This window comes from Vicia villosa, unplaced genomic scaffold, assembly GCF_029867415.1.
Source record: "Vicia villosa cultivar HV-30 ecotype Madison, WI unplaced genomic scaffold, Vvil1.0 ctg.004915F_1_1, whole genome shotgun sequence".
In the NCBI taxonomy this organism is placed as follows: domain Eukaryota; kingdom Viridiplantae; phylum Streptophyta; class Magnoliopsida; order Fabales; family Fabaceae; genus Vicia; species Vicia villosa.
This window is the reverse complement of record NW_026706540.1, coordinates 69789-132085: the sequence shown is the minus strand read 5'-3', so window position 1 is coordinate 132085 and position 62297 is coordinate 69789. Positions and strand designations below refer to the sequence as shown.

Here is a 62297-nt window from a genome sequence, read left to right as displayed (position 1 = left end):
TCGGCGATCCTATTATAATCCCAATTATATCTCACCAATGGCCTTGAGAAGGGGTCAACTTCATCTAAATTTTCTACAAAAGTATCCTCTAAGTACTCATGTTTTGATTTTCATATCATATGGAATTTGTCATTCCATAATTTGTCATCCCCCTTATCCAAGATATCCTTGATATCATGAAATCATTATCCAAAGCATATTCATTGGATAGAATTATCTAATGATATCAAGATTGATCTCTTCGGGATGGTAGGCCAAAATACTTCATCCTCTGTTGCAAGTTCTTGCACAAAACTTGAGAATTCACATATATCTTCAAATTGTACTTTCTTTTCCACGATTAATTTTCTACTAGGTCATTTTGCTGTAAACTTCTATTATAAAAGATTTGGTTTTGCAATAATACCTTTGAGTTTTGATGATAATAACTAGTATGATTGTATGAACAATTTTTGGTATGCTAATGTTTGTTATTTTGAGTATTCAACAAACAGGTTTGAATTTGATGAAAGACGCTGCCAAACCATCAGAAGAAACCAGAAGTTCCGCTTCTGCGCTACACGAGTTCTGATGAACAGTAGCAAACCACTTCAGAAGGCTCTGAAGTTGTGACTCTGATACGCTATCAAGGAAACCGTGTTCTGAAGATCTGAAGACGAAAGTTCTGAGGAACAGTCCAGATGCCGGAGACTTATGTTTCTGAAGATAAAGGGTACTAAAGACCTAGTGCTGAAGAATTTTGAAGACAATAATCTGAAGACTCTGAAGACTAGAAGTTCTGATGACCCCAGGCTTATTTTTTTCTTCTAACTCATGCTCATCGGAAGCCTCTGAAGTCTAAGAAGAAAAGAAGATAATGTTAACGTGGTACATGGTACATAGTATAACCGAATGTTTCGCTCCACTACCATGAAAGGACTGACGCATCGCACGATCTTGTCCCCCACGTTGTTTCAAGCTGCCAGCTTTCTGGAAATTCCAGAAAATACCCTCCAACGGATATATTATTTTATTGGCTATTAAATAGGCTTAGAAGACCAAAGGAAAAGGCTGCTAATTCATGTTCTTACAACATTATTCATAAGCTTTCCTTAGTCTATTGTTCTTGAAATAATTTTTTACTATCAGCTTGTGTAGAAGAGTAAATCTATTGTAAGCAAATCTTTTTCAAACTGTTGTTTGATTGTTCCTTAAGGGACTAGGTTGGTCATAGAATCCCTTGAGAAGTCTAAGATTAGTGTGTCTTAGAGTCTGTACGTGAGTCACTTGCAGTTAGCTTGTGCATTGTATTAATCTTGAGATTATTGGATTAAGACCTTGTTTGATAAGGCAAAATCACCTTGGCGGGTTGGACTAGATTAGCTTGAATAATTTTTCAAGTGAACTAGTATAAATATACCTTGTTCTTTCCTTCTTGCATATTTATCTTTATTATCAATAGTGAAATTTTAAAGGGGATTTTCTTAGAGAAGCGTTTGTTTTTTAAAACCCAATTCAAACCTCCTATTTCTTGTGTTTTTTACACCTCCAACTTCCTCATGATCAAGGCTCTTGCAATATGTACACTTTCTAGGCCTTTGTTGATTGCCTACATAATTACCTTCTTCATTATTTGGGCAAAAGTGAATTTTATTTGTCTAAATATCTATAATATTGGATCAACTATAAAACAATGTGATTTTAGATAAAACATTATGGCGATAATTGATCCATGTAATCAACTCCACTTAATAGAATAAGACTTGATTATTATTTTTAAATATATTTAATGAAAACCACCCTCAAATCAATAATATTTTAAATTGAATATATTAGTATACTACAAATTATATGTTTAATACCACTTTTAGTTTGAAAGTATTGTAATTATTTTATCTAGCTTTTCATTTTTTCAAACAGTTTTGTCTCCTTGTGTTTTCCAATTTTGGTAATTTTGATAATAACTATTTTGAAAACAATTAGACAGAAGTAATGAATGTTTCTGAATAGAGGAACACATAGAATAGAATAGAATAGAACCCTTCATTTCATCTCTCATTGACTGACTCATAGTAATATACTCACAAGTCAGATACATAGTGCCACGCCCTCACTAGTTACTACTACTAGCACTGCCTTCTGCACCTCTCTCTGACTACATGGTGGTCCATCATAACCGAGTAGTGAACTTATGCCCATAAAAGAGACACATTTTGGGTATAGATTTCAAGTGAAGAGAAAAGTGAAAGCCAAATATGGATTGGAATATTAATGAGAGCACAAGACCCTTTGTTCCTCATCAAGACTCTTCCTTAAGCTTCTTCTACAACAACAACAACCCTTATTCAGGTAAGACAAAAACATTAGTCCTCAAAACATTTACCTTATTTTATACTCCAATGTTTTCTTTACTCCTCATAGTTTACAATTTTGGTATATCAATTATTCACTTTCTTTCTGACTTGTATTCAAGTTTTTTCCTCATTTTGATGTTTTCAAGTCACACCAAATACATCTATGAAGCACGAACATACATAGCACTAACATTAACAAAGAGACACCGGTTATAATTTTGAAAAAATAAATATATTAAACATAATCATAAGGCTATGTTTGGGAGTTTGGAGGGGAGGGGAGGGAAAGGCTTCCAAAAACGAAATTTAAAAAAAATATAGGAAAATATTTGACATTTATTGAAAAAATGATTTTGTTTAGAATGATAAAAGAGTCATTATCATTACTAAGTTTTTAATTTTCAGAATACTATAATAACCTAAAAGATATTTGGAAAATTTATGTAAACCCTTCAAAACCCTCCTTCAATACAATTTTTTAGTTCCCCTATTTTATGGGATTTTTGGTGTTATGCATAAACTCAAACCCTCCAAAACCCTCCTACCCAAAATCTTTTTATCCTTTTCACCCAATTCTTCCTATTTTCCAAAACCCTCCCCTCCCTTTCCCTCCAAACTCCCAAACATAGCCTAAGTGTTCGGTGTTATGTCAGTGTCCCGTCTTTTTTAGGAGGTGTAAGTGCTATAGAGCTTTTGACAACCTTTTACATATAATCTGAAACACACATAAAACATGTTTTATTTATCTTGGATATAATAATTCATGAGATTATGATGTGATCCCTGAAAAGAAAATGAAAAAAACTGTATGATATGTTTGTGTTGGAAAATTAGGAATGGAAGTGGGTCAAGGTGCATTAGGTGAAACACATCAGAGGTTGCTTCCAGCAATGGATGAAATGAACATTAATGGAAATAACTATAGAGAGAAGAAGAAGAGATTGACAAGTAACCAGATTGATTTGCTGGAGAGGTGTTTTCAAGAGGAAATAAAGTTAGAGCCTGAAAGGAAAATGAAGCTTTCAAGAGAGTTAGGGCTTCAACCTCGTCAAATTGCTGTTTGGTTTCAAAACAGGCGTACTAGGTGGAAGACTAAGCAGCTTGAACATTCCTATGATGTTCTTAAACAAGAGTTTGATGCTGTCTTCAAAGAAAAACAGAAACTTCAAGAAGAGGTAACTTTTTATGTTTGAATTAGAGGTTCATAGTTGAAAGAATTTGAAATAGTATATCACTCATCCAAACATACTCTTACATATTTGTTTATGCCTCTATGATCTCTCTTCTTTGATGTACCTCCTTGTATTTTGATTTTTACACCTATTAAAAAAATTGAATTACCCACATATATTAAAGGAAAAAAACATAAGTTTATTATGAAAAATGAGGAAATAATAAATTGAATAAAAAATTATCTAACTTTTAAATTTATATTATTGATTTAATGGTTAACACATATTCAAATAAACACTTGCGGGTAAGGAAGAGAAATATAGTGATTCGAATTTGAACATGTCTCTATACAATCAGAGTCGTCTCAAATTTTTAGATTATTTGGACAGGTTAGTTATAGTTTACCTATGACAATATAAATATAGGTCTTATTTAATCACGATTTAACTTGACAAATAATTTACGAGACTCTATTTATCTATAATTTAATTTTAAAAAAATTGAGGCCTTGTGCAGTAGGACGTATAAATTATTCTAATTAAATTCAAACTATTAAACTCTAATAAGTAGAATATATTTCTAATTTTTATGAAAAATATTTTTTTTTTAATATTCACAAGTCTATGGTTTATTGGTTGAACTATATGTATATATGCTATGCTTTGCCTTTAGAAGTTCAAAGACCTACTCCATTTAATTTTAAGAAGAGATCACTCCTACAATTCCATACATTAGATTTATATTTTCCTTACACATATCCTATATTATATTTTACACTTTTTTTAATAAAAAATATATATGAAAATTATGTATATCTATTTTTTCAATAATTTAGTGGCCAGAGAATCACACACTTTAAATATTAAAAAAAATCAAAAATTGTGACTTCTAGTTTGCACTATTTATACTATTTGACAAACAGTATAAATACATGTACAAAAACATTAATTATTAATTTTTTAACCTAGTTTTACCCGAACTGGTTGATTTGATTTCTGTAGCTAATACACCTGAACACACAGGTTATGAAGTTGAAAGGAAAGCTAAAAGAACAAGCCAACTTCAGGACACAATCATCCTACATTGAAGAAACAGTAGAAAGCACATCAGAAGGTCTACGATGTTCCAACAAGCCACTAGGAACACCAGATCAAGGCTTCAACAACACCAACAACAATAACAGCAGTACTTGTTTCACAGTTGAAGATTTTAACTCAGTTTCAATGCCTCCTCATCAATGTCACTGGCCAGTGTTACCTTATTATCCCTAATCTACACAATACAACTCAAGGCTTTAATAGAATTGAATTACTCAATGAGTAGTAGTTACTAGTTAGTGATTCATTGAAGTTTAATTTTTGTGTACTAGTAGTTAGGTATTAATGGTTTGAGGACTGACATTAGGATCTATTCAGAACTATAGTTGTTATGAGTTATGAGCCATCATAATAATTCATGGAAGGTTGGTAGGTTAAAAGTTAACTAGTAGTAGTAGTAGTTTCCAATTCTATTTTTAAGTTAAAAGTTTTACTATGTGGTATGGTATGTACTATGTACTATGTACTATGCTCTTTGGTTGGAAGAAAGTGACAGTTGAATACTGTTTTTTTTACAGTACTTTTCTTTTCATTTCACCACATTGTTTCTCAGAGAAAAAGACAGAAGATTCAGGAAGGACAGTTAGCTTAAATGTTGGATTTTTGTTTCTTGTTTTATTCTAAGAGAAAATTGTGAAAACTATGTAATGACAAAAACAGTGTGCAAGGGAACTTCAAAGTTGAATTGCAAAAATAAACTTGTTTTATTCTACCTAATGGACCACACAAAACTTTCACTAGCCGAGTCAAAGTATAATTAAGCTAGTTATTAAGATAAAGAGTGCGTTTGATTTGCAAAATATAAAGGGTTAGATAAAATAGTACTGAACCGTTTTGTCATCCCTAAACATCACTATATTTTCATCCGCTCAAAATTTGTTCTCATTTTTATAACGGTGTTGAGGATTCCAAATCAAGCCATTACACCGTTTCCTCTCATTTCATAATGTTTTCGTGGCCTTCAGATGATAATTTATAGTGGATGGTTGGAGATTACTAAGTTCAACAATGGAAATAAAGAGGCACATATGGTATAATCATGCTCTCTAAGATATAGATGAAATTCAACCTTGAAGTGTGTTGAACATGTGACTCTATATATAAGAGGGGAGTGAATTATAGGAGTTTGAAAAACGATAGTTTAAAACAAAATTGTTTTGTAGATCAGAGTTTAAAATATTTTAAATAAAAACGCTTGAATATTGCAGTGAAAAATCAAGGTAATGAAAATACGCATAAAGTAAATAGATAAGGTAAAAGAGATGACACTATGACTTATAGAGGTTCGGTCTAAACAAAGTGACTTACTCCTTTCCCCAAGATTTGATCTTGAGAGTATCCAATAATGCTTAATAGTTTTTAGTAGGTTAAGCACACAAACCCCCATATATAAGGGGAAATGAAGTTTTGGGTTTACTTCCAAATAAACAATGAACAACAGACTAAAGTCGTTAGTCTTAGTTCCAAATATAAGTCAAGCTTCGAGCGGTTAGTCCCAAAGATAAACCGAGATTTTATATGGACTTATCTTGAATCAATGTGGGGTTTTGAACAGAATATCCTTTAAGTTGAATCAGAGTTTTACACGGCCTGGCCATGAACCGAACTGAGATTTTACACCAGGATGATCTCGAACAAAGGAGAGTTTTTACACCAGGATGATCTCAAACCAACGAGAGCTTTTACACCATGATGATCCGAACCAAGGAGAGCTTTTACACCAGGCTAAGCTTTAAAATCAAAGAGAAGATTTTTTAATGGTTATCTTCAAAAACACATACAGAGTTTTTCTATTAGTGGCCCAGCTCATTAACCAAACGGTGACTTAATACTAAATCCCCCAAATAAAACTTTAGACGGGTTTAGCTTCGAATCCAAAGAAACACTTTCTTAGGAAGAAATATTCACTCAATAGAAAAATATCTCTTGGTGAATTTGAAAATTTACCTTCCAGAACAATTTTTCTCACTTAAATACAAGGACTTTCTTAAAGCACTGTGGCTAAATTAATGTGAGAGAAAGTAGAAAAATAATTTAGAAAAAGTGATGGGAATGAGATAGCAAACAATTCATGATGTGAAAAAGTTAACAGTGAGGCCTCTATTTATAGTCTAAAGGTTGGCACAAAAAGGAAACTATCCATGGGAATAATTAATGGCTCAATCGATTGGATCCTTATCCTAATCGAATGGATGACCAACATAATAAGTTATAATTTCCCATTTTGGGAAGATTTGATAGAGAGTTGTTAATCTTCTTCGAGACACTATTATAGTCTATTATGGACTCGATTTTCCCTTATCCAATCGATTTGGAAAATAGTTCAATCGATTGGAAAGTTCAAAATACTTGTCCTAATCATTTTGACAGTTTTCAATTTAACTTGCTAGGCTTTAGTGAGTGTTTTATTTAGCCGTATTACTTTATTTTTAAAGGTTTCGTGAGTGTTTCATTCATCCATATTACTTTACAAAAACACACTTGTGTTTTTACAAAACACTCATCACTCAAACATGATCAAGAGAACTTTCACACTTCCTCTCTTTCATACTCTGAAGATTTTAGACTTTCCGAATATACTATTCATATAAGCACTTGCTTGAGTCGACTTGGAGATGAAACTTGAGATGTCTTTAAGTTGGATGCCTTCATTGGTGGTCATTAAACCCTAGCTCTTTGGATTTATTCAGAGAAAGAGCTTTGATCAAATTGTCTTGTGCGTTTTTGACCGCTTAACATAATTGCTTGTCGTTATGTTTTAAGGACAAACTGAATCTCCATAATTTGTCATAAAACTACCATTAAGGTTAGGTTGTATCTTCACAAGTGGTCATCAATAAAAGAAAACCATGATAGGAATGACTTTCTTTATCTTTGATTACTTCTTGATTAAACCTACAAGGACATAGTTCCACATTCTCCCCTTTTTTGATGATGACAACATATCTCTCGAGGAGGTGGAAAAAGAAATAACAAGTAGGTAAAGATTGAGTGCCTAAACTCCACTTCCAATGAGTAGTGAGTATACTCTACTCCGCTTAAGAATATACTTCTTCCCCCTTTGTCATAATAAAAATAATGTTAGAGATGTCTAGAGGAAATTTAAAATGCAAGCACATAATCACATAAGCAATTAGAATTGGAAAACAACACACTTCATTGATTCAAATTATATTGGAATTCACAGTACATAAAGAAGGGAAATTTCAGGAATAGAAACAACGCAAAAATTGAGAAGCAAACACACTTGAAAAACTAAAACACGTAAGTAAGATTATTCTTCATTATCGGCTAATAATCCTGGAGGTAGTTCTCTCCGATATTGGGAGAAAATGTGAGCCAGGAAGTTGATGTTGTTATTTGTCTTTTCTTGTCTCTTGATTGTGTTCTTGAGTAGGCCTTCAGCAGAGAGTAGTTCAGGGATATCATAGTCTAAATCTTCAAGGTTCATAGGTGTTTCTTGATTTTCCATCTTTCTCTTCTTTCCTTTGGAAGGGTTTTTCAATTACCTTTCCATCAATGATCTCATACATCATTATTAAGGGTCACTTCTCCTATTTTTGTCACATTTTCTTCAAATTCTTTAGTCTTTAGGTTGGAACCGGTGGGTTCCAAGATGTTTGTGACAAAGTTACCATATGGTAAGTACATTCCTTTTCGCTTGTTTGCCAACATATATTGAATTACTTCACTTGGTCAGTTGGTTTTGATTTTGTTAGCAATCATCCATTTAGTTCCAACATCAAATCTAGTTATTGTGACTAAAATTGTTTTTCCTTGTAAAGAGTATGTGATTTGTAACATTGTGAATTAGAAGAATTTCATGGAAAATCGAAGCCATAGTGAAAGGACAAATAACCAGGGATGTTGCGTTTTTCAAGAAAGAGGACTCATCATTTTTGAAGTTGAGATCGTTTTATTGATTTTCTAGCTTGAAGATAGGTCTTTCATGGGGAAGATCTAAGATATTTGCAAATTCTTCCGGAGATAGAGATATATTTTGCCTTTTTACTTCAAAGTAAATTATTCCATCAGTAAAATAGAGGTTTGAGAAGAACATTTTTACCAATGATGGATATACCATTCTTGAAGGGCTTCAGAGGAATGTGGATAATTTTAAATCTTCAAAGATCTTGAAGAATTCACATTCCTTGAAGACTTTATAATCTAAAGTCTTGGAAAAATCTTCCTTCTTGTTGAAATGTGAAATCATCAATGAGATAGATAGAGATCAATCTCAACCTCCTAGGTGTCATGGTAATGGAGAAATTAAAGTAATAATCTCACACGCACAATGAGAGAAAGATAAAACATTATATGCAAAAGAATGAGGGAGGGTTACCTATTTATTGTTGAGCTCCTGACAACTTTGAGCGTGTAAACCTTACACAAAATAAATGCGGATTGTGCACAATAAAAATTAGAACTAAATCTTACCAATCAATTTGATTAAGGCTCCAATCGATTTGGTCATCTAATTTTCAGAGATATTGAGAAATTTGTATTAATGTACATATTTTATTAACTTAGAGGTGAAGTTTTTATCAAATTAATTTAAAAATTTAAGCACCAAGGTGATCCAATGGATTTGCTTTTGGACCCAATTGATTGGGATTTTGCATGTTATCCTTCTTGATGTTTTTTTGGGCCTTGTGCTGGATTTTTCTTTGGCTTTCTCACTTTTTGCACTTATTTGCACCCTTTATATAAAAATGTTAGAGAGATCATATACTTGGTTAGCTAGAAACATTTTAAAATGATGAGCAAAAGTTAAATTGTTAGAGTTATTTTTATTATTATATCCTCATTTATTTTCTCTTTCTAAATAACTTCAATTATAAGCTCTTTTTTTTTCAATAACTAATTGAGAAAATGATTAATCTTATCGAAGATAAGATGGAGTTATGGATTTTTCAATAACTAATTGAGAAAATAATTAATCTTATAGAAAATGTGAAGTGCAGTTATGGAAAAAATAAAAATATAATTGATAAATTATAACATAAACTTAAATAAAAATAGTTTTTTTTAAAACCGACACTTAAAAATAAACTGACTAATTGATTTCTCATTAGCATACCTATCTAAAACATATACATAAATTGATTTCTCATTAGCATACCTATCTAAAACATATACATAAATTGATTTCTCATACCTATTTAAAACATATACATACAAAGAAAAAAATTGTTGCTCATTTATTTGAATTAGATTTTGCACAAAAATTACACCCTAATAACATAATTAATTAACAAGCAAATAAGCCTACAAAATTGACTTTAATCTATTATATAATAGGAGGAATTATAATGGGTGGAATCAAATGAATATGGTTGAGATGTTAATATTTTTAGAGTTCATCTATATCATCCACTAACTATATAAATAAAAATTTAGATTGATATTAAATTTAATAATCAACTATTAAGTCACTATAAAACTATATTAATTTTTATATGTGAGATGCAACAAGTGAATATTATTTGATTATTGTTGATAATTATTGTAGTTTAAAGAAGTAATTCATAGTAAATTAGTATGAATATTTCTTTTATATTTGTTGTGTTTTTTATGAAAAACATTTGCAACATTTTACTATTACTTTGTATCTAATGAAAAAAATAATAATTGATACTTTCAAACTAATTAAAAAAACAAAATAAGACCTAAAAAAGTACTAATGGAAAAAGTATTTATCATTTTGAAAGATTCAAATTCACATTTGACCTAGGATTTTTTTCATAATTTTTTAATTTTATATCTTCATAAATTTCGAGAAATAGTTATAAATAAATAAATCTAAGAACTTTGATAGAAATAAAAAACATAAAATTAATTAAATTATGATTATATTTTAATTTATATTTTTAGGAAATTTAATTTTACCTAAGATTACTAACATTTGATAATTAAAGTAATTAAAATCATATCATATAGACATTATTTTAACTATTTTTAAAAGCACGGAAATAATATCATCTCACAAAAGTAGTAATCTTGACAAACTTAATCAAGAAAAGAGAATAATATATCTATCATCAAGAACTTGATATAAAATTTCATTATTTGAATATTTGACTATTCAAAATAAAAATTGCATAAAATTTATAAATATGTCAAACTTATATGGAATGTCCTCCCACACTTAATATGTAGAATTGTAAAATTATAAAAAAGACTTAATATAGTTTATTTTTTAACATAAAAAAAAATCTTAAGTAATAGAAAATAAATGACAAAATTTATAAAGTTTATTTAGATCGATATTTTTTGCATCTAAAAAATTTATAATAAAGAAGTTGGAACAATAAATAAGTTGCATTTTTAAAAAAATATTGTTTTACCATATGCATATATTATCTACATGGTCACCGTGTAGAAAGAACCATCAAAAGATGTTCATATTTATATAAAAAAATAAAACATATAAATTGAAGTATATAAATGATACATATAAAATGAGTTGTATACCATACAATTGTACATAGTTAATGTATGAATTAAATTGTATGATAATATAATATGAGTGAACTTTTTTATTAGAGATGTTTTGTATGATGTTAAAATATTAAGACAACTTTAGCATTTTCTATATTGAACGGTATTTCTGAGTCTTAATGTGTATCTCAGTGTTAGAAAATTTAAAATGCATTTAGAAAAAGTTTATGCATCAAAAATCATTTTTAATGTGAAAAACAGACTTATGTGTCGACACATACGTGCTATCAGTCGACACATGTGAATTATTATTAAAATTTGTAGCCTCTGCTTAGATGTGTCGACACATGAAGGCTTTCAAGTTGACACATAGAAGAAAAGTTTCTTCTATGAGTCAACACATGCATAAGTTGAATGCGTCGGCACATGCTGCTCAATTTTAAAGTTTGTAGCGTTTATTTCTCATGAGTCGATACATAATCTTGTATAGGTCAACACATGAATCAATATGAGTCGATACATGACTTATATGTGCCGACACATGCAGCGTATTTTTTGAAAAATTGAATTCTTTTCTAAACTTTTAGTTTCTCTTCTTTGTTCCAACTTTCACACATATAAATACCTCATACATGCATCATTTGAAAGTTGATGAAACCATAAACATATAAAGAGTTCTCTTCATCTTCAACCTCACATCTAGGGGTGGCAAACGGGCATGCCCGCCCCGCAAAAGCCCGCGAAAAAACGGGGCGGGGCAGGGCGGGCATATTTAATTGTGCAGGTTTAAAACCTTGCCCCGCCCCGCAAAAAAGTGAGGGCGGGGCAGGGAAAGACCGCGGGCATTGAACCTTTTAGGCCTAAAAATAGTAAAATTGTATGAAAAAGATAATGCCCGCAAAAGCACGCAAAAAATGGGGCGGGGCGAGGCGGACACATTAAAGGGAGTGGGCCTAAAACCTTGTCCCGCCCCGCGTAAAAGTGCAGGCAAAACGGGCTTTCCCCGCGGGCCGGACCCGTTTTGCCACCCCTACTCACATCTATACATACACACAAACAAAGTACACATAATTATTATTTGTTTAGGTGCCATCTAGATTTAGTGTTTATAACGTCCAATTTAGGTTGTTGAATTGTAAATGGGAAAAACCAATTAGGGTTTGCCCTCCAATATCAAGGTGTTGATTTGGGGGTTTTGCACAAGACTTCGCAATATTCTCATATCCGCACTTGGTGTTGATGAATATTGTCGTATTTCCCATTGTGAAACCGAAAAAGTTATGTAGGGCGCATTACAAGTTACCCATGAGGGAACTAATGAATTCAAATAAGCTAGAGTCAATACATTAAACCAAGAGTTTGAAATATTACGTATGAAGCATGGTGAAACTATTGCTGGAATGCAAAAGAGGTTCACTCATCTCGTAAACTATTTGAATGCACTTGGTAAGTCGGTTTCTAATAAAATCGTTATTAATAAATTTTGTACCACTCTTCATGACCCTACACTACTCTCCTCATTTATAGTCTGACCATTTCTTTTCATAATATCAGTGTCATTACCTTCAACCTTGTCACCACCTCTTCCACGTGACAAATATAGAAGGTGAAATCCTTCATATTCTATCTGGTACATTCTTCCTTTAATGGAGAATATTTTCACTAATGGTTTTGTCAAGTCTATTCTACACAAATTCTCACATATTTTCCTCAATCCACTTGCAACATGTTCTTGTCCATTTTCATTGTTTTACCAATCGTGTTTCCAGTGTTTTACAATATCCTTGCATCATAGTATTCTATTGGCAACCTTGCTACATGAATCCAAACTGCTACTTCCTTGATAGTGTCTCTCTCTTTGTGAAAATCTTGGCTCCAACCGTTTACTGTCAAGTAATAATCATAGATAAACCATGGACCATCAGAGAGCGCTACACTTTTGTCATATTCATGTGAAAATACTGCTAGATAGTAATTATTTCCAAGACCCACGTTGTTTTCAGCCTAGTCTTCAATGTCTTGTACCCTACCTTCCTCCATAAAAGCTTAACAATGACACCTCTCCTCCAAGGATGCTGGATGTGTTTTTCCTCATCTTTTGTGAGTACAAACATTGGACAATCATAGCCTCCCACCTGAATCTCTTCAACTTTGACTCACGGTCCTTCTTGATCAACCTCTAACTTTGCATCACTTATCTCATTATATATTTCCTTTTGATCTTCCCCCATTTTTCCAACAACGGTGTCTCTGTAAGACTTGGAACCACTGCTTGAGAAGTCCTCGTCGCCTTCCTTTCCTCTTTTTTTTGTTTCACGCTTTCGGATTCCCTTCTTCTATGTGCTTCGACTTGTTTGTTGGAACAAACCCCGGTGGTGGCCGATTCCTTCTTAATAAACCCTAACAGAGCGCAAAAAGTTCAGCATGATTTATTCCGTGTCACTTTTGAACAATGTTAAATGTTATTGGAAATTTGACTATAAAATGTTTAATAAATGTCTTTTTTTAAAATTAAATTTTTATTTTAGATTGTTGACTTATTATAGATTTTAGATGATTAAATATGAACATATAAATGATGATTTTTTATATTTTAAGTGGTCTCATTATTCATGTATTTTATTGTCTTTACAAATATTTTTATGTTTATTTTTTTTACACTTTTAACAAAAAAATTTAAATAGTTTAATTAATATTGTTTTGGAAAAATATTAGTGAGGTCCACCCGCCAACACGCGGGTCTGTCACAAATAAGGGTGGGCTGAAATTTTCAACCCAACACATCTAGTTTGTTCGCCTTGCCCCACCTCTTGCAAAACGAATTCTTGATGGGACGGGTTGGTCTTTTATTGTCACTCTTACTTGTCTCAACACTTAAGTATTTTTATATTAATACCAAAAGAAATTATCACTATATAGATATTTCTACAACTCATTTCTCATAGAGGGCTGCTATTTGTACACTCAAATTCAACACCGTATCATTACACCCTTCAAAATACAGCCTTTATAATACAACCTAGGTATTTCAAAAAGAAAAAAAAATATTTTTAAACATAATAAAAAAATAAAACCGTAGTTTATACGGTGTAAGTGTCAAAAGTAAATGTAAGATTATCATTTCTCTTTCTCATATATTATGATAGATTGACATGATGTAGATCTTGTAATTATATTCGTATTCACTTATTTATTTTATTTTATTCATATAAATTATGATTGAAATCATGTATAGACCATCTTATATAATTATACGTTATTAAATTAATTCCAACAAAGTAGTATCAGATTAAATCTTATGTTTAGTTTATTGAGATTTGTCCACTAAACATCAATATTTCTTTTGAATATCCGGTCATGAAACATGTGTTTGAAATTCATGATTTATTTCCTTTTTTTACAAGATTGAAATATTTGTTTCATGAATCATGATTTTTTTATGATAATAATTGGAGACTTTTCTTTTTTTTTTTACTGTTACTATGATAATAAGAAATCCATGATTGTGATTATTTTATTTTATGAGGAATGATTTTTTATGATACTAATATTTAGGAACTTTTACTTGTTACAATTACTTTGGTAATATGAAGTTCATGGTTATATTTTTTTGGAAACGGTTTGTATGAATTTATATTCTTACATTTCTTTTCTATTAATCTCTATGAAATTATTTGGTTTAAAATTTAGATATAAAATTTGAACATTATTATTATTATTTAAGATGTTAATGTTAATTCTTTTATTATCAATGAATTTTTAGTTGCTCAAGGAAAATAAAGAGAGAAAAATGCAAGATTATATATATCTATTATATTTTTTGTACAAGAACGGATAAATATGTATTAATCGATTATTGAAATTGTTTGGATCTTTAATTGCATTATGATTTTGAAGATTTGATTTTGTTCACTGAATGGTAAATGTGTGCTTGCTACAATGGATTTGGGATTCTGGTATGATTGTGAGGAGCTAACCAACAAAGTTAGCACACTAATGTCTAAGTCAATAAGAGAATGAAAAGTGATGTGAGAGTGTTAATAAATTTGAATACTTGAGAATGGTGCAATTCCCCCTTATATAGTAGTAACGGTTTTAACTGAAAGCGTGGAGTGTTACATGGATCGTGGTGCGCCGTATGATTAATCTAGTCAGTTTGTAGTCCTTCACGGGGGAATCATCTACTCAAGGCGAAGATGGAGGAACATTTCTTCCTCAGAAGCGCTTCCTTATTTTGGTCATGGGTCTTTTGTATTGGGATTTGTGGACGCTCTAAAACAGTTCCCCCCAAGCCCTTATATCTGCTCTGCATGGCGAGGGTTTGTCGTACATGTTCTAGATCGGCTCCTTGACTTGAGGAAACAAAGAGCCTTGATGGGACGTAACTATCATGGAGAATAGGCGCATTAAATTCCTTTCTTGTAATAGGCAATGTGCCTTGATGGGACGTAACTATCATGGAGAATAGGCGCATTAAATTCCTTTCTTGTAATAGGCAATGTTTTACAAGGAACAACTAACATATGTCCCTATGCTAGTTAGACATGATGATTCCTCTCCCTTAGGGTACTTGAGAATTTTGCACAACCTTTGATGAAATCTCGAATGTTGGTAGTGCATGTTGGATCTTACGGTCCCTAGTGATTGAGACGCATATAAAAGATATATGAAGTATCATTTTTCTCTTTTCTTCCAGTTACGACCTATAACATATTTTCTTTCTTTCTTCCCAACTTTGTTCTTCCTCGCAAGCTCTTATGTTCCAAATTTTTGGCTACACTCATGCGCGATCTTCACTTGTTGGTACTTGGTATGCACAAACAACCAATATATTCTTTTTTGAGATAAAGCCAATGTTTTCCTCTTGCGTTCTCCTCTTTTAGGGTTTCTTGGCCAATGATTTTTTGAAATCTCTCTAGCTCGAATTCCTATTACTGGTGTATTCAATAAGAGTATTGATTTTTCTTACTTCCATTTTATGTGTTAGCAATGCTCCTTAGAATGGTTGTTCCACCTACCATGTGTCTCAATGCAAGAGGGCATATATTTTTTTAGTGGGTAGATTTGGAGACGTTGGGTACAATGTCTTCTTTTATCTCTAAAGGGTGGATTAGATTAAGACATTACCGAGGTGGGCCCTATTTTGACTGAAGAGTGCTTATCCTTGAAAAGGATAAAAGTGTGCGTAACAAGTACAGTGGGTGTGTTATCCCTCTTCATGAATGTTTGTTCTCTTTGATAGGTCTTTGTCACCCCTTCAACACGTTCGAGGCTAGCATATTCAATCATTTGTTGAGCATCCATTCACAATTGCACCCGATGAGTTGGGCCTACATTAAAGTATTCCAATAATTATGTGAATACAAGGGGAGTGTGTCGAGCATGACGCTTTTTTACCATCTCTTTAAGATTCAATGTTGTATGGATGCTTCAACGAAGGATCGGGATAAATATCTCTTCATCACTACGCCAAGATGTTTGCGGTACCCTCATGGACTTTGGTAAGGGTGTATACAGCTTCATCATGCTCTAAACATTTTAAGAGGGGGTATAAGACCTCTTATGTTGAACTTATCCTATATAATTGAGTATGAGCATGTTGCCCATTTAATAAGATCAGTTTCAACAAGGTCTATTGATAGAGTCTTATGCTCTAAGTACGTCATCATTTGGATGATCCATGATGGTTCTAATGTTCCTTTTGTCATATCGGGCACACTGATCGTTGAGGGGAAACTAGGTATAACAAATTTTTCTTGAATGAAAGAATGGTTGATATATGTCATTTTTATGCTCACTGGTTTCGACAGTACATCAGCCTTCGTGTTCTTCTCTATTGGCACATCTTAAACCTCATATCCCTTGAACGAGTCAAGTTTTTATTTGAATATGGCTACATACTCTTGTAACAATACCATTATGCGTTGTTAGACTTCATCTACCCTCATTTATGATGCTAAAGTGAGTCGGACGATGATGGTTGCATATTCTGCCTAGTTGTTTGAAATGGAGAAGTCAAAGCAGATAAACTTCTACTACTAAACTCGTGTCGCTCTCGTGAATGGGGTCGACTTCACTCCCTTTTCTATTTGATGACTTATCGGTGAAGAAAATCCACTTCGTGCATCGTTTAGTTGTGGTCAAATTTAGTTATACAAGATATGATTACAATAGAACTAGAACGTAGAATTAGTTGAGAAAAGTTAGATTTAGACAATAAAAGTCCCTAAAGTGAACAAATGGCAGCCAATAAGTCAAGGGCTGGGTTGTATTTTTCGCAACCATTATTTTTCTTATATTATAGATGATTATAACTAGGGATGGCAATTGTACCCATCCCCAGTGGGTATCTTAAAAAATTAGTCACTGCGGATATGATAAAAACCCGCAAAAGTGAGTACGGACACAGACAATTACCCATGAAAATAAGTGGATATGGGCGCAGATACAGTTACCTTAGTACCCATATCCGCGCAATATATATATATATATATATATATATATATATATATATATATATATATATATATATATATATATATATATATAAATACTCTCGCTTTAAAAATACTCTCGCTTTATATATATATATATACTCTCGCTTTATATATATATATGTATATATATATATATATATATATATATATATATATATATATATATATATATATATATAAAAATATATAATAATACATACTAATAATAATCACAACAAAACACTTAAATATTAAATATTGATCTGATATTATATTTGTCTAATATATTATTTTAAAGTTGTGCAAAAATTCAAAAATAAAACGCTAATGGATCATTTTAAACAAAAAAAAAATTAAACTTATTATCGGTAAAGAGTGAGTAATATTCTCCATAAAAAAATGAATTGGAAGGAGCAATTCCAAAAATTACTAATCAGCCTCTAGTTTGCAACATACTTTGCAAGTGATATAGAATGACACAAATAACTTACGTACGCAGTAATGTACATTCAAGAAGAAAAAAAACCTCAGTATGTAGCACCGATCAATAACTTACGGAGTATGAGGTTAAGTGGAAAAAAAATCCTAATGATTAGCAGAGATACATAGTAAAACATGTCACTTTTGATTCTCTTCTTCATTTTTCTCTACTTCCCTCTCCATCCTCTCTATCTCTCTCTTAATTTCATTCTCTCTCTTAATCAAATTTTGTTTTTTATTGATGAGTGAGATTAAGAGAGAGAGATAGAGAGGATGGAGAGGGAAAGAGAGAAAAATGGAGAGGATCCAAGTCTGTAAACATGTTCATAGAAGATGCAATTCAACTATCTTCAGAGATAATTAATATTTGGGCATTTAATTTTCCGAGTCAAACTACCAATTAAAACAAGAACATGGAAGATCAATGGGGCAAAACAATATAGAACCATTAGGAAAATGCATATAAATTAAGTAACCGGATACTGTCTGAAGTTCCAAAAACATGTGTGATAATTAGGTATCAAAGGCTAAACAAGCAAATAAAATATTGGTACAGAAGTAAATGTATTTAATTTGCACCCAAAACTAGAACTAATCAGCGTTTACCGCCACCGCCGCCCAATTTGGGACCCTTGGGCAAACCACCTTTCTGAACATTGCCTTTGCCTGATTTTTGTGCTTTAGATGCAACTTCTGCTTTCTTGGCTTTCTTCTCATCCTTTGTTTTCTTAATCCTCTCTTTAATTTCACTGCAGGATGTACTCAGATAATTAGACATGTCATTCATTATTGAAAGCAAAAAACAAGGGCAAATTAAATAAAAACGAGATTGCAAAACACGGCAAAAGTCAAAGAAGAAACACACCGCAGAGCAGCTTCCCTGGCCGCATCTCGAACTTCAGGCTTCTCAGCTCTTTTCTTCTGAATGACTTCCAGTGTAGCACCAACAATGGACCTAGAGTATGGCTTCTTGGTAGCACGGCGTCTCTTCTTCACAGCTTCTTGGGCAATGTCCTGCATAACATATTTGTAAAATTAAAGAAGATCTAACTCAATACAAGTACTGGACAAGCTGATCTAACACTCGGTAATTACTTGGTTCATAGTAAAATCAGGTCAAACCCAACACGAGAAACTACAAATCTTCACATTGTAAATATATTGGTTGATTGAAATTTTAAGTTCAGAAGCTTAAGTTATTATACTGTTTTTGTTCAATTAATATTACAAACATAACAATAAAAAGATAAAACAATGACCTTCTTGTGTTGCTTTCTGTACATGGCAGTCCATGTGAGCTTTGAAGGCTTCAAACGGTTGTGGAAATACCTCTTACATTTCGAGTTCACAAATAGAAAAACCTACAAAATCAACAAAAAGCTCATATATCAGTTAACCTAATATTTAGATAAAGAAATGGATCAAATTAAAGCTTGGGACATTTTTAGAATACCTGTGAATCACTACGAATAAATCTGATGCCTCTTCCTGGGTAGATCTTTGCACCACTGAATCGGCAGAGTTCAGTCCTGAAATGGCAATATCAATTACTAATTATCAAGTAACCAACAAATTAAATCTAAAACGCTAACCTACATATAGCTAATAATGAATACCTAAAAACTAGTTATTGGATGCAGAATTGAGAATCGTTGATTAAAAAAAACTAGAGATGATCGAAGAGAGCGGCATGAATACATACTTGAGAACCATTGCTTCGTTGGTGGTTGTGGCGTTCGGCGGCGTTCGCTGATGTAAACCCTAATACCCGAAATTCACCTCTGATTATCTATATGATTTGTTGAAAATGAAAACCCGAAATCAAGTACTGCTCGGGTGTGTTATTTAATTGGGCCACGGTTAATAATAACTCATCTATAGGGGGTGTTTTAAATCATATTTTCTCTCACCCCCTCGTAATAGTCTACAAAATGTTACTACTAATTTATAGTTTACTAAAATGAAAAGTTTTCTTTTATAAAATGAATTTAATTGATGTAGTCAATGAATCATAATAGTTAAATTTTAGTTAAATTTTGACTTTAATTTTGATCATTTATAAAATAATATTTATGAATGGTTATGATGTTTTCATTGTGTAAAGAAATTTACATTGTGCAAACCAAGTGCTTGGGCTCGAGTGGCAAACGAGTCTCTGCAAAATAGCGATATTCGGGAAATACCGAGTTCGATTCCTAGCAGAAACAACGCTTGGCCAGTGCACGTGTCTCCGTAGCACGAGCCGGATTAGTCGATCTACTATGTAGGTCGGAACCGGTGCGAAAGCAAAAAAAAATATATATATATTTACATTGTGCATAATAATTAATTTCTCGTAAAATTTACAAACTATTTTTTTTTTAAAATCTCAAACTTTCTCCTTCTTCGTTTATTTAAATAAACTCTTTTTTTTTTTATTAATTTTCGCTAAGTCCTTTTGACTCTTCCTAAATTTACTAATTTAATTAAAATTTTATTTTTCTTCCAAGGATAATTTTTCATTTTCTACGCTAATTTAAATAAATAAATAAATATTGATAATTTATATTAAAAATCAAACCATCCTTAATAATACTAGTTAAATAATTCAAAGCATTCCAAAACTCAAATAAAATATAAACATCAAAATCGAGGTGTTACACCCCTCACATATAAAGAGAGTATAGTCTACTCCTCATGAAAGTATACTCTTCACCCTTTGTTATTAAAAGTAGGAAAGACATAAAGAGGTGATAGTTAGCAAATATGTCATCTATCTGCCTACGGGTCAACACGAGAGGAGAGGAGACAAAAAGGGGTTGATATATCATCTGATAGTAGCAGTCGTAGCGGGTGTCCTCGACAATTATGCAGTCCATATACACTCTGTAAGGCTCTTTCATCTGGTTCTCTCTCATGGGAACGAAGGCACGAGCATATGACTAGGTCTCAGTGTAGCCATCCACCTCTCTCAAACCAATGATCATCGAGAAGTGTTGTGATATCCAACCCTGAAATGAAAATAAAAAACACTAGATCAAACATTATCACAAATATAGAATTAAAAGTAGTGAAAAAAGTATAAGGATATAAGATTGTTACCAATAATAGAGAACAACTGCATGCGGTAATCCTGGTCTTCCATAGGCATCCTTCTCTCAGTCTCGAATAGTTGAATGTTAGCGTTGTCGCCCCCCATTTGTACTCATGGATCAGTGCGGGATCCAAAAAGTACATGAGGTAAGCGACATTTGTATACGTTGAGCTCGTGTCCATAAACAGCTGAGTGTCGATCAAAAATAGGAAGTAACAACTAAGCACATGATGTCTGTGTATCTCCACCTTAATTGGGTCACCAACAGCCTATCATGCCGCAGATAGTTCCTCATCATATCTCCACATCAAGAAATAAAACCTTATGTGTGTGTCGCGGGTCATATCCACTTCCTCTAGCGCATCGAGTGGATCAGCCCTAAGCTCCTCAACTATAAGCTCTCTCGATTCCTCCTTTGTCATCCTACCATGACGCAGGAGGGTACCCCTAATAGGTATATGCAATAAGCATGAGATGTCGTCCAAGGTAATAGTAAATTCGTCGTGAGGGAGATGGAAGGATGATGTCTCTTGGTGTCATATCTCTGCAATTGCCATAAGCATCCCGTTATAGATAGTGGTGAATTCAATCTGACATAGGTCCTTCATAGCAGATGCTGTGAGGACATCATGGAACCACAACTCCTCAGACTACTCTAGAGATAATATCTTTCGCCTGTGGTTATAGAACTTTTAGGCTGCCCTATCCTGAAAATTTTCAATGAAAACACTCTTAATAACAAGCAATGTTTTAAATAATAAATTTTCAATGAGGACAAAAAATCATAAGTCTAAGAAATGTTACCTCTCTATCCCAGACATGTTTGGCGGTATGATTAGCGTACCCTGACTAAAGGGATAAATGGAGAGACCCCTTTAGTAACTCTCAGACGCATTAGCATCCTCATGCAATGAGTCAACACCATCAGGAGGTGGAAAAGGAGAACCAACATCGATTGGAGGTGGCACAGGAGAAGCAGTATCCTGACGGCGTATGCAGGTGGAGGGCGCCTGTGAAGTACTCTCACCATCATCCCGACGCCTCCGGAATGAAGAAATATAAATGGAAGGCGTGTGTCCACAATGTTGCGGAGTAGTCTGCGGCGTGGCCTCAATTGTCGCCTCTGCTGGAACAAAGGTGTCAGCTACCTGTGAGACTATCTGGCTCCGTGCACATCGCATAAAGGCACATTGTGCAACCCTCCTAAATATGAATAAGTATGTCTCATTAGCCATAATGTCTGCAAGGTATTACAAATAAAGTCGAATTAGATACAATTAAGTTAAAAAAACAAAAGGAAAAACAAATAGCCAATTTTAACTCCGTAGATGCAAATGTGGAAAACTTTCGTAGATACAGCTACGGAAGTACCCAACATTTTAAAAATTGGGTTTGTTCCGGAGTTGCATCTACGGAACTACCCTAATGTTTAATTGTTTTGTAGATGTACCTACGAAACGTTCTACAACTTCAAAAATGCAACAATGGCGTTTATAATTGTACACTTCCTTACGAAAATCATTTTTGAGAGCCTGATCATCCGTTTTACATAACAACCAATACCTACATTGTCTCTAAACTATGTTTCTAAAACTATCTAATGATTTCTACACCTAAAAGTGTATTATATAACTCTATTACGGGAAATATTCGAAATACCTCATAAACTCAAAAACTTACCAATTAAATTGAGCTTTGAACAAGTTGGAGTGTGTTGATCAACGGTGTTGATGTTCACTACCGAACTCGAGATAAAAAATAAGTTTGGTATAAGATTGATTTTTGAGATTGAGAGAGTTTGAAAATTGAAAAGTTTTGAGAATGAGGAAGGAGAAGAGTCGGGCGCAAGTTTAACATCAAATTATTCTAAACTAAAAATATTCCGTAAATACACACATGGAACAAATCAACGTTGAAAAAACAACTCAAAAATAAAATACTATAGAAATTTGTGAGGAAATGGCGATTTTGAGAGGATAAAAAGGAGTTGTAAAAGACAATCTAAGATAATTGCCTCTCTTTTTTCCTCTTTTAGAGCAAAAGTTTAATGTAATTTCTATTGATTTCTTTTGAGTTCCAATTTTTCAATATTTCCTTTTTCTAATTATTTTTTATGCCCTTTGTTTATTCGATCAGCTAACTTTTTTCTCTCTTTTTTTTCTTGATTGGGTTTATAGGTTGCTCGTATTTTTCAATTTTAATACTCGTCTTTTCTAATTTCATGCGGCCACTATGTTTTCATGTAGGAGAATGTGGATTTTCATAGTTTTTTTTGTTAAGTTACGCTCGAACCAACGCCTACCTCTACCATCTGACATTCCCATGTGCTTGAGACACGAGAAAGGTAAAATGTGATAAAATGGAACTTGAAATTAAAGTTATCTATTTAATTTGCTTTGTTTGTTTTGAAATCTGTTTACTTAATAGATTTTTACGAGATTGAAGAAAGAAAAATAAGGAACATTAGATGTAAAATTGGTTCTTTATTATTTATTTTAATACATTGTTCTTTTTTTTAAAGCCCTTGCTTATAAGACTGATTTGTGTTAACATTCATACAATGTTCTGCAATTTTCATGACTGGTTTTGGTTGAAACAGATAAATAGCAAAACTAAATAAATAAACAATGGTATTTAAAAAATGACAAATAAATAATTGTCAAACACATCTAATAATATACTTTTTTATAGTTTTCAATATTTTTGGTAAGTAACATTGAATTTTTGTAGCTGTTTTTGATATTTTTGAACAAGTTTGTAGTTTTTATTTAAATTGATTTGGATAAACACCCATAAAAACTATACAACCATAGTATAAAAGAGACAAAATCAAAAGAGGAGACAGCATCGATGGTGAACATGGATAGAAGAAATGAAAAATGGAGTGAACTTGGAGAAGGTGGCAACTTAAGAGTGTGAGTGTCTTTGGATGAACATTTGAAAATAGTTTTTTGAAAAAATTTAAAATTATCATTAAAATTTATTGTTAATTTATTATTTGGATACAAAATATAAAAAATTATTAGAATAATATAAATTCATGAAATATTTTATTTAATTTAAATTTAAAAAATTTCAAATAACACCAAAAATAAAAAATTTGAAATTGCTTCTTCACCCTATAATGCAAATGTTAAATTGTAAAATAGTTGTCATATTTTATGAAAATTTTAAATTCACCTCAAAATTTTCAAAAATTGCAAATAAATCCGTAAAAATATCTTAATTTCACAAATTGTCTATTCAAATTTTTAAAAATTGCAAATTAATCTCTATTTTTCATATATTTAATTTGACTCAAAAGTTTTAAAATTTACAAAAATAACCTTACAAATTTAACAATTAATCTATTTGCTGTTACCAAGCACTTGATAAATGATGATGCCCACAACAAGAACATCAAAATTCTAGAACCTAGATTAAAGGCTAATCCCAATTAATTTTCTTTTTGCAAGGATTTTGATGACCAATTGACTGTGACCAATTGCCTAAGCATGAAGATTAGAGTCGAACCCTGATTTGCAAATGGCTACATAATGATTGCATAAGAATATCATTCACACACAAAAAAAAAAAAAAAAACAAAGACCGGTGCAGCTTCAATAGGGCAATTGAAATTTGTCCAATCCTAAATGCAACCCAATTCAAAACACAAGCTACGGATGTAAACAACCCACCCTCCAGATCAAATTAATATAAACACAAACAACAGATTTTGGTGGGGGGAAATAGATTCAACTAGCACAGAAACATGTGATGCTTAACTTATATCAGAGTTCAGTGCAATTTGACAAAACAAAAGAAATAGACAAGACCAATCAATGCAATTTGACAAACAAAATATAGAATTGCTAGTAAATTGCATTCGGTAATAAGGTGCTGTCTGAAGCTCCAAACACGGTTTATAATAAGGTTAGCTAATCAAGCAAATAAAATATCAATTTAGAGGTTTAAAAACAAGTGTATTGAAATTACAGCCAAAATTGCAACTCAACTATCTAACGTTTACCGCCACCACCACCCAATTTAGGACCCTTGGGCAAACCACCTTTCTGAACATTGCCTTTGCCTGATTTTTGTGCCTTAGATGCTACTTCTGCTTTCTTGGCTTTCTTCTCATCCTTTGTTTTCTTAATCCTCTCTTTGATTTCACTGCAGGATGGACTCGGATAATTAGATATGTCATTCACATTTAAAAGAGAAAAACAAGGGCAAAGAGAAACAGAAATGAGACAGCAAATCAGGGATGAGATAAACAAGAATTCCCCTAAGAATTCTTAAACAGTAAGCAGAAATCAAACAAGAAACACACCGCAAAGCAGCTTCCCTAGCTGCATCTCGAACTTCAGGCTTCTCAGCTCTTTTCTTCTGAATGACTTCCAGTGTAGCACCAACAATGGACCGAGAGTATGGCTTCTTGGTAGCACGACGTCTCTTCTTCACAGCTTCTTGAGCTATGTCCTGCCCAAAACATTTATGAAATTAAGTTACAAGCATAGAATAAGTTGTGTAATTTCTGGACAATCTGATCTAACAGCTCGTGATAAACTTGGTAAATAGTAAAACCAGGCCAAATTCAACACAATTAACAAAATCTTCACATTGTAACTAGATTCATAGATGGGACTATAGATTTCAACTTGTTGGGTAACTTAATTTTTTACATTGTTTTTGTTCAACACATTTTACAAACACGTGATTTTAAGTGTTAAACAACTACCTTCTTGTGTTGCTTTCTGTACATGGCAGTCCATGTGAGCTTCGAAGGCTTCAAACGATTGTGGAAATACCTCTTACATTTTGAGTTCACAAATAGAAAAACCTGCAAAATCAACAAAAAGCATATAAATCAGTAAAACTAAGACTAAAAAAATCTTAGCAAACACAACACAGATATTATAATAAAGAAATGAGTTAATCCAAAACTCAATACTAGTAAAAATTATATCACCTGTGAATCACTACGAATAAATCTGATGCCTCTTCCTGGGTAGATCTTTGCACCACTGAATCGGCAGAGTTCAGTCCTGAAATGGCCATATCAGAGGCAATAAATAAAAAACAACACTAAATAATCCATAATGCAGTAACACCAACACCGGATGTTTGATGAATTTCTAATAACATTTTTCAATATAATAGCATTATCAACGATTTTAAAGCCACTTCAGCTATTTAAAAAACGCAATTGCAAAACAACGCAGTTGAATTTGAGGAAAAACTTGTGCATTTGAATTGATTAATACAATATTTTTTTTATAATCAAATCTAAGATCATGAATAATTAATACCACTTAAAATGTTGAATTCACGAACTTTGTTTAACATTTCTGATCAAATTCACAAATTTGGATCAACACAAATCTTGAGACACAGATCGTAACACAGTAATTCTTAATCTCAAATCATAAACTAAATCATACAGCAACAAAATAAGCCAAAACAAATCGACGCAATGACTGAAGAAAATTGAGATGAAATGAAAGCTTACTTGAGAACCATTGTTGCTTCTCCCTGGTGGCTGCTTCTACGCTGGTGGTTTCTCTAAACCCTAATATCCAAAATCGCTAAGATCTGCTTCTGGTTATCTATATAGTCGAAATATTACGTAAATGTCCTTCTCTTTGTTGTAAAAGCACGAAAATGACACTGTTCGGTGGGTTTTCATGTTGGGCCTAACTGAAATAGCCCATGCTCTTCACAAGTGATAACAAATTTCATATAATTAAGTATATATTATATATTTAAAATTCTACAAAGATTTTTATACAATAATTTGTCATGTTTTACAAAAACACAATGGACGTGAATTCAGATCGAATGACTCAAGATCCATTCGGGCGACCCAAAATTGCACTCGGTTGTTTCCTCTAATGCACTTTTCATAACACTTTTGGGCTGATCATATCATGGGTTGCTTCCTTTTTGGGCCGAACAAAAGTTATCCTAGTCCATACATAATGATGTTTAAGTGGAGAATAATATGTTGTTATGTTGAGATGTATAAGTATTTTATGATTCTTGTAGATGATGAAATGTTTGTGGTTTCAACCTATACTGAAAATACTTCTAATTATAGGGTATTTTACATGGAGATTATTATGTCACCATAAAAGTAGTATCTGACAAGTCTAAGTGAAGTGAGAAAGTAATTATAACCAAGTCATATATTTTGTCTCAGGTTGATGAGGGGTTTATGAAGACGGGGAAAACTTAATGAAATAAGGTCACTTGACTTGTGTTAGTCCACTCACATTGTGACATAGTACTATCGACCTCCTAACCAAGTACTTCAGATTATAATGGAAGCAAAGAAAGAGAAGTAACTAATATGGTGCAATATCAAATAAAGAGAAATATCATGTTAGATGTGATACAATATCATTAAAGAGAAGTGACCATGTGATGCAGTATCACTTGAAATAAGCATACTCATAATTGAATAATGGGATGTAATACAATATCGCTTGAAATAAGTATTACACAACAACAATATAAGTTGGGAGAAACACATTTGTATTTGTGTTATAGGTCTAATGAAATATCACTAAGAAGAGTACTACATAGTAAAATATTATAGAGAAAAGTAGGGATGGCAATTGGATCAGTTTCCATTGAGTACCCGCAAAAGTTACTAATAATGGGTAGGATAAAGTCCGCAAAATAGGAACGGGCACGAGCAATTACCCACAAAAATAAACGGGTATGAGTGCAGGTACGGGTACCTTAGTACTAACCCCACCTCATATCCACACTATATATATATATATATATATATATATTATATTTTATTAGAGTGAAGACTCATTTTGATCCCTCCCAAAAACTAGAGAACCCAAATTAATCCTCCACAAAAAAAGGACTCGATTTAATCTCTTACAAAATTTAACCGGGTCTTTTAGAAGGAATCAAACTCATGACCTTTAAAACATATTTTATGCCTTAACTAGTAGACCAATATACATTTGTGACAAATAATTCTTCTAATCTATAATAATATTAAATAATTTTGAATTTAAATATAAAATATAAAATTTATATCCATATGGTGACAAACCCAAGTCCCTTCAAATTAAATGGTAATCACTATATGAAAAGTAATCTAAAAGGGGGTGAATGAAATATATTAATCAATATTAGTGGATTTTTCTCAATTATGAATTTAGCAATGTTGTTCTTATTTTTCTGAAACTGTTATGAATGTTAAAGCGTTGAAAATAAATGTAGAAAAATAAAGAACATCAAGATATATCTTGGTTCCTCTTTTCAAACAAGGGTACTTCAGTCCCCTCACACACTGTGAGAGATTTCACTGTCTCGGGTACGTTACAATCGATCCACCTCACTCTCTTAACTATCTAACACAATCACAAAGGCATATCATCTTTTGATTTTACAACACACAAGAAAAACACACCACTTTCACCTGAGTACAGTGATCACTTACACTTAGTGAATAAAACAAAATTTGAATAATAGATTTGTACAATGCTACTGCACCTGTATCAAACTTTATACAGAGAATGACCTTCTCTTCCAATGATCAATTCAAATGAATATAAGTTAGATTGCTCATGAATTTTTCTCAACTATGATGTGAAAGTTATGTAGAAAAAGTTTTCCTGTTATAAATTTAAATAGTTTGTCCCTCTGTTTTAAATTTAAACAATTTTCTAAAACTAACGATGTTTTTGTTGTTAAAATGACAAGTTACTTGTTAAACATGACAAATCATTGTATATAAATGTGTTATTGAACTTTGTAGGTCAAAATGTAAGTTAAAAGGTCATGTGTTTAATATTACAACAAATCATGAAAACTATCTATCACTAATGTACATTGCTCTAGTGGTAAAGACATATAATGTGGCTTAAAGGTCTTGGGTTTAATTCTTTTTGAGAACCAATTTTGGCTTTTTTTTAATATTTTTAAATTTGAATTAAACAATTTAGTATTTAAAAAATAAAAAATAAAATCCAAGCACCCAGTTGAATTTTATAAGGGATTAAATCGGTTCTTTTTTTTGTGTGGAGTTAGTTTGGGACCAAAATGGATCTTCACTCTTTTTAGGCAAAATTATACCCAGGGTCTTTTAAGTTATTTTATTGTAACAAGTTGGTCCTTGATGTTTTTTTCGCTACAAGTTGGTCCTTTATGTTAACTAACGTCTGCACAGTTAACCTTTTTCATAAACTTCGTTCCAAAAAAACCGAAGTGACACTAATGGTGTTGATGTATCACTTAACATACGTTAGAGACCAACATTGAATCCTATAATAAAATTTTTCAGAATTTTTTAGAGCATAAAAATATTTTTAAACTAATTAAAATGCACACAAAAGAAATAAATTAAATAAAAATAATAAAACAGAAAATAAAATTCTCAGAAAATTACACAAAGTGTAAAATGAGAAGAAATATTTTTAGGAATTTTTTCATAATTTTTGGACCAACAATGAGTTTAATATGAATTTTAAAAGTTAAAAACGAAATAAAATAAAATTAATAAAACAGAAAATAGGTCAACGATGCATACATTAGTTAACATAAAGGACTAACTTATAGCAAAAAAAAAATATAAATGACCAACTTGTTACAATAAAATAACTTAAAGGACCCTGGGTATAATTTTGCCCTCTTTTTATTATTATAGACACATGTATACTTATCAATTTTATTAAATACATCACTATTAAACATTTAAACTTGTATCCATTTTAATATATGTGTTTATTTTTTCTTAACTCAACAATAACATCCTTCTGTCAAAAAAAAAAAAACTCAACAATAACATCCTCGATTTTTTTTAAATGTTATTAAAACCATAAAAAGACATGATATTTTTTGAAAGCAAAGCAGAAAAATTATATTAGAAAAAAAAAAGAGTATATGATACAAGCAAGCACACAAGAGGTCCACTAAAAGCACAAACAACAACAAACAAAAAATAAACAAGAGAAAAATAACCAACACCTAAACCTTAAAAAACAAAAACACAAGACAACCCCCAGTTGATAGAAAAGCCACCCAAACACAAAAGGAATGTCACCTCTAAAAAGAGCAGGCTGAAGAGAGACAAACACGACCACTTGAAACACAAAGAGGGCAGTTGGCTACCCAATCTACCCCTAAGATGGCAAACACCATAAGGTATGAGTACCCAATCTATAATTTTTTTATTAGAAATGTTGGTAATCGAGTGGTTCCATCCCCCTCCTGATCGCCCCTGCGGGGATCGAACCATGGTCCTTTGGGGGTGGAAATAGGCCAGGCCGATAACAGGGGCCTACAGGCTAGCCTACACAGGCTCATGGCAGATCATGCATTATTTTTAAAAAGAAAAGGCCTAGGTTTTTGATAAGTCTATTTAGTTAAAAAGTATAGGCCTAAGCCTATCAAGCTGGCCTATTTAAATATATATGAATATTTTTTGTATTATTGTTATATTATGTTTTGTACTTTGAATTAAAATACATGAATAAAACTTGATTATTTTGAAGAACTTGTGAAAATAAGATTAAAACACATAGTGAACATTATTTTCATAAGTTCTCTTAAACAAATAGTCTCATAGAACTTATGTTAATAGGTAAGTTAAAATAAGTAGATGCAAACAAATTTTTAGTCTCTTGATTTTTTTAGTTAGTTAGTTTATTTAAACATTATTTTAATTGCTTATTTACATATGTCTAAAACAAATAGGCTTTTATGTAGGCTAACTGGCTAATCAGGCCTTCGAAAAGACCAGGCTCGGGCTTAAAAATAAGCCTACGACAGACTACAGGCCAGACTTAGGCTTCAGTTTTTTTCACAGGTCAGACTCAATTTTGGCAAAGCCTAACTCGACCCAACCTATTTTCACCCCTTCCTACCAAGTTCAACGCCGATCACCACTGAACCAACTAACGATTGACACCAACTAAGTATTGGTGCTAAGTTAGTTTGATATGAATTATGTTGATATATAATGTTGATAATTAATATTAAATGTGGTTTTATATGAAACTAGATTAGAAATTACTAAATCCCTTTTCACTAATACCTAAAAAAGAGATAAAAGATCTTTGTGCGACACCTCTCGTTTTAGAGAATGAACCTTATGGGTTTTCCATTAAAAAATAGGGTTAAATATGTTTTTAGTCCTTATAAATATGACAACTTTCAATTTTAGTCCCTACAAAATTTTTCTTCAAACAATGATCCTCACAATATTTTCCGTCTCTATTTTTGGTCCCTCCCGTTAGATTCCACTAACGGAGGCTTATGTGGCACGCCACGTCAGTTAAAGTCAAAACTAAAGAAAAGGATACAGATTGCAGGGGTTTTAAACCCCCTTTAAATAACTTAAAAATGATAATTTTTCACAACCAATTTTACAAGGAAAATATTCAAAACTACATAATCTCTACTTTTGAGGATGATTGTACATGCCTTCAACCTCACAAACACCTAATACTAAAACTTTGTTGATTAGTCTTACAATAACTTAGGTTTGCAACATCTTAGACATCCTCACATGACTTCATTACCTTAAATATTCACTCAACCTGCACCTCTAAAACTGTCATGCCATGGAAGTCTTTCGATGGTTTACAACATCTTTGTTATTGCTACCATTCTTTTTTTCTTCATTCTTCTCCATAAAGATTACCATCTTAATTCCTTCTTTGTTTTTCCTTTCTTTCTTCCCACCATAAATGACATTAACAACACAACACAAGTAATAGTTAAACCTCATCATCATCAGTTACTTGCTAACTCTGCATATAAAACAAACAGTAGCATTAATGTATTACAAGTAATCATGAAGAAAAATTTTTACTCAAATTTTTGTTTATTCAGCTTTTTTCTCTGACTAAAGTTTCTATTCCTTCATTTTTGTTACATGCAGGAAAATATGACTAGCTTGAATAGAAAATTAGAATATTCTTATTTGCATATAATATTAACAAAGTTTCTGGTTTGGCTTGGATCACTTGGTAGTGTATGTCAGCAAGCAAAATTGATAGAAATCGTCATTATGTGTAATATATGATAAAAAGTTACTCACTCTTAAATTAAGTATAATATGTTTACCATACAATAACTTGATTTACATTTACAAATTGTAGTTTCATCATCAATTAAAAAAACTGTCAACAATTATTCATAGAGAAAAACACATGAAATCCACACGACACTCTGTCAACAACAAGAAAAAAGTCTCAGTCACAAAAAAAATCCAACTTCTCCAAAGCATCACTATCGTTACTAACCTCCAATAAAGAAAAACATTATCGAATTGTTGCACTGCACACACATGTAATTACAGTGTAACTGATGCACAGGTCACCTTTGGGACCGTTGTTTATTCTTACTTATTAATCTTAGTTAAGTAATTAGCCTAGTACAAATGAGACCTGCTAGGATGTTTGATAAAGATAAGATAATAGTTACTGAAAGTTTTTCCAATCAACTGTTTGATTAATTGCTTGTGAAAAATTATTGTTTTTTTAAGTTATTTAAAGGGGGTTTAAAATCCCTGCAATCTGTCTCTTTTTTCTTTAGTATTGACTTCAATTGACGTGACGTGACACGTGGCATGCCACGTAAGCCTCCGTTAGTGGAATCTAACGGGAGGGAGAAAAAATAGAGACGGAAAATATTGCGAGGACCATTGTTTGAAGAAAATTTTTATAGGGACTAAAATTGAAGATTGTCATATCTATAGGGACAAAAAACATATTTAACCCAAAAAAATAAAATATTTTTTAGTGGAGAATAGCTTTGATCCGTATACAAAATTGAGGATTAAATCGAATTATGCAAAATCTGAAGAATAAAGGACTAGTCCCTAGTATTATTTTTTTTCCAACATATTAATTTAAAGAAAAATACTACCTCCAATTTTTTTCTTTTGCTACATATTAATTGACTCTGAAATAATACAACTATATTCTGAAAAGTTTATACCATGGAGAAATTCTATATGATGCTACAAAATCATTTTAGGTGTCAAAGTTGTTAATCGATCCGCTAGGATTTTGTTAATAATTTTAAACCAAAATTTTTGCTATAGAATTTTATATGCACCTGAATTTTTTTGGAATCAACACAATCATATTAAAATTAAGAATCTAAAAAATCAAACATTGTCCGAAAATAGACAAACAAGTTGAAACACATCTAAATCATCAATATCTAAAAAGGAATGATAAAAATAACCACCATAAGTCCATAAACATTTGGATCAGGAAGACAGATAAACTCATAAGACCAATTCTTCACAGAGATGAATTTTCAAAAGTATGCCGACGACAAACCGATAATGTAATGATAAATTAGATTGAGCGAGTTATGTCCCAAAAGCGTGTATGTATGTAAACGTGTAAGACCAATCCTTAAGAGAAATGAGTTCTAAAAAGTAGATCGGAAGAAAAATCCATAAGACTTAACCTTAAGGGACTTAGCTTTCCAAAAGCAGATAGGCAGGTATAAGATCAATCCTTGAGGGATTTATTTCCCAAAAGTAAGTCGTCAGGTAAACCTGGAAGACTTAACCTTAAGGGTAGCATTTTAATAAGTCTCCATGATACGTGACTTGAGTAATTAATAATACATTTGTATATGCATTTGTATTATGTGTGTCATGAGGTAAATTGGATAAGGTGAGGAGTCTTAGAATAATAATTTAGGTTGATTCCCGTGATCAAGAGGACTCTTAAGATATGAGACCTCCACATAGATAAGTTGTATCTAGCCCTAAGTTTAATAATTCAGGTGAATCTTCGACAACTAAAGGTAAAGGAAATATGGTGTGATGACACTTCTGGAGGATTTTTACCTTATCTTAGTCTGTTTTGGTTTCCATTGTATTGTGATGACTCTGTGTTACTATTGTACTATTTTGGCTTACTTTGTATTTGTATGTGAGATCTGTGCAATTATTGTAACGGTGAAATTGGTGAGACTAAAGTCATGGAAAGACTTATCTCATTTTAAACAGAGTCACCACCGCGCTTTATTGTTTCCAAAAAGGAATGGGAGAAAGAACGAATAAAATTCACAAAAGTTTTTAAAATCAAAAGTAATAAACTTAGAAGAGATTTGGGTAAGGGGGTTTGTTATACAAGGGGAAGGTTTTAAACACCCCTCATATCCATGGTACTCCATGGGAACCTCTTTGAAAATGTTATTATTTTTGTGTACATCTTTTGAAAAAAAACATATGTGAATTTGTTGAAAAAGAGTGTGGGGATGGGAAAATAAGTTTTTAAAAGTGAGCTCGATAAGACATCCCATCTTAGGCCTACATACCCCTTTAACAATAGGGAAGTCAGAGCTTTTGTAGCTCCTCTTAAAAGGAAAATAAAAGGGCCAAAGCGGCCAAAATCTTTTTGGGTGTTGAGTTTTAACAAAACAAGGTCAATGGACTAAGAGTAGTTTCACCGGGAATAATTCTTCTCTTAATGCCAAGGTTTAAAAAAGGGGGTTGGTTGAGTTTTAACAAAACAAGGTCAATGGACTAAGAGTAGTTTCACTGGGAATAATTCTTCTCTTAATGCCAAGGTTTAAAAAAAGGGGGGTTGGTTGAGTTTTAACAAAACAAGGTCAATGGACTACAAGTAGTTTCACCGGGAATAATTATCCTCTTAGTACCAAGGTTTTAAAGAAGGAATTGGTGAACAAAGTATATACAATGATAATACGAGGATAAAATTAATAAGTGCAAGTACATGAACAAAAGACAATAGTCAAGGTAAACAAATCACATTTAACATGGATAAGCAAAGGTCAAGAAGTTTTTGAATTAAGGTTTGAAATTAGGGTTTTTGAAATCACACATAAACCTAATTGATTTTTTTAATGACTAAATACCAAATTCTAAAAGAGAATTGGTCTAAGGGTACATGGTATAGTCAAGGGAATACTAACCTAACCCTAAACAAATATTCACAAAAAGATACAAAGTTAATTTGAAGAATATAATCAAAAGAAAATGATTTTTGGTTGATTTTTAATACATAAAAGGACATGTTTATGATTAATTTTTAAATGATAAAATATTAAATATTTTTGAGTTTTTTTTATACATGATATGAAAATACACAAGTTAAATAAACTACACAAAAAAGACCAAAGCCAAAAAGATTGTTTTTTTCTATTTTTTTATGATTTTTCAAAGTTAAGTAAAAAAACAAAGGAAATATGTGCTAAAAAAATAAGGTTTTGTTGCTGATGGGGTGGGTTTCAACCCACGCCCTTCACATTGAAGCTCAGAATCTTAGCCACTGGGCCAGATGCTTGCTTTAACCATGAGGCCCAAACGGTTCAATATGTCTGAAAATAAGTTCTGAATGGAAAAAGAGAAAAATAAAACACCAAAATGCAAAAGGGGTGGATCGAACCCACGTCCTTTGAAAGGAGAGGGTGCTGTAACGATGTAGTCATTATAGAAATGAAAACTAATAAATACTATATTTAAACAAAGACCCAGAAATTCAAATGATGAACTTCATCTTCTTTGTTGCTACTGTTACCGTAACATTTTTTTTCAAAAATGGCCAAATTACAAAATCATCAAATCTTAACCAAATTGAAAGATATAAAAACCAAACTTACTTATTTTTTTCGAGAGGAATTCAAATTCATAACTACTTTTAATTTATTTTCACTATAACTCATGAATTTTTGGAAAATGCTCAAGAACCCTAAAATCGAGTTTTCAAATTAAATTCTCAAGACAAACAATTAGGCCCTAAAACCTTAGGGCTATTATTCCCGACATTTTCTGAGTAGATTGGTAACAAGTTTTGCAGGGAATGATGCTTCTAACCAAGAGTTCAAAGTTTGAGTTTTTACCTCTAAAAATGGAGGTCGTGAGCTTGCTTGGAGCTGTTACAGAAGCGTGGTAATGATCAGGAAAGCTTCCTTGATGTCTAGGGATGGTGTTTGAATGCTTAGAATGCTTTGATCACCTCTGCAACTTCAAACCTGATAGCACCTACAAAGTGAAATATTTTGAAAAGCAACAATGGAATACAAGTGTTACAGATGTTAATGAATGGCCTGGACAACTTCTATATGATATATGGAAGGTGTTTGGATGATTTGTTTGAACAATATGCTTAAGGAATGAAGTTTGGAAGGATAAGGCCTTTATCGAGCTTTAATGGAGGTGAAAATGGTGTTTTTGAGTTTGGAGTGTTTAGGAAGTGTATGGAAGTGGTAGATAGCTCATAAATGATGTTTAGAAGTTGTTGGAATGCTTGGTTTGCACCCAGAACTTTTGTAACTAAAAAAGGCTAGCAAATTGCAAATGACACAAAAAATGAATTTTTGGAAATGAGGGTGACTTTGAGAATTTTTGTGTGTTTGGTTTCATAAGAAAATGCCTATATTTATAGGCATAATTTGTAGTTTGTGGAGGGAAAAATACGATCAAAAGAAGTTCACATGTGATACTTGTACCATTTTGCTTCTTCATGAAGAAACATGAAAGTTATGGTTCCCATGGTGAAGTACAAGTCCAAGCATGCTTGTAATGACTTTTCTCTGCATCATAAGAGCTTGCTTGTGGTGTTTGGATTGCTTTTGGTGCAGAAGAGACATGGGAGAGGCTCAATGATACTTCCATAAAGTAATCCAAACACCACAAGTGGTGACTTCCATAAGCATACAAGTAATCCATTCTTGTAAAGCCACTTAGTGGAAGTCACCACTTTATGCTTGAAATGGAATGAAACTTTGGACAATGCTTAAAACACATGGATCATAGCTCAAAAGAAAGTGAAATTATCTGAGTTTGGTGCCTTGAACAAGTTAAAGGGGCTGCAAGAAAGAAATCTTTGCATTTGGAGTAGAGTTGGTTCATAACTTCTTCATGTTCATGGAGTTTTTCAAGTGTTAAGGAGCCTTCTTCACAAAATCATATCTCATAACTCAAGTGATGAAAAATCATGCTAATTTTCTCTTTGGAAATCCCTTGCTACATACTTCAAATCACTTGTTAAAAGTTTTCTCAAACTCTTTTGGGATCATTGAGAAAAATGGCCATAAAGTTAAGGAAAAACAAGGTGAAAACACTTGGATATTTTGTAAGTCTTTTGAACATAAACCTTCTTAATCCAAAATCTCTTAAAATAATCACTTTTAGCCAAAAGTTCCAATGTGATAAGTTGTTTGGTTTGTCAAGATCTACAACGTTCATGTTGGGATATTTTTTAGTGTGTAAGCAAAATTTGGAGATCCATGGATTAGGTTAAAATACACTTAAAAACCCTAATTTGACTTTTTGTTGACTTTTTGATTCTTGATGAATTTTTTGAATTTTCTTTGATCAAATGTCTTAAATATCCATATGATGATGATTTTGATCCTTAAAAGTCCATGGTTGACTATTTTTCTCAAAAGTCAAAGGTTGACTTGCACAATTGACTTTTTCCAAATGAACTACAGTTTTGTGATTTTCAAATGAATCAAGTTCTTCTCTTCAAATGAATGATATGGATGGACTATAATGTTGATTTGGATGCCCTTGAATCATATTTTGAGTCTTGGAACCATCTCCTGATTAAAAGTCAACCCTCTAGTGAAATTAGCTGATCTTGAAACCATCTTGAGAGTTGCTGATCTTGAATTGGACTATCCTTGGACCTTGATTTTGATGAGAGAGTCATTTGAAAATTTGATAATGTTTGAACTTCCTTGTGGGCCTCAAAACCCTAATTTGCTCAGTCTCCTCTTGACCAGTCTCTTGTCTTAGAACACAAGCAACAAACAATATTTTTTTTGGTATTTTGGTTAGCAAATGATGTATGCATGATGTTGATGATAATGATGATGATCCTACTTATTTGAAATGGGGCGGGATCTCAGTGGTCAAAAATTGGGGTACAACAATCATGTAACATTATTTTTATTGTATTTTGTTTCTGTACCATAAACTAACAACTTAATTATGTTATTCTAGACACACATATTTTGGGTCATTACAGTTACAAGATCATATATTAAGAAATAGTGAGATATATGGTATATTGGTATAGACTGTGATTTTTGACATCGTTTTAGATGGCCTTAGTGGTAAGATTTTTGACTTTAAATGTTTTAGCGAGTGCTCTTTTTAGTAAAAGTGTTCAAGACGTAGAAGTAAAGTTTGACATAACCACAAGGCACAAATACATTTTTGGTTGTTTATAATTAGTAGATGCTAGTAATTTTGTCATATATATTCTTATTGATGTGATAGGCTAACATTTGTCACTCATATATAGGGGTGAGAATAGACTGGGCCGAGTTAGGCTTTATCAACCTAAGCATTTCCTCAAGCTCTGCATAAGTTTATTTTTAGGCTCGAGTCGAGCCTTTTTAAAGTTATGATTAGTCTGTTAGCCTACTTAAAAAAATATTTTACTTTAGCATATGTAAATAAGCAATTTAATTGATGTTTATATAGAGTAAAAAAATAATCACAAAAGACAAAATTAAAATGCAGTCAAGCACAAATCCAAAATTAAATAATCATTTTGAGGATTGCTTTCCTTACCACAAAAATAACAAAAATACAAATTTTGATTATTGATTTTCTTATTATTAATTGTTACAGAGAGGATTGTATCTTCAAAATGATCATAAAAAGACAGTTAAAATACCAATCGTTAGTTGGTCCAGTGGTGATTGGCGCTGGACTTGGTAGGGAGAACCACGGTTCAATTCCCCGCAACTGCGATCGGGACTTGATGCCAGAACTCGTCCCCTAACTGGATTAAACCGGTGGTATAAAGCCAAAAATAAAAAAGACAGTTAAAATTTATTTAAAGGAATTTCAACAAAAAATTTCATAAAAAATTTTCAAACTAAAAAAATATATTTTAATTAAATTATAAAAGGAAGATTTAGATAAAAATCAAAGATATAATTGGAATTTAGATAATGCTGCATATTAAAATAGTAACTTTTAATGTTTTTTATATAATTGGAATTTATCGATTGTAATAAACGGCCATTATTACCGCTATCAAAGAGTTTTTCTCTTCTTTTGAAGTTTAAAAGCTCATATTTATTCCATGTTTTTAACTTCTTTTTAATTTCCTTTTCTTCTTTAGGTTGTAGGTCTATGGAGAAGATGAAAAAAGTTAAACAATATCGATAATTTTTTAATATCTTTTTCAATTCTTTTGTTTTTTATTAATTTCTCTCTTATGTTTCACAATTTATTGTATATATTTTTTAAGTTTCGTAATTTTTTTAATGTTGCTAAACATTTAGATTGAGATGTTTCACAGTTTGTTGTATATACATTTGAAATGAGTTACTTAATTATAAAATAAATAATGATCGTATAAACTCAATTGTATTAAATAACTATACAAAAAAAGAACATGTGAGATGGAGAAATAAAATTTGACATTAAAAAAATAAGAATTTTGTCTTTCAAATAAAGATAATTGTTAATTAAAAATAAAATAGGTATCAACTATATATCAAAACACAAAATTTAGTCTCAACAGAAAACATTATTATTTTATGGTTATTAAAAAATTGTTCATAGTTATTAAAAAAATTCATAATTATAAATTAACAAATTATTTTATAAAATTAAATATTATTGTGTTGATAATGACTCGTTAGTTGTTTGAACAATTTCATAAAATAATTTGTTAATTTTATAAATATGAATTATTTTTTAATTACTATGAATAATTTCTTAATAACCATAAAATAATTACGTTTTCTGCTGAGACTAAATTTTGTGTTTGAAAATTTAAAATTTTTTTTGTGTTCCTTTTTATTTTAATAATAAGGTGAAAAAAATAAAGTGAAAAAAAATTAAAAATGAAAGTGAGAAAATGTGGGGGAAAAAATGAAAGAGATTTAAATTTTGAATTAAAAGTTGAAGTTAAAAAATAAATGATTGGAATGAGGTCTTGTGTCAATTTGTGGTGAATTATATTGCAAAAAGTTAAGATATTAATTATTTATTTTTTTAAACTTTTGTAGATAATTGATTGCCAGCGTGACGAATAATAGTGCGAATAAGTTAGGTTAGCTATCCACTAGGAGTGTTCAAATCCAAACCAATCCAAATAAAAACTGCAAACTGATCTAAAAGATCCGCACCACACGGTCTAGTTACATCATACTCAAGTAAATATTTTTTTAAAGATAGAGAAGATTAAAAATTTTCAGAATATTAATTAGCTAAAAAATCAAGTTACTAACAATAACAATTTTTTTAAGCCTATAAGAATGATATAGTCAATTTAACATACCTATGTCTTATTTTTTTTAATCAGTTCAGATTTATATATCTTATAAAACCTAGTTGGCTCCAACTTAATTATTCTATATTTTAGTATTGATCTCTTCATTTGCAGTGAATACGACTTTACTCCAGAAAATTCCAACCATATATTTATAATACAGCGTGAATGCGCACAAAAAAGTTCCAACTTCATCACAGCATGATACTTTACAAAATATGATTGGTTAAGTTTATTCTTAAAAAGCCAAAATTATTCGTGATTATATTAAAACTAGAATTTTTTTTAGTCAAATTCAACTTAATTAACTGCATATTCAAATTAAGCCAGCGAATAAAAAAACATTAGCTGAGCCAGTCCTTTTCTTTATTTCTTAGTTTAATGTATGATTTGTAACACAAACTCTAAAGAACTTGACTTAGAACAAATATAAATGTGAATAAATTATGCATTTATAATACAACACAAGTCATTTTATTTATGAAAACGGCTCTTCATCAAAGGTCACTCAACATATATTAGACATAAATTTAGATAGATTTGGGAAATATGGTGTAGGTGTTATATGGTTGACAATTCGCGGTGTATGTGGAAGCATAGAAATGTATTGTTTTTAATAGTGCAGAATACGGTATCGACAAACTTTTTTTTATGATTCTTTGGTTCTCTTGGTGGTTGCTCGCAATAGACTCGAAGGATAGAATTATATGTAATTTTTACAAGTGGTTTAAAAATCCGGTGCTTTGTCTTTGATTACATTGATTTTTCAAGTTCTTTGTAATGATTCTATCTTGTAAAGGTTGAAATATTCCTAATACTCCTTTCTCCTAATTCAAGAGTTGCTTATTAAAAAAAACAACATAAATCTAAATAGATTTGTTATCATCTTAAAATTAGAAGATCTAATTGTAAAGTTAGAGATGTGATTTTTTATAAAAAATTTACTCTATTTTTGAATGTTCACAAAAATAGTAGACCCGATGTACATTATTATTTGCAATTTTGTTGCCAATAAAAAAACAAATGATACATGAGAAGACTGTTAGCGACTAGCTAACATTCAACCACAAATTATTGAAAGGAAAGACAAACATAATAGTGCCAATGATTCAAGTACATAATAAATTATTTAGAATTTGGCAACAAGTATCCTAATAACGTAATTACATCATCATCAAAAGTTAATTATACAGATAAAAAAAAACTTGGTATCATTATAAATCTTTACATCATTGAGTTAAAAGCACAAAATAGTCAAATGAACAAAGTATTATTACAAAGTCATTACTTTGGAGAAAATCCCAATGACAAAATAAAATGATGAATAACAGAAAAATGGGGGAGAATAAGAGAATTAGAGAGAACTATGGTGAAAATATGGTTGCTATTTTGTTAATGACCTAACAAGGGTATTTATACTGTAATATACAATTTAGTTAATCAACTAAAAGAGGAAACAAACTTTGCAACCTTGTAACCGGTTATTGACTTCAAAATACAAAAAATTGGAGGGCGGTAACTGATACACTAAATCTGCAATCGATTACAAGATGCTTTAATTGATTCTAAATGTTGCTGAAGGAGTGGCAACTAGTTACACTTCTACTTTAACCGGTTACACTAACTTGAATTATATTATTTTCACAACACACCACCTTAACTCAAGTCCTCTAAGTCTTCCATACTCATTTGATTATTCAACCTTTTGAACACCTCAATAGTTACTCCTTTGGTTAGCAAATCAGTCACTTCATCTTTGCTTTTACAATACCTTAACTTCAATTTTCTTTCACTTATAAGCTCTCTGAAGTAGTGAAATATCATCTCCATATGCTTGCTTCTTCCATGTGCAATGTGATTCTTTGCAAGGTTTATAGCAAAAACATCGTCTATCACAATGTCACAACTTCATACTCTTCACTGCACAACTCCTTCATCAAATTCATCAACCATACAACTTGACACATACACACGTACGCTGCAATGTATTCGACCTTGTAAGAAGAGAGCACCATAAATGATTTCTTCTTAGAACACCAAGAGATTGGTGTTTATCCATACATAAAGATGTATCTAACAGTGACTTTTTTGTCATCTTTATCTCCGCACTAGTTTGAGTCGGTATAACCGAGCAATTTGTAGCTTCTATCTTTATCTGTTGTGGAAAATAGATTTATGCAGTCAATCGAACCTTTGACACATCTCAAAATTATCTTGATTGCTGCCAAGTGTGATGCGTTTGACTTCCCCATAAATCTTCTCACTATACCAACAATATATGCCAAGTTCGGTCCAAGTACCGCAATGATCCAACCAGCCTCCTGCACTGTGTTGGATTAATATCCTACTCGTCTTCATTCTTTGACAGTTGCAATCTTGGATTTATAGGGGTAATTGCCACATTACAATGCTTTATTTCGAACTTCTTCAACATCTCAAAAGCACACCTCCTTTGATGCATGAGAATCCTTTTTCGAACTTGTGAAACTCAATGCCAAGGAAATATGTCATGAGACCAAGGTCAGTCATTTCAAACTCCTTCATTAAGTCACCCTTGAATTCAGTAATGTAACCTTCATTGGTGTCTGTAATCAGTAAATCATCAACATAGAGACATATGATAATCACTCATTTTCTTGTATCTTTGTTTACATACACACCATGTTCAAATATGCATTTATCAAATCCTATCTCCTATAGAAACCCACCAATTCTTTTGTTCCAAGTTCTTGGTGATTGCTTCAACCCATACACGCCTTCTTCAATCTATAGAACTTGGATTCCTGATTTTCACAAAAAAAAATCAGGTGGTTGTGCCACATACACTTCCTCTTCTAAAAGACCATTCAAAAACACATATTTGCCATCCATTCAAAAACACTCGGAAATAAACCTCAAATCCACCATCAACGTATCAAGTCCAACAAAAGAGGAATACAGGATCCCTCACCACACAATGGATTAACGCAAACACTTAATCCGGTAAAGGTGTAGGTAGAGGATAGGGTTTTGAAGTCAATTCATGAAGGTGCAAGAGTTCACCCAGAAACTACCCAAAAACCATTTTCAAGCAAAAAAAATACTCTTCTTTTGCTATTTTTATGACTCAATTAAAGATAACATCATTTTGGGATTTATAAATATACGAGATCACAACATGCCAAACCATAAGGTAACCTCCCATAAACTTAATCCTACCACCTAAAGAAAGGAAAAAGAGAAGTAAAAAAGCACCTTAAGATCATGGTGAATAACTATCTACTGCCCCATCCACCTAAAAACTCTATAGCACACCAACGAGGCTAATTTACAGGTAACAAAAAGATGAGAAGCAATTTCAATCGAGAACCTGCAGAAAGGACTGAAAACATACTAAAGTCTGATAACACCTCTCTCCTAAATAAGTTATCTCTGGAAGAGAATTTATCTTGCAATAACTGCTAGGAGAAGACCAAGATCTTAGACGGAGCCCAACTACTCTAAATAAGGGGAAGAATTGACTCTGAATAGAAATCATGGTCATAGAAGAAGACCAAATCTCCCTCTAAATGAGGTTAGTAAAAGCCAATATAAAAGTACCATTATTAGCATGCTCCCAAATCCACCTGTCTCTTTCCAAGGTAAGGGTAACATCTCTAAGCAAGATATGAAACTCGTCAAAAATAGGTAACTCTGAGGAAGAATGTTTTTATCTAAAGTCCCAAGTTACGTTCCTATTGACAATCTTTCCAATCTCACTAAGCCCCCTTTCTAGCTTAAGAGTGATGGAAAATAAATCAAGAAATTTAAACTTTAAGGAGATGCTTCCTAATCAAGGATTTTCTTAAAAGGAATTATACAAACTCGACCCCACTTTTCTAATAATACCTTCAAAAAATCAATCAAATCCATATTTCTCTTTTGTCTCAAGAAGATATACCTCTTTTCACCAAGACGACGAAGAGCAGAAACACCTAACTCTACCTCTGTTATGGAAGGAGATAAAGATAGCTTAATATCTAACTATCTAAATATCTCTCTAGAGTTCTAAATCTCCTACAAGCCACATCCGTCTCCACTTTACCGACGTGTAAATGAATATTTAAATGTCACCAATATACTTTTAAATTTTATTTTTGAATTTTGTTTTATGAAGACAATCATAAATTGAAATATGTGTTTACTTTTCTTTCTTAATTATCTTTTGTCTCTATGCTTACAAGTTACAACACATTGGGATGAAAATTAGGAATCATTTAAAATATTAATATTGAAAAGAAGAAGCCACCGACCCTATACAAGAAAACATGAAATAAGAAATGAACAGATTGGTTATTTAACTCATATAATTTAAATTTACTTGTTTTTAATGCACGGATATGTGATATTGAATTATTATTTTATTAATATATTATTAATAATCATTGTAGTATAAACAAATATTTTAACATTAACTATTAAATTTTAGAGTTAAAAGGTAGTGCACAGACAGTGTAAAATAGTTTTACACTGTCATCCAATAGAAAATCATAAATGTTCCATGTCATTAATTTTTTTTTTAAATAAAAAAGTGGTTTAATTAGATACATGGGTGGTGATTGGTTGACAGTGTAAAAATATTTTACACTGTCAGTGCATAACCCATTTTCTCTAAATTTTATAGTATAACAATACAAAAAATGAATTAATTCATAATAGGTATTTTTTTTATTTGTTTAAAATTATTTTAAATTAATTGTTTACTAACTAATTAATAATTAATAATTTTATTAAATAAATAATATTATTTTGAAATTAATATTATTATTAATTCTGGGAGGAAATTTAATAGAACAACTTGAAAGATTATAAAACAATTTTATTAACATTCACTTCTAGTTTTAATAGCATTATAATGAATTATCAAATATAGATAACATGCAAAACACATTAATTTGCAGAAATGGCTTAATATTTCTCAATCATTGACATTTATTTTTAGCACAAAGAGAACCTTGTGACATTTCAACAAACAAAATCAAACACTTTACAGAAGCAAAAGTTGTAAAGAACAACTTTTGAAATTAATATTTCTAATTAATAATTAATATTATTAATTATTTAAATTAATTGTTTACTAACTAATTAATAATTAATAATTTTATTAAATAAATAATATTATTTTGAAATTAATATTATTATTAATTCTGGGAGGAAATTTAATAGAACAACTTGAAAGATTATAAAACAATTTTATTAACATTCACTTCTAGTTTTAATAGCATTATAATGAATTATCAAATATAGATAACATGCAAAACACATTAATTTGCAGAAATGGCTTAATATTTCTCAATCATTGACATTTATTTTTAGCACAAAGAGAACCTTGTGACATTTCAACAAACAAAATCAAACACTTTACAGAAGCAAAAGTTGTAGCCCAAAAAGATGGAGCAACATGTGATTAAAGCGCCAGTAAAAAAAATTGATTAAAGCATAATAAAGAAACAACACTCTAATTTCTCTCCTAGTGATATTATCTCCTGACATAAATGCAAGCGTTGGACTACTTCTCCGGGATATTTGAAGCAGACCACCTACAAAAATCAAACCAGGAACATCCACATGGGAGACAGGAGCATAAAAAGTGTATCCAATCCAACTGTTCCATTCCATTCTAACCATCCAGAAGGTTGAGTCAAATCACCAATATATGATGCTACTGCATGCATGATATGCTTGATGCTTTTCTGGTTCTGCTGTGATTCTAAATGTTATGCCACTGCTATGAATATCTCTCTAAACACAGCAAAGGTTGAAGAAATAAATGTTGTCCAGAAATAAACATAATAATTATTTAGGTCAATTAAAACTTATTATTAAAAGTTTTAAAAGTAGTGGAAGTTACCATAACTATGGAGAGAAGTTTGAAAAGAAAACTACGTATCCTCCTTTTTAACCATTTTATATAAGTTGCTATAAATATGGAGGAGTTATTTAGATTCAATTAATAATTATTAAATATTATAGCATGTGGTTAATAATTTAGAGAGAGATTTAATAATTATTTACTTTTTTATTTAATTAATTAATTTATTATTTATTAAAGATTTTGGCGGGAAATTTTAGTGGGAAGAACTTCTAGGATTATAATTTAGTATGATTAAACTAAAGTAGCACATTTTATCCTTTTATAGAGAGAGATAAAGATAGAGAGATGTATATGTCATATCACATTTTATTATACAAATAAATTAAATTATGTAAATATTAAAAAAAAAGGCAGATAGACACAAAAATGTCTACTTGAATTCTAGTAATAATAATGTAACGTAACTCTCTAACCTTCATCATTTTGAGATTTTATAATCCTAAAAGGTTCAACTTTACGGATGCAAGATAGTTCACTTAAGAGATTAAATTATACCTTAAGAGTTACACTCGTTCGTAGTTTCATTTTAAATGAATAGTTTTTAAAATCAACCGTTAGATTAAAACATAATATCATATAAATTATAAATCATACTTATAAAGTTTGAGATTTATTTATAATGATTTACTATACTATCAAGATATTCAAAGATTAACGTTAAAATGAACTTTCATATAACGTCATTTTTGATGTAATTCAATGACATAGTAAATTATTATATATTAATCTCAAACTTTATAGATATGATCTATATGATAATATATTTCAATCGAACAAATAATTTAAAAAAATATTTATTCGAAATGAAGTTATTGAGCGAGTGTAACTTGTGGTGTAACTCTTCCGGTATATATAAATATATATATATATATATATATATATATATATATATATATATATATATATATATATATATATATATATATATATATATATATATATATATATATATATATATTAATATAGATTTCGAGTTTACAATTTCATAATTTAACAAGTTTTTTTATTAGCAACTGGCCATTCGTCTCGTTTAGGCTAACTCTGTTTAAGACCGTCCAAAAGTCAGACGGATCGAGTGAGACAACTTAAATGTCCGAACTAAAAAATAAAGTCCGCACTGTTTAATAACATGGTGGCGGTTTGCCTATTAGATTTTTTTTCTCACTTTGATTTACTGTTGTATTTATAATTTATTTTAATAATTTACTGCTTTATTTATTTTATTTATAGTTTAATTTACTATTTTATTTCTATACTTTTATGCGGTTGATTTTTTATTCCATATACCATTACCATCCAATTAATAATACATATTTTTAAGAGTTATTAAACAATGAAGTATATAATAAGTTACAGTATTTTACTACACAATAATATATTTTTTTTAGTATTTTATTACTTCTCATTTTTTTAATTTTCGTAATTGTAACTTGCATCTAATGTTATAAGCGAAACGAAAACAAGTTTTTTCCAATTTATGGTAATATTAGAGGTAAGTATTCAAATTCCACTTTTTATAAATAAGAATAATTTTTTTTTTAATAAAAGTCCGCAGACAAAATCCGCCCCGTCTCACCCATCTCCTTTCCTATTTTTTAAAGTGAGTTAGACGAAGGCGGACTAATTTAAGATATAGAGTCAAAAAATCCCTGTCTGACTCGTCAAAAATAGTAGGTCAAATTGATCGGTTCGATTTATTTTGCGACCTCTATTATTAGTATTCGATGATTCATCTCTATTATTAGTATTCGATGATTCATTTAAATAAGTTAATATGAAATTATCATTTAAAACATTACTAGCATCTATGTAAGCCTTTTAAAAAGTTTTTAGATCTTACAAAGTCCTCTTCATGCTAGTCTATTTTATGTTTTAGTGATGCATATATAAAGCCGAAGATAGAACAATGAGTGCACTGTGTTTGCTATCGGCCACCACATGATATTATTTATAACACGTCAACTTGCACAAGAAAATTCCAACCGCATATTCAGAGACAAAGCATGATACCTTTACAAAACATTATTGATTGGCTACATTAAATTTATTCTTAATAGCCAAAAAAAGAAAACATCGATATCAGCAACCAAAAAATATACTCCTGAATCTCTATCTTGTAGTCAAATTTAACTTTTATTTTCAATTTTTTATTAATTAAAAAACTTCTAAAAAATACTATTCTTTCATGGTGGCAGAAATCTTCTCAATCTTCATCACTATAATAATTTTCTTGTAGTCAAATTTAACTTTTGTTTTCAATTTTTTATTAGTTAAAAAAACTTCTCAAAAACATTATTCTTTCACGGTGGCAGAAATCTTCTCAATCTTCTCACCTTCATCACCTCAAGTTTTATATATAAATATTCTATTATAATAGGAGAGAAGGAGAACCATTAGAGAAACTCTTTGGTTGAATATTACTACGAGATTTTCTTGAGTTATTCTTTGTCTATTCTTATGAGATTCTCTTTAAATTTCAAAGTATAGTAAATATTTATTTACATATATATTTTTAATTATGTTACACAAACTTTAAATATCCCTCCATCCATTTTTTTTTCATGAATTCAAAAACTCAATTAATTTTATTTAAAAAAGAGAAATTACGTATAGTTTTATAATATTGTTATTTATTAATTATATAGAAAAAGAGAAATTAAAAAAGTTGGAACAAAGAAAAATGAGTAGATAATATAGTGTATGTTGTATTGAAATCGAAGAAAAATTTATAATTTGATTTTCTTTTTAATGAATTATAATTTGAAATAGTATTGTGGTGTACTATTCGTTTATATCGTATCCACAGGGATTATTGCGATATCACCGCCGTTCTATAGCCTATTTTGTCTTGAGTTAATGTTACTTTAGTTTTAGGTTTGCAAAAGGTCATTCAATCTCTTTAGTAGCAAAGATTAAATTAATGAAGGTTCTAAGTTAAAGAAAATGCATCAAGATTCGATTTCATCGACCTAAGTTTGTATGTTTCCTTATAAATATATGCTTATGAACTTGCTAACGATCAATATAATTACGTATCGACACCTATATCGTCCGTGTCCGCAACGATATAGCTAGATTTACCGTATTGTTTAACCGACGATTTCTCCACCGTTTAAACAATACAAATAACGTTTTAAAACCGATACTTAGTAAACATCAAACTCTAAATCCATGTCTGCAACTTATAGTTTGAAAGATGATGAGTTAGGTCTAGATACAAACATTGATGTCTCAAACATTTATACCAAAGAAAAAGCTTTAATAAACAAACTAAACCATCTATATTGATCATCACTTGTTCATACACATATATTCACAAGAAAAACATACAAAAGGCTAGGAAGATTACATCTTATCTTGATACAAAAGGGATTTAGCTATCCATGAGAATGGTAGCTTGCACAAGAAGGAAAGGATGAAGATCAACAAGCATCAAAGGCGATTAATCGACGATCAAGGCTTCCAATCTTCAACTCTATGTTTGCTACAGTGTATTATGCTCTTGTTTCTCTCTAAAATATCTCTACATACATCTCCAAGTGATTTGGCCCCTTATCAAATAAACAAAGTTTCGCAGGCCGCGCTTAGCGCGGTGTAGCCCGCTAAGCGCGCCATCAAAAATTGCTTAAACCGCCCAACCGCGCTAAGCGGGCTCCAGACCTCGCTTAGCGCGGAACTCTCTGCCAGAACTTCCTTCTTTTCTTCAAAACCGCGCTTAGCGGGCTCAACCTCGCTTAGCGCGCTTCCACTTTTCAACAATCCTTGACTTTGGTCTTGGAACATCATCAAAATCCTTTTTCCATGGTCCAAGCTTCCAATTATCTAAAAAAAACTACAAAATCCAACATAGATTGCAAAGATAAGAACTATTAAACAATAATATAAATATAAGAATAAATATATATACCAAATGATAATAAAATACTACTATTAAACACAAAAAGACTTGAAAGTTACCAAAAATTACCTAAGATATTTACACAAATTGGTAACTAACAACTCTCCCCAACTTAAACCTTTGTTTGTCCTCAAACAAAACAAATACAACCAAGAAATCACAAGCTAAGACAAAAACAATTGGGTGGTTCAAATTCCATAAGTACACAAGTAACATTTCACCCTTGCTAAAATAATACCATGATTGAGATACTAATACTAAATACACCTTTGATGTAAACAGTTCCTAAAACAAAATAAGTTCAAAATTGAATCACAACCTACACACTTCTCTAGTAAGAGACAAAATTGAGGACCTAACACTCACACAACAATGTCGCCAACATCCAGAATTAATTATGCATTCATCTACACAACATTTATATAAAAAAACGTAAAAGCAAGAATCACAAAGTCTTTAGGGTTGTATCTTGGCTTGGTTAACAAGGAAGTGTCATTTCTCAAGGCCATTGAAACGAAAGGGTCAATTCCTAAGAGAGCATTCAAATCCAGATTATATCCACACATCCTTATCAACCGATCACACAATTTTATTGCTCAAGAGTTCACCTTCTTAATTTAAGGAACTAGCTATATACAAAGCCCTTTTTTCTTTTTCTTTTTCTTTTTCTTTTTTTTTCTTTTTCTTTTTCTCTTTCTTTTTCTCTTGAGCAATCACTTATTTACTTCTCACTACCAACACAACCAAAATAATTTTTTTTTAAAATTCTCCCCAACTTGAATATTACCACCACAATATCACGAATGCTCTCTATTCTAAGGCGAAAAGGAAACATTCCTAACCACAATTAATGGTACTCTTCAAGGTTGAAAGAAAATCATCAAGATTCATATAAAAAAAATCGGCAAATATAGACAAGGAATTGATACCGCTTGAATCTTGGCAAAAATGGCTCAAAGTGGTTATCAAATGCTCACACACTCACCGGGTAGGTTATATATGGTAGAGAAGTTATACTCAAAATGCGAAACAAAATGCTTTGATCACTTTCATGCTTTACACAATTAAAATAAAAACGCAAGATTAAACATAATAAACACGAGTTAAACGCACATTGTTGGTAATCACAAAAATATATATATGTACAATGGAAAGGCTCCTCACACTAGTTTTAGAACTAAAATGATTCAATATTGAACTAGATTTGCTAAAGAAAATATGACATCTAATTTGTACAATTACAAGTATCTAATTCATAGTATATTAAAGAAACGATAAAAATGTACCTTGTACGTACTAATTTCTCATTATATCATCACCGCCCCAATTGGGTGTAAAAGCTTGCTTCATCTAGGAAGCACTTTCACAAGAACAACAAACAAAAATTTAAAACACAATTGCAAAAGTATATAAAAATATAAAGCAATTAAACTAAAAACTTAATAATTTAAAACAAACACCAAAAGGTGTCACAATATCCAAAAAGGCATAGCAATGCCTAAGGTTCAAAATACCTCATCCTATAAAAGGATGGAACAAAACATAACAAGGCTAATGTCAAAATAAAAAAACTAGCACTAAACATACTAATAGCACTAAACATAAAATATAAAACTACTCATCCTCATCCTGATTTTCTTCCACATTCTCATCCTCGCCACCTTCCTCCTCCTCAGGAAATGGACTGACCTCAGGCCAATCAGCATAATCCACCAAGTCTTGGCGAGAACTCCACGGATGAGCCACATGGGGCTCCATCATCTGCAACCTCAGCTGAGACATAGAATCATGCAAAAACATGAATGCTCTCTGATGCGCCATATGAAATGCCAAGTTCTCCTCTCTATCAGGATTACTACGGCGGCGAGCAGGGCGAGCAGCAGCAACAGGAACAGCAGTCAACCTGGATAAACAATAACGCTCAATAAAAATGTCATCAATAAAAGTGTCAATAGACACAAGACCCTCAGAAGGAATCTGCACTCTTGCTTTCTTGCACAGATTCATGATCAAACCAGGAAAAATCAGCTTGCAGGGAGCACGATCACCATGCCGAGTTCCACTCAAAGCAACCCTCTTCAGCTCATTCGCAATAATGCGAGTAATATCAATCGGCTCATGCTCAATCATACGAGCAACCAGTGCAGCAGACTCAGCAGGTAAAGAGGAAGTGTGACTCCTAGGCCTTAAATTATGAAGGACCACAGACATGAGAATCTGAGCATTAGTAGACAACGACTTCCTAGAGAATTTCTGGGGCTGTTGTGAAGGATTAAGATCATAAGACTGCCCAACCGAACACAAGACCTCCCTCAGATGCTCCCAATCAAAATTACCCCTTGCTAATTGCACATGATACCCACACAGCTCACCATCCTCAAAAGGTAATTGAGTTCCAAGAAACTCACGGATAGCCTGACGAGAAAAATCAATTTCCTTACCACGCACCCAAGTTTTGAACTCAAAGGGAACACCTTCAACCGGAAATTCTTCATTTGGAACGGCATTAGCATAGAACTCTCTTACAATCTCCAAATGAAACTTAGGTGCAGGCTCACAAAGCTTAAGCCAACCATACTCCTCAATGGTGTTATGACACCACCCATAGGTTCCCTCAGGATTGATCCTCACAATTCGCTCTGGCCACCATGTCCTAACCTCTAACTTCTTGTACCTCTCCTCTTGGACATGACTCTTAAAATGGTTTTGATTAAACGGAATAGCCCTAGGTGCTTGAGAAGAACTGCCACCTTCGGTTCCGGTCTTTCTTTTCTTAGAGCCTAGGAATTTCGGTCCCATCTGAAATGATTAAGGAAATAGCAACACAAAAACAAATATGTTAACACAATACATAACAAAAATAAACAGCCCTAGTAAGAATTAAAGCACAAGATCACTCCCCCTGCATCAAACAAAAACAGGGAGAAGAGGGGATTTTTCTGAAATCCCCAGACCGCGCTAAGCGCGCCTACCGCGCTAAGCGGGCTCTGCGATTTGCAGAAAAAATCCCCTGCGAACCAGGGTTTCATCCATGCATTTCCAGCACCCAAAATCAATTCTAAACAAGCACAAGGCACTGGAAATCAGATTAAATTACTAAGATTTCAAAACAACAACCCTAACCACATTCTATTCCTAAAATTAAATCTAAACCTTAATATATATAAACAAGCATAAGAGAAAAGAAATAATAAGAAGAAGAAAAAGATTACCTTGGAGATGATGAAGAAAGAGCAAGGACTTGATTAATTAGCACAAGGAAAAGGAAAGCAAAGAAAGAAAGAAGTTTAGGAGAAGAAATTGGGAGAAATGAGGTAACAAAACCTCAAAACCCTACTTCCCTCACCCAAAATTCGTGCTGGGCCGGTTCAAAGACTAAGGGCCCAAAAATGAAAAATATATTTTTTTTTCTCCTGAAAACTGACCCGCGCTAAGCGGGCTTAGGAGCGCGCTAAGCGCGCAACTCTCTGGAACTAAGGGTTCAAAAAACTTCAAAGCGCGCTAAGCGGGCTAGAGCGCGCTAAGCGGGCTTAACAGAACACAGAAAATTTTTTCTTCTACCAGCAAGTGTAACTTTACCGGTAGACTGATTTTGGCTCGACCAGAACGCAAAAAACATAAACGGTAAAAAACACATAAAACAAGCTGAATATTTACAAATTGGGGTGCCTCCCAATAAGCGCTTTGTTTAACGTCGGTCAGCTCGACGGTCAAAGGCAATCAAGGATCACCAAACGATAAAACACAAGTTTCACGATTAAAATCGCTTCCTCGATAAACCTTCAACCTCTGACCATTAACTACCCATTCTTGCTTTGATTTTTGGTCCTCTATCACAATAGCCCCATGGCTTCTAACCTCTTTGACCAAAAACGGTCCGGACCATTTAGACTTCAACTTTCCCAGAAAAAGTCTTAACCGGGAATTGAAGAGTAAAACTAATTGCCCTACCTTAAAGTCCTTAATTCGAATCTTACTATCATGATAGAATTTGGTCTTTTACTTGTAAATTGAATTAGACTTATAGGCATGCAATCTCATCTCTTCCAACTCATTTAATTGGATTGTTCTTCTCTCTCCACACAACTTGTGGTCAAAATTCAAAAGCTTCAAGGCCCAATATGCCTTATGTTCTAGTTCTACGGGAAGGTGATCGCTTTTACCATACACCATTTGGAATGGTGTAAGACCGATCGGTGCTTTGAAAGCAGTCCGATATGCCCACAAGGTTTCATCAAGCTTCATCGACCAATCCTTCCTAGAGCTAGACACAGTTTTCTCAAGAATTCTCTTAATTTCTCTATTGGTCCTCTCAACTTGCCCATTAGTTTGTGGATGATATGGAGTAGCCACCTTGTGCTTTACTCCATATTGCTCCAACACTTTCTCAAGCGGGGCATTACAAAAATGAGATCCACCATCACTAATTAATACTCTTGGCGTGCCAAACCGCGAAAATATATTTTTCTTCAAAAATTTTATCACGGTTTTACCATCCTCTTTGGGTGAAGCAATCGCTTCCACCCACTTAGACACGTAATCCACAGCTACCAAGATGTATTCATTTGACATAGAGGAAGGGAAGGGTCCAACAAAATCAATGCCCCAACAATCAAATACTTCTACTTCTACAATACTTTGGAGGGGCATTTCCTCTCTTTTCCCTATTCCACCAGTTCGTTGACAACTGTCGCATGAGGCAACATGGTGGTAAGCATCTTTGAACAAAGTAGGCCACCAAAATCCCGATTGAAGGACTTTTGTGGCCGTACGCAAACCATTAAAATGACCACCATACGGCGAATTGTGGCAATGCCACAAAATGCTTTTTGTCTCCTCATCCGCGACACATCTTCTCAAAAGATTGTCACTACTCAACTTAAACAAGTGAGGATCATCCCAAACATAAAAATTAGCATCGTTTAAAAACTTTTTTCTTTGATTCCAAGTTAGATCCTCCGGTATCCAGCCAGATGCTTTGTGATTAGCCATATCTGCGAACCAGGGTCTAACTTCTTGTACCATGTACAGTTTTTCATCGGGGAATTCTTCCCTCACTTCTTTTTCATTGTTTGTCACCTCAGTATTCACTAACCGAGACAAATGATCCGCAATCAAATTTTCTGTACCTTTTTTATCTTTCACTTCAAGATCAAATTCTTGAAGCAAAAGAATCCACCGAATAAGCCTCTGTTTTGAATCAGGCTTGGTGAGAAGATATTTGATTGCGGCATGATCAGTGTAACACACCACTTTAGAACCAATGAGGTAAGAGCGAAACTTTTCCAATGCAAATACAATTGCGAGCAATTCTTTTTCGGTAGTGGCATAGTTAACCTGTGCCTCATTTAAAACTTTGCTCGCATAATGTATAGCATGGAATTGTTTGTTCTTCCTTTGGCCTAAGACCGCACCAACCGCATAGTCACTCGCATCGCACATGAGTTCAAACTCAAGCGACCAATTAGGAGCGACAATTATGGGTGTGGTAGTCAAATTTGCTTTAAGTTCTAGGAAAGCTTTTAGACATTATTCATCAAAATTAAATTCCATACCTTTGTTGAGCAAATTACTCAAAGGCTTTGCGACCTTGGAGAAATCCTTGATGAATCTTCTATAGAACCCAGCATGTCCCAAGAAGCTCCTTATGCCTTTCACGTTCACCGGAGGGGGAAGCTTTTCAATAACTTCAATTTTTGCCGGATCGACCTCAAGCCCCTTTGAAGAAACCTTGTGGCCAAGAACAATCCCATCCGTCACCATGAAAGTGCATTTCTCCCAGTTGAGAACCAAATTTATTTCAATACATCTTTCCATCACCACATCAAGGTTTTTCAAGCACAAGTCAAATGACGACCCGTACACAGAAAAATCATCCATGAACACCTCGATGCTTTTCTCGATCAAATCAGAGAAGATAGCTTGCATGCACCTTTGAAATGTTGCAGGAGCATTACATAGTCCAAATGGCATTCTTCGGTATGCGAAAACGCCAAAAGGACATGTAAAAGCAGTTTTCTCATGGTCCGCCGGATTCACTGATATTTGATTGTACCCCGAATAACCATCCAAGAAACAATAGAAATTTCTTCCGGCTAACCTCTCTAACATTTGATCCATAAAAGGTAATGGAAAATGGTATTTTCTTGTTGCTTGAGTTTCAAATGGATTCATCTCATCACAAGCCTCTAAATTTCTCAAGCAATCTTCAATTTCCTTCTCTTGATCTTTGGTGAGAACTTCAAGAGCTTCCATTAAAGTCTTCTCAAGAGGATTCGACAAGTGCATTTGATTCTCCACTTTCATAATAGCCCTTTCGGTAGCATCGATTCTAAAACAATCATCCTCATCTCTAGGATGCTTGATGGCTTCAAAGAGATCAAGACATAATTCTTCATCTTGGTACCTTAATTTCATTAAGCCATCATCAATATCTATCATCATTCGGGCCGTCTTCATAAAAGGCCTTCCTAAGATCAATGGAATCTCAGGATCTTCTTCCATGTCTATGACAATAAAATCAACAGGATACCAAAATTTGTCAACCTTGACAAGCAAGTCTTCCGCAACTCCATGAGGATGAGCTGTGGATTTATCCGCTAATGATAACGTCATTCTTGTCGGCTTCAAATCGTTGATTCCTAATCTTCTCACCATAGAAAATGGGATCAAATTAATGCTAGAACCGGTATCTACCAAACCTTTGCCTATGTGAACATTTCCAATAGACACCGGTAAGGTTACCCGCCCAGGATCATTTGATTTTATCGGAATAGTGCGTTGAATTAACGCATTACAACAAGAGCTCACCGTTACTACCTCCGGATCCAAGAATCTTCTCTTCTTAGTGATGATGTCTTTAATGAATTTTGCATACATCGACATTTGCTCTAATGCCTCGGAAAAAGGAACATTGATTTGCAATTTGCTAAAGATGTCCAAGAACCGAGCATAGTGCTTTGCATCTTCTTTCTTTGACGGACCGGGAGGGTAAGGTAATTTCTTCACTTGTATAGAATCATCCACCTTCTTCTTTCCCTTCTCACTCACACTCAATTTTTTTCTCTCTTTTTCTACAACTTTCTCAAGAGTTTCTTTTTCCACTAATTCTTTCTCTTTCTCATTTTCAACTAAATCACCCTCAACATTTTTTTCTACTTCAATCACCCTATCTTTTTCACTCTCAACAATTTCCTCCTCAACTATCTCTCCTACACCCATATCAATATTTCTACCGCTACGAGTTAGAATTGACTTACAATGCTCACGAGGATTTTCTTGTGTAGTAGCCGGAAAAGGACCTTTGTTTTGATCGGCAAGTTGCTTTGACAATTGCCCGACTTGAGTTTCAAGGTTCTTTATTGCGGCACCCGTACTCTTTTGGCTTGCAATTTGCAATTGCATGAATTGGCTAAGAGTGTCCTCGATTGAAAGCTTTGTTTGTTGAGGTTGTTGATTGTAACCACCTTGATAAGGATTTTGACGATTCGATGGGCCCGCATCCGGCCTCCATCCTTGTTGATAACCTTGATTACCTCTTTGTTGGTAACCTTGGTTATTGTTGTAAGGTTGTTGTTGTCTCCCACCATATCCTTGATTAGGATTAGACACATAATTCACCTCTTCACCCGGTGGAGGACAAAAACCTGTTTGATGGTCACCCCTACACAATTCACAACACATCACATGTTGATTTTTAGAAGGGCTCCCATTTATCTCTTTGATTTGTTGAGGGAGTTTTGACATTTGTTGAGTGAGCAATTCTACTTGTTGTGTCAATAACTTGTTTTGAGCAAGTATTGCATCACTAGTATTCAATTCAAGAACTCCTGGTTTTCTTTGCGATGCACTACGGTTGTGTTGCCCTTGATGATCATTCAAAGCCATCCTATCAATGATAGCAATTGCTTCAGCCGCTGTTTTTGACATCAACGAACCACCCGCGGTAGCATCTAAAAGAGTTTTTGGTTGAGGTTGGAGTCCATTCCTAAAGATATGGATTTGAGACAATTCATCAAACCCATGACCTTTGCATTTTCTAACCATGGACTTGAACCTCTCCCATGCTTCATTGAGAGATTCATTCGAACCTTGAGAGAACACCGCAATAGAAGTTTTCGCTTCCATGAACCTATTGTGAGGAAAGAACCGATCCAAGAACTTCTCTTCTAACTCGTTCCAATTTGTCATGACATTATTTGGTTGATCAAGGTACCATTCCTTAGCTTTTCCAATTAAGGAATGAGGAAAGAGTCTCCTGAACACCTGTTCTTCTTGGTCTTCCGGAGCACCAATTGTTCCGGCGATCTCGTAGAACTTTGTTAGATGAGTAAATGGATCCTCGTGATCTGCCCCTGTGAACGGATTTTGGTATAATAATTGAAGTAACCCCGTCTTCATTTCGGAGTTTCTTCCATTGGCCTGATCACGAGCAAATTGTGCATTGAGACGAGGGCTGTTAACACATGGCCCTCGAGCTGGAGGATCCGCAGCCATTTCTTCCTCAACCAAATTTTCAACCGGAGTTGAAGAAGAAGATGCTTCTTGTTGTTGTCTTCTTTCCCTAGCTAGTTTTCTCCTCCTACGAGTTTTGCTATTCTCTCTACGAGCAGTCCTCTCAATCTCAGGATCAAAAAGGAGTTGATCTGCAGGTATACGTCCTCACATAAACTGTAATCTGAAAAACTAACCAAGCAAATTAACAAACACAAGGAAAATAAATTTAGAAACAAGATATTAATTATAAGACTCAATACAAAACAAACTATTGCAATGCTTGCAATATCTAAACAACAATCCCCGGCAACGGCGCCATTTTGTTGAAATAGTATTGTGGTGTACTTTTCGTTTATATCGTATCCACAGGGATTATTGCGATATCACCGCCGTTCTATAGCCTATTTTGTCTTGAGTTAATGTTACTTTAGTTTTAGGTTTGCAAAAGGTCATTCAATCTCTTTAGTAGCAAAGATTAAATTAATGAAGGTTCTAAGTTAAAGAAAATGCATCAAGATTCGATTTCATCGACCTAAGTTTGTATTTTTCCTTATAAATATATGCTTATGAACTTGCTAACGATCAATATAATTACGTATCGACACCTATATCGTCCGTGTCCGCAACGATATAGCTAGATTTACCGTATTGTTTAACCGACGATTTCTCCACCGTTTAAACAATACAAATAACGTTTTAAAACCGATACTTAGTAAACATCAAACTCTAAATCCATGTCTGCAACTTATAGTTTGAAAGATGATGAGTTAGGTCTAGATACAAACATTGATGTCTCAAACATTTATACCAAAGAAAAAGCTTTAATAAACAAACTAAACCATCTATATTGATCATCACTTGTTCATACACATATATTCACAAGAAAAACATACAAAAGGCTAGGAAGATTACATCTTATCTTGATACAAAAGGGATTTAGCTATCCATGAGAATGGTAGCTTGCACAAGAAGGAAAGGATGAAGATCAACAAGCATCAAAGGCGATTAATCGACGATCAAGGCTTCCAATCTTCAACTCTATGTTTGCTACAGTGTATTATGCTCTTGTTTCTCTCTAAAATATCTCTACATACATCTCCAAGTGATTTGGCCCCTTATCAAATAAACAAAGTTTCGCAGGCCGCGCTTAGCGCGGTGTAGCCCGCTAAGCGCGCCATCAAAAATTGCTTAAACCGCCCAACCGCGCTAAGCGGGCTCCAGACCTCGCTTAGCGCGGAACTCTCTGCCAGAACTTCCTTCTTTTCTTCAAAACCGCGCTTAGCGGGCTCAACCTCGCTTAGCGCGCTTCCACTTTTCAACAATCCTTGACTTTGGTCTTGGAACATCATCAAAATCCTTTTTCCATGGTCCAAGCTTCCAATTATCTAAAAAAAACTACAAAATCCAACATAGATTGCAAAGATAAGAACTATTAAACAATAATATAAATATAAGAATAAATATATATACCAAATGATAATAAAATACTACTATTAAACACAAAAAGACTTGAAAGTTACCAAAAATTACCTAAGATATTTACACAAATTGGTAACTAACAACTCTCCCCAACTTAAACCTTTGTTTGTCCTCAAACAAAACAAATACAACCAAGAAATCACAAGCTAAGACAAAAACAATTGGGTGGTTCAAATTCCATAAGTACACAAGTAACATTTCACCCTTGCTAAAATAATACCATGATTGAGATACTAATACTAAATACACCTTTGATGTAAACAGTTCCTAAAACAAAATAAGTTCAAAATTGAATCACAACCTACACACTTCTCTAGTAAGAGACAAAATTGAGGACCTAACACTCACACAACAATGTCGCCAACATCCAGAATTAATTATGCATTCATCTACACAACATTTATATAAAAAAACGTAAAAGCAAGAATCACAAAGTCTTTAGGGTTGTATCTTGGCTTGGTTAACAAGGAAGTGTCATTTCTCAAGGCCATTGAAACGAAAGGGTCAATTCCTAAGAGAGCATTCAAATCCAGATTATATCCACACATCCTTATCAACCGATCACACAATTTTATTGCTCAAGAGTTCACCTTCTTAATTTAAGGAACTAGCTATATACAAAGCCCTTTTTTCTTTTTCTTTTTCTTTTTCTTTTTTTTCTTTTTCTTTTTCTCTTTCTTTTTCTCTTGAGCAATCACTTATTTACTTCTCACTACCAATACAACCAAAATAATTTTTTTTTAAAATTCTCCCCAACTTGAATATTACCACCACAATATCACGAATGCTCTCTATTCTAAGGCGAAAAGGAAACATTCCTAACCACAATTAATGGTACTCTTCAAGGTTGAAAGAAAATCATCAAGATTCATATAAAAAAAATCGGCAAATATAGACAAGGAATTGATACCGCTTGAATCTTGGCAAAAATGGCTCAAAGTGGTTATCAAATGCTCACACACTCACCGGGTAGGTTATATATGGTAGAGAAGTTATACTCAAAATGCGAAACAAAATGCTTTGATCACTTTCATGCTTTACACAATTAAAATAAAAACGCAAGATTAAACATAATAAACACGAGTTAAACGCACATTGTTGGTAATCACAAAATAATATATATATATATGTACAATGGAAAGGCTCCTCACACTAGTTTTAGAACTAAAATGATTCAATATTGAACTAGATTTGCTAAAGAAAATATGACATCTAATTTGTACAATTACAAGTATCTAATTCATAGTATATTAAAGAAACGATAAAAATGTACCTTGTACGTACTAATTTCTCATTATATCATCACCGCCCCAATTGGGTGTAAAAGCTTGCTTCATATAGGAAGCACTTTCACAAGAACAACAAACAAAAATTTAAAACACAATTGCAAAAGTATATAAAAATATAAAGCAATTAAACTAAAAACTTAATAATTTAAAACAAACACCAAAAGATGTCACAATATCCAAAAAGGCATAGCAATGCCTAAGGTTCAAAATACCTCATCCTATAAAAGGATGGAACAAAACATAACAAGGCTAATGTCAAAATAAAAAAAACTAGCACTAAACATACTAATAGCACTAAACATAAAATATAAAACTACTCATCCTCATCCTGATTTTCTTCCACATTCTCATCCTCGCCACCTTCCTCCTCCTCAGGAAATGGACTGACCTCAGGCCAATCAGCATAATCCACCAAGTCTTGGCGAGAACTCCACGGATGAGCCACATGGGGCTCCATCATCTGCAACCTCAACTGAGACATAGAATCATGCAAAAACATGAATGCTCTCTGATGCGCCATATGAAATGCCAAGTTCTCCTCTCTATCAGGATTACTACGGCGGCGAGCAGGGCGAGCAGCAGCAACAGGAACAGCAGTCAACCTGGATAAACAATAACGCTCAATAAAAATGTCATCAATAAAAGTGTCAATAGACACAAGACCCTCAGAAGGAATCTGCACTCTTGCTTTCTTGCACAGATTCATGATCAAACCAGGAAAAATCAGCTTGCAGGGAGCACGATCACCATGCCGAGTTCCACTCAAAGCAACCCTCTTCAGCTCATTCGCAATAATGCGAGTAATATCAATCGGCTCATGCTCAATCATACGAGCAACCAGTGCAGCAGACTCAGCAGGTAAAGAGGAAGTGTGACTCCTAGGCCTTAAATTATGAAGGACCACAGACATGAGAATCTGAGCATT

The 62297-nt window shown here is 32.6% G+C and overlaps 3 protein-coding genes across 3 annotated transcripts; 1 reads left to right on the top strand and 2 right to left on the bottom strand.

Moving 5' to 3' along the window:
• The first annotated feature begins 2234 nt into the window (after positions 1-2234).
• Positions 2235-5120, top strand: LOC131642387 (putative homeobox-leucine zipper protein ATHB-51). Its single transcript, XM_058912643.1, has 3 exons — positions 2235-2328; positions 3168-3508; positions 4529-5120. The coding sequence occupies exons 1-3, from the start codon at positions 2235-2237 to the stop codon at positions 4775-4777; spliced, it is 684 nt and encodes a 227-aa protein (XP_058768626.1). The 3' UTR covers positions 4778-5120.
• A 13320-nt stretch (positions 5121-18440) lies between these two features.
• On the bottom strand, positions 18441-19843 carry LOC131642385 (large ribosomal subunit protein eL24). The gene is made up of 5 exons (XM_058912641.1): positions 19703-19843; positions 19454-19529; positions 19260-19361; positions 18866-19014; positions 18441-18749 (listed from the first exon to the last, which is right to left on the bottom strand). Exons 1-5 carry the CDS (start codon positions 19711-19713, stop codon positions 18596-18598), a joined length of 492 nt encoding a protein of 163 aa, XP_058768624.1. The 5' UTR covers positions 19714-19843; the 3' UTR covers positions 18441-18595.
• A 5057-nt stretch (positions 19844-24900) lies between these two features.
• LOC131642386 (large ribosomal subunit protein eL24) lies at positions 24901-26644 on the bottom strand. The gene is made up of 5 exons (XM_058912642.1): positions 26565-26644; positions 26025-26100; positions 25794-25895; positions 25386-25534; positions 24901-25225 (listed from the first exon to the last, which is right to left on the bottom strand). Exons 1-5 carry the CDS (start codon positions 26573-26575, stop codon positions 25072-25074), a joined length of 492 nt encoding a protein of 163 aa, XP_058768625.1. The 5' UTR covers positions 26576-26644; the 3' UTR covers positions 24901-25071.
• Between the last annotated feature and the right edge of the window lie 35653 nt (positions 26645-62297).

Excerpts from the sequence above, each read along its gene's own strand:
- LOC131642385 (XM_058912641.1), bottom strand. Across the intron at positions 19,015-19,259 it reads ACAGAAAGCAACACAAGAAG|GACATTGCCCAAGAAGCTGT; the intron begins GTCATTGTTTTA and ends TATGTTATGCAG. Across the intron at positions 18,750-18,865 it reads GCCAGGGAAGCTGCTCTGCG|TGAAATTAAAGAGAGGATTA; the intron begins GTGTGTTTCTTC and ends TACATCCTGCAG.
- LOC131642387 (XM_058912643.1), top strand. The coding sequence starts at position 2,235 with ATGGATTGGAATATTAATGAGAGCACAAGACCCTTTGTTCCTCATCAA. Across the intron at positions 2,329-3,167 it reads CAACAACAACCCTTATTCAG|GAATGGAAGTGGGTCAAGGT; the intron begins GTAAGACAAAAA and ends TTGGAAAATTAG. Across the intron at positions 3,509-4,528 it reads AACAGAAACTTCAAGAAGAG|GTTATGAAGTTGAAAGGAAA; the intron begins GTAACTTTTTAT and ends CTGAACACACAG.
- LOC131642386 (XM_058912642.1), bottom strand. Across the intron at positions 25,535-25,793 it reads ACAGAAAGCAACACAAGAAG|GACATAGCTCAAGAAGCTGT; the intron begins GTAGTTGTTTAA and ends TGTTTTGGGCAG. Across the intron at positions 25,226-25,385 it reads GCTAGGGAAGCTGCTTTGCG|TGAAATCAAAGAGAGGATTA; the intron begins GTGTGTTTCTTG and ends TCCATCCTGCAG.